Below are 72,089 nucleotides of genomic sequence, written 5' to 3'. Positions count from 1 at the left end.
CATTTGCAATAGTGAAAAAAAAGGACAGATATGAGGAGCACAATGCACCTTTGGCTGAAAAAAAATACAGAAAGTGCCTGAAAGCATTGTGATGTTTTACACTGTTTCCCCAGGTAAATATCTCACTTTTCACAGCTCTCTGTCTCCTGACAGGAAGCTGACTGGAAGTAACAGTTCTCATAAATAAATGGGCAGGTGCAAGTCTCTGGATATATCAAGATGTAACAAGCGTAATATCTTACATATGAAATCTTTTCAGGCTGTTTCATCCTAAGTTACATGAAATACTACCATTGACATATGGGCCTTTGGTTCCACTCATAGAACATGAGTCTGCAGCTGCTGGAATCAACGGGAAAGTCCTCACTACTTACAGTGAGGAAGAATTCCATGGAGAGGCTGCCCTTTAGCTGTCTTGCCCTTCCACAGCTCAGCACTGGCCTTGTGAGACCTTGTCATCTCTGATGTGAGCCTTCTGTGGTAGCTCGTTCTTTAACAGAAATACAGGAACTGAATAACTTTCAGTGAATCACTCTATATCAGATGTAACAAATTCTGCTGCTGAGCTAATGATCCTAGATAAAGGAACATTCCTTACCTAAGTAAAAAAGAATTATTGTTTTTTAAAAGCCTGAAGTGTATCATATAATAAACAAATAAGCAAGCATGTAAGTTTACCTTACCTACCAGTTCAAGATAAAACTAAATCTCATGGATCACTTAAATTTTAAGCAAAAAAAAAAAAAATAGTTAGCATGGTTTTTAAAGATCTGAAGGAAGGGTTTAAATGAGTGACCTCCACATGCCAGTGAAGAGACTGATGGACTATTTTAATGATTATCTTCACAGAGGAAAATGAAAGCGTTCCGGTCTCTCACATGTGCTCTCATGTATATCCATATAGTGAAAAGGAGAGCTATCATTACCACAGAGCACCAAAGTATTCCTTCAGAAAGTTACCAAATAGCGTTTCAGCAAAGAATGTAATGGTAACTTAGAGAAGCCACCATGAAACTAGATAACCTTTCAAATCAATTTGTCAAAGTAACTACATTTCTCATTTCAAGGCAAGTGGCAAATAATAAATACAGATCAAAGAAACATAGCCAGTATATAAAGTGTTGTATTAAACAAAAAAATTATTCACAGAATAGCATTGTATATTTTATAGCTTCTCATAGCTCTTCTTTTTTAGAAATTGAGTATTTTTGTTCTATGTTGATGTTTAACAGCTATCATGTCACATAGGTACAATCCTTGGAGAAAAAAAATCCCTGCAGATTAAAGTTCTATAGAGACTAGAGACAGTTCTAAACACAGCCTAAGAGCGAGATGTGGATCCTTTCAGATTCTGAGAATATCTAAAATGACATTCCAGTTTGGAAGCACAAAGAAATGTTTTTGTTAAGCAAATTCACAATAGAAACCATGCTCAATAAATCCCTTGAGCTATTCTGCTGCTGGGCACATGCAAACCTCTCAGATTTCTTTTTCTGGGGCACAGGGGAGAGCACTACCTCTTCACATCAGGCAAGAGGCATTTCTGGTGCTTCAGGTCTGGGAAAAGCCACAGTTCTGGGCTGTGTCTGCCAATTGTGCCAATCGGTGGGACAACAGTAGATTCCAAGTCCAAGCAGCAAATAACTCCTTGGCAGCAATAGAGTGTCTCTCTTTCTTCTCCATCTTATGGTCTCAGCCCATGACCTCTCCTTCATAGTTGCCCTTGGTAGGGGTATTGAATTGATATGTCAAAGTCAAGCTTTGTCAGTATGGGAGACATAAGCTCTTGTTGTGGGGAGGAATTAAGGAAGAGCCAGGTGAACAAAGGTCATGATGAGTAAACAAGATTTGGCAGATGTGGAGACATACTCATCACTCCTGGTCTTGGGGCAAAATAAATGGTGGTGTTGACAGTGCTTTATACCTACCCTGTATCTGTCTTGCAGTCTACAAGAAGTGACAGTGACAAGGTGTTATTTCCATCTTCCTCAGCTACTTTTAGTGAACCTAGTGCCTTCAGGCACAACAGTCTTCTTTTTTAACCCAACAGCAAATATGTATTTTTGTAGAGAGTGTTAGTTTGATTTTTAACAAAAATTTCCTCAGTACTGTGGATTTCATAGTGCACCCTATCACTACTGGCTATTTGATCTTCTTCCATTCCTGTAGTAAGAATTTCAATGTTATCTTGAAATTGTGGAAGCTGAAGGAGGAATGTTGCATCTACTAACAGCTTGTCAAAATGTGCACACAATTTATTTGATAACCTAGCATCATTTTAATAGACTTTTAAAAAATGTCAGATGCCGATTTTTCACATAATTTTGCAGGATAATTAACTCCTTGGACCTGAGTGTAGTATAGAGAAAATTTTAGATGTTCTATCCATTCAAAAGTTTATATCTGAAGTTTGGTTAGAGTTTATTTGTAATGCATGGAGTGAAATGATCTGGAAACAACAAATATTAAAATTGTGTAAAAAACTGCATGAAAATAGTATAATTTGTCAGATCTAAAGGGCTTAATGCAAATGCATCATTTCTAGAGATACTAGCACTGTCTCCTGCATATGAAAGGCTCAGTCAGAAAAACATGTTTCAGAAACAGTTTACATAGAGAAGGTTCATAAAGGAAAACCATACAATGAGAGAAAATGTGCTTTTATTTGTGCAGTAAATGAAATTTTGCTGAAGAGGAGTAACAATAGAATCCATTGCGGTTAGTTACTCAGTCCTTGTACTAGTAAACCCCTGTATAAAGCCATGTTAGTTTGTTTGTGGTCCCCCCAGAGGGATGCAAGTTGGAAAAGAAGATATAGCACTGAGAGATTCAATCTATTTTATTTTTTTTGCCTTCTTATATATCAACTCTGACCAAGAAACTGCTGCACATTTAGGAGTCAGTGATCCACGTGACAGCAAAATTGTGTAGGAGAAAGCCTGTGCTGTGCTGTGTGTCCAATGTGGTCCTCAAACCTATATTGTGTTGTACAATGTCCTTGGCTTCAAAATAACCTCAGTCAGATCATGGCAATGAAGGAACCTACAGGCAGATCCCACTTAGTAACAGCACCAGCATTTGCCTTTATCTAAAAGTACAGCAAGGAGTTGTCATGAGAACATACTGTAGGAACAGAGTCATTTTCTTGTAAAGAAATTACACATTAGCTTGAATGACAAAAAAAGGTGATTTAATCTGTTAAAGCAGTAGTTAGATAGAACACTGACAGGCTCCAGAGAAAAATAAAATAAAATAAAAAATCTGTTCACTGTTACTCAGAGTGAATTCCTGCACTTTCTCTATTTGTCACTTGCATAGAGAACCTTTTTTTCTTCTCAGATGTTCAGAAATTGGCACACTAAAACTTGATATCATTACCCAGTCTGATGATTCTTTTAACTATAAACCCATTCTCAAATACAGGAAGACTTTTACCAATTTTAGTTTCTGTAAAATACACAGGAAACATTAATATCAGGCTAAAAAAGATCTGTAACATCAGCTTTTTGAAGCAGAACTGCTTATGTTAAAATCATTGCTAAGAGAAATTGGCATATGCATTGACATTAAGCATTCTAAAGTCATATTCATTTTCTAGGAGAAAAGCTATATATAGTGGGTCATTTTTTAGGAGTAGATGCACATTTAAAAGTAAGATTATTTTCCCATTAGCATAGCAAATGCAGCCAAAGATTCTGGGTGGAAAAGTACATCAGCATCCAGGAATTTGATGGAGTTGATATACTGAGATACAAGTCAGTGGAGCAATATATGTGCTCCAGTGAATATATACCTATTCATTTCTCAGGTAACTGTTGGTTATTTCCATGTTTATTCTGATGATTATGAATTATTTATGCTTCACCCACAGTTTGTTATAGCAATTATGAAGTAAGCAGACAATTTTGAAACGTTTAAATGCACAGAATAGGAACATGACTAATGCTTAAAGGAAAAACAGATCATGGGACATCAAATTGTTTTTGCACTCAGTTAAACAGGATTACAGAACTCAGAAATCTGCAGGGAGATGTGATACACAGAAATACATACACACATGTATCTTTATAATCTATATATACATGCATGCATATAGGCATGCGTGGTAATTACCTGCAAGAAGTAAGGTATATAACTATAATGGTGTCTTCCTTTGATTTTAAAAGCAATAAAGATAACTTCTGTGTGTATAGGCACTGGTGTAAAATGAATATGTGCATAACAATGCCCTGAAAGTTAACACATCCTTACATAGAAGAGGTCACTTCTGTTTTATAACATGGGGTGAGAATTGCACTTTTGTATCCTACCTCTCTCCCATTGGTAGACTAAGTCTGCCTAAACTCATGAAAAACTTATCCATAGATCTCCAAGCCCATTCTAAAGATGGCTAAGCATTATTTGAACTCACAGATGTGTAGAAGATATGCCTAAACCCATACAGTGAGCTTAAAATCTTTAACAACATGCAACTGATCATACCATCCTTCATACAACAACCTTGATTGAAATCTGGTCCTACAATCTCATTTAGCTTCTGTTTGTATTGCAGCCTCTTAAATCTGAGGTAGTCTTAAATATGTGCTCATCCCTTTTCCTAACTCCAAACCTAAGAGGGGAACTTGCTCAATTTCGGAGACAGGAGGAGACTCAATTCACGAAGATAACCGCTAGAGGTCAGACAGAATATAATTCATGGCCACAAAAAACCGGGAGAAGCTTCCACGAGTGCCATTAGCAAGAGAACGAAGCTGCCAGAGTGACACAAGAAAATTTAAATATTCTCTACTTTTCATGTCAGAAGACAAAACTCTACTTTTGCAAACGGACATATTCAACATAGATCACATGCACCAGTAGGAAGGTAATGGGGAGAAAATATGGTTATTAGATATGAAACAAGTGTGCAGTTATGCACAATCCATAGAAGTTTGTTATGGCAAACAATTCACTCAGGAAGTGTTCAAATTTATCTAAAGCTTACTTGTTCACTGGATCCTCAGTTGCCATCTAAGGCATTTTTTCCACATTGCTTTCATTGTACAAAGGTTTGTGGTCATGAGAATATGAAGTAGAAAAGCACTCTAATACTCTATTTTTTTTTCTTTGGCTGAATGAGAAATGCAGACCCAGCCTTGGAATATACAAAGAATATCATACTGGTATAGTCAAAATAGTTCATCAGCTACTTCCCTGAATCACCCACACAGTTGTCACTGTTTCGGAGAGGTTCTTAAGAGATAACTATTCCTTTAGTGGAAGACTGAGTTAAGCTCAGTGCATGCACAATGACCACTTCTTGTCACAAAACCAGTAGCACCACTCAGTGGAAGAGCTGATCTGCAACTGTAATAGCTTCCTTTGCCTCACAGACATTTCAGTCCACAAAAGGGCTACTTCTGATCAAAATGCCTCTCCCCTCAAATATACAGGCTCATATTCCCTTATAACCTATATAGGAATATAAGCTCAAAGGTTAAGTAGTAATTTGTACTTCATGGAGTATGTTTTCTCCACAAAAATATATTACCTCAAGCAACAACATTTTTTTTCCACATACCACTTCACTACCTGGTGCACTCATCATCCCACCAGATTCACAGTTGAATGCTCTGACAACACTTCTATATTTCTTGGAAGCTCAGTGTCTTGGAAGCATTTAAAATAGTTCCACCAACACTGACATTAAGGTAGGCTCAACTATCCAAAAAAAGGCTGCAATGCCTTTGGTTTGCTTACTCATTTACAAATAGATGTGTTTTATCACATACCATACCCAAAGTGAAGAGGAAATTACTGAAAAAGAAATTGCTGCAAATTAGGTAACATTTAATAAGCTTCACATCTAACTGTATCTCCCACATTTCTCTTTCAGTATAGATCTGTAAATATATACTTAGACATATCTGTCTCTGATAGCTCCGGCAAAACCAGCACATTTACAAGAAATACTACTTTATTCAGATTAGTCAAAATCTGTATAGGTACCTGCCATCTACTGGACTGTGAGATAGTTTTGTTACGTGTATATGTCCTTAGAGGTATTAAGCAAAAAGAGATACAAAAAATTTATAACTACTTGCCACAACACAGTCAGAAATAAAAAAGGAAAGACATGAAAAATGTGTGTTACTAGTTAAAAGAGAATCTGTCAATCTTTTAATATCTGTTGATTTCTGATTCCTTTCTTCCTGTAACATGTGATGTCATCTTTAAAATATATTGAAAAAAAAAAAGTCCTTAATCTTAAATGCATGTACTTCAATGTCAGAACCAACCTCACACAAAGCAGAAAAAACAATTATATTCTGGATTTATATCAGAAGAGATAAATAAAAATTCAGGTCTAATTGCTACCTGTAATGGTGCAAACTTCAGGAAACTGTGGCTGATGCTGACTTGCTTATTTATAATAGGAATGAGCTTCCTTTTATCACTATGAATAGTGACCACAGAAGGAAGTAAGCTAAAAAGTGGTATAAATGTATGTTCTGGCTCCTGTGTGCCTATACGTTTTGTATATAAGATATTGCTGTTTTAGTAAGTCTATACTATATGCACAGGAAAAAAAATACCCATGCATCCTTTAGTTTGCTCAGATTCCTCAAAAAAATGATTAGGGCCAAGCACTCATCAGTTTCCATGGAGAGGAAAACGGAAATATAGACACAGGAAAATCTACCAGTTTTTTCTTGTTTTTATTTCTACCTCCACTGCAAAGCCCTGCAGTTTTCATTGCATATCTGTTAGAAATTGGAGAGTAACACCTGGTGGATGGAAAAAGAAAGAGATGTCATAGCACTGTCCATAGGACAGTGTTTTATTATTAGCATGTACACAACGTAATCTGCAATTGCCTTTCAAATGGGAATTGTGAGAAAACGCTTTAAATACTCAATAAGGTGCTATTAGTGATCCTCTAAGTTAACAAAGACCATATCAAAAACACAGGACAGATATAGAATGAGATGTACACAGTGTGTGGTCAACATGTGTATGTATATCCAGGGAGGCTGCATTGACACGCTGTTTATATATTCCATCCTCTTTGGCAGAAACAGAGTACATACCTTCACAAGAATAGTGACAGAGCTCCTGAGAATATTGACTGAATGGAGAAAAGTGTGGACAAGTGGCTGTACAAACTCATAGTGGATGAGCACAGAGCTTTATAAATAGCCATAGCTGTAGATATATCCTAGGCATAGGACTCTCCCTCTCCATTTCTGTAGTATTTTGAGAATTATTATCTCATGAATCTGCTAAGAAATTAAACAAAGGCGTTCACTAGCACACGCACAATTAATTAAAAGTACAAATAAACTAGAAGTGGCAGAATCAGGAAGGGTTACAATACAGTCTTTTCAGTCATTACTGAGGGTAATACAGACACTTTGGGAGGCACTGGATAGCATGGTGCAGAGGCACATAAGCTGATTCCACTGCTCCAGCAAAGCATCTCCTAGAATGAGAAAGAGCAATACGGATGTTTGAAAGATAATGGAAGAGTTACAGCCTGTTAATAGTGATGATGAATATATACTATGTCACTGTACCTATCATCATAAACATTATCAGCTATATTTCTGAAGTGCAACATATAAAGGACATAAGCAATCTGACAGAATACACTTAGCATTACTTAGCTATCCTGTTGAGAATGTTCTAAGGCTCCTGAAACGTTCTCTCACAAAATGTTGGAATAATTCATCTTACAGGTTTGCCAGGGCCTTCAATAATTGCATTCTGAAGGTGAAAGATATAATTTAAGATGCTTTAAGTTAGAATATTATTTATTCCTTCCACTGCCTGCTAAGACCGTGAAGAATACAGAAAAAAAAAAACCTTAGGAAGACGGAAGAGGCAGCATTGCAACACGACACTGTTCCAGACTGTACTGTACTGGAGATCCTCACCAAACTGAGAGTGAAATACTTCATAATCCATATGATCCATATAATAAGAATTCATATAGCCACTCAAGAAAGCTATTGTCTTTTGTAAAAAAAAACCTAGCCTAAAGCGTTACATAAATTAAGGTAAGAGTATTACCAGAGTTTTGCCTCTGTTAATATGAAGGGATAGTCTGTGTATTAAAATAGCAAATGGACAAGAGAAGGAGAAAATTCTGAGAAAAAAAAAGAAATAAAGAATGAAAAGGACAAAGCTAAAAATCAGTTGTTGCTTCAAACTAAAGAAAAGGTTGCTGATTAAAACTGAACATCAAGTCACATGAATGTCTGAAAAAACCTGAAAAGAGATCTCAAGAACAGTATTTTTAGTCTATATCCCATCCATATTTTTACAAGAACTATAAAACTGAACACAATTGCAATATAAATTATGTAAGAATATGGATAATTCTTGTGAAAGAAGAACCTTTTTTTTGTGAATGCAGAAAACTAAACTTTTTCGGTGCTCCAGGAACACATATCTGTAGTCAACTAAGGTCTTTCTTACATCTGTTTCCAAATATATTTCTTTTTGACACTGTGCAAAACCAGGATTTACTCCATTTACCCAAAGAAATCTAAACTTTCAACAAAGTATCCTAACAGGTTTGGTTTGGTTTGTTTATTTTTTTAAATTCTTCTCCAAAGATTGGTAGTAACAATCATAATTGATTCCTTACACTTACCTATCCTGCACCTTAGCATATAATTGTTAGGAACAAATCCTTAAACTAGACACTTATGCTTTCACTGATATATCATCCTTCCTCTGAGATTCTCAAGTCTCTTCACAATTGTAGAAAAATATTGGATTATGGATGGGAAAATGAAGGCATAGGAAATGATGGCTTGGACAACAGTGTCTCCCTGTGGCACCATGACAATGACTATTATTACTTGTTTTTTGTTAAACATCACTAGAGCAATGAAAAAGCCAAGAAAAAGAAAGTTATTTGCCTTGTCCTTATATCTATAAGCAGAGATTTGGTTTATTAAACACATTAGAATATACAAAGTATTAGAGTATTTAAATTGGCACAAACATACCTAACTGGATTAGTTTTGCTATATTTTATTGAAAGTGGTTTTTTTATTATCTAATGTTCACTGGACAACCAGTTTACCTGCGAACAACCTACGTGAAGCCGAGACCATACTTGGTCTAAAATGGTACATCTCAGAATGGAACCAGTGGTTTCAATTTTATTATGGTACTGAGCAGAATATTAACATATATGTTTCACTGGTGTTTTCAAATGTTCAAACATTACATTTTCTATTTATAATCTGTATAACTGATTTGGACACTCTAAACTTGAAAATTGTGGTTTTGATTAGAGAAGAGTTCTTCTATATTTTGTAATAGAAATGCATGTACTTCCTAGAACAATGATAGCTTACAGTAAATACCCAGAATATGTACACTGTTAAATCTGTGTACAATAGTCAGCTGTATTTGCTTGTACTGCTTACAGATAGATCCTTAAATATTGTTCCATAAAACATGCAAAGAGCAGAAATACAGCACATTTCAGCTCTTTTATGTGGATGATATAAATGCTTATATTAAGCTTCATTTTGTAACTTGGGATCCTGAACTAAGGTTGTTCATTTTGTGACTTAGATTGTAAGTGGATGGTTTCACACAGTGCTTAAATCACTAAAAAATTGATGAGACTGTTCCAAAATACACAAGCCTTGGAAGCCAGCAGTCAATGTCTCTCCTGGTTGCAAAATCTTGCCACCATGAAAAAAAAAGAGACCCAGGAAATTCTCAGATCAATAAGGGTAAGGAAACCATAACATATGCTGAAGTAAACAGCCCATGAGAGGAAAACTGCAGATCTAAGAAGCAAAAGTTCCAGAGGCAGCTTTCTCTGCTGTGTAGAAACTCAAAGAATTCAGCAGCATTTTACAGGTTTAAGAGAGAGCTGTTTCCTACTAAAAGCAGACCTATGACTATTATCTAAATGAAAACCTGGAAGATTGTACATAAATGTCTGCTATCTCAAGGCATTGATCTGGGTGGAAATGCAAATGGCAGCAAAAAAAAAAAAAAAAAAAAAGATTTAAGTAGAAAATGTTTTATTTTGCCTTACCTTGAGATTTTAAAATATTTCTTGTTTTTTTGGGGTATTTGGGTTTTTTTTTTTCCTGCTTCTGGTATTAACCCACCTTTCCAGTTGTTCGTTCTCCCAAATGTACATTATAACAAATTACACTCACTTTTCAATTGTATCTTTCACATCTTCCCTGAATTAGGTTTTTAAAAATGTATGAATGGATGTCATTTTTTTCTCAATGACATCATTTCTATAAAAGGCAGAATTTTACTATCTGCAATTCTTCCCTATAGAGCTAGACAATTTCAGTTTTCTAACTTTTTCTAAAACCTTAGAATTTCACATATAGTATTATAATTTAGAATTCATCTGAGCAAGTTCAATGATCATTTCATTTAACTAGAAAATCACATTGATATCAGTTTTAGTGGTCAGTTGTTTATTGCTTTAACAAGTACTGTGAGAAAAATGATGTTGCTTACGTTAGTATCAGTCCCTAATGCACCCAACTCTTATTTGCTTACTAGCAAAAGATTTCACCTTTGTCAGCACTGCAAAGCCCATACTGTTCTGAAAAAGCAAACTGCAGCCTATTCAGACTCTTGCACCATCAGCAAAGCTTTAGGCTAAATTCTCCAGATGAGATTGACCTCAGCTATACTGAGTATTCCTTTGTTTTGGAACAGAGATTGTACTGTCACTCAGGATAGGATGAGCTCCTTGGTGTTTAACTCTTCATTGCAAAAGTTTGCTTGAAGACAATTTTAGTCTTCAAAGGAACAAATCCATAATGAGTGGATGATCCTTTCTAGTCATCACCTGTGAGGTTACCGATGGAGTACTGCTTCCAGTTTCAGGCTCCACATACTTTAAAAAAAAAAAAATACATTGACATACTGGAATGAGTCCATTGAAATATGGCCAAAATGCTGACTTAGGTACATGACCTATGGCAAAAAGCTGGAAGAAATAGGCTTGTTTAGCCCTGAGATGACAAGGTTAAGGTGGGAGGAGAGGGAACCTACTGCTGTCTTCAACTACCTGATGAGAACAAAAAGGACAGACTCAAACTCTTATTGAAGAGGTATGTATACGATAAGAGGCAATAAACATAAAGCTACAATGTAGAAATTTTTATTACATATATGGATTTTTTTTATTGTTTGTTTTGTGAAAGCAGATAAACCTTAGAACAAGTTGCTGGGAAAAGCTGTGGTTCCATCACACTCTGAAATACTCAGAACTTGACTGGAAAAGGCCCTGAGCAACCTCAATTAAGTTAGCCCTTCTTTGAGCAAGGATTAGATCAGATGACCTCTAGAGGTTCCTTCCAATCTAAATTATTCTATGTTTCTATAATTCTATGATTTTAATTTAGTGAAATAACTCAGATTATCAAGAGTTAATTTCTTGAAATTTCATTTCCTATGACCTGCTCCTGAAAAGATAATTAAAGTTATAAAAAAAAGCTACCTTCTCTTGCATGAAGGCCAAAAAATTTTAGTTATTTTTAGTCACAGAGATAGTAATAATCACTTATATCCGTATTCATGTAAATAAGAGAATGTACAGTACTTAAACATGAAATAAATAAAGAAAACCATAAAAAAACCACTGGCATTTACAAATGATACTGAAAGACAGAAGGTCTACAGCTGAAAGGAGGTTCACACTTAGTGTCAGTAAATGAGCCCAGCCTGGTTATTTACGGGTCAAACCTCTAAACCATTATTCACATTCTGATCTTGCTGAGAGTATTTGTCAACACTGATATATTCCTTGCTTCAGTTTCTAGAGACGGCCCTTGTTTAGCAATTGCTAAATTGACTCCTAGATCATGTGTAATTAATAATGTTCAAGGAAAAGGCAGTTCCACTCCATGGGAAGATGTATTTACACAGAATGAACATCCTTCCTCACTACCAAAGACTGGTACCCAAGTCACTGCATTCCTTTCTGAAGTCCAGCTTCATTGGCTTGGCAGCATTAGGTTGGTGGTTGGGCTCGATGATCTGAAAGGTCTTTTCCAACCATAATGATTCCATGATTCCATATATGTATATATATATCTCTTATATATATACCTAAATAGATTTTCTAAAGGTTAGGAAGAAATTTATTTTCAGCAATAATCAGCAAGTACTAAGCTATTTCACCAAATATTCACACAGCTAAAGAGAGAACTCAGTGGAACCAGATACACTTGTCTCTCATATTCTGTACAATCTTGTCTTTCATATCCTGTACAATAAGGTTTGAGATGCATGGACCAAAATCCAAAACTTCTTTGGCTGAGATGAAGTAAAACTGTTGCTGGATTCAAAAAGTAAGGCAAAGATATTAGTGCTTCTTCTCTGGTAATCTCCATGGCAGAAAAACTACATGAAAGAGTAAATAAAACCAACTAGCCAATCAATTGTCCAATTTTCACCTGTCATTCCCAGATCTCTTGTGTCAGTTCCCTAACTTTAGCTCATCTCCTGTCTGTTAACTTCATTATTTTCTCCTCAGTAGAATGGGTTCTACATGGTGATATTTTATATTACTACTCAGTTGTTGTTGCTGAACAAACAGCTGTTGTATATTAATTGTTTGGCATTACACAAAGGGAATGTAGGACATAGATCAAAAATACGTTTTTAAAGAAAATCTGCATAAGTACCAGTATGTATTCAAAATACTTTCTTGGGTTTTTTTTTTTTTTGGATAGCTACATTCATTGGATTGTCTTGTATTCTAGACTGTTTTTGTACTGCATTTATCATTTAGACAAGCATATACATTATATAATACGAACATTGCACACCAGAATACAACAATGAATGAGTCATTGAAACAGATAAGTGCAAAACTACGCTTATATGCAGAAGCATATGGCAAATATATGTACATATGAAATAAAAATATTTAAACTATACATGTATATGTAATATACAAATATATAAAATATATAAATTATAAAAAGTAATGATGTTCATATTCCAGAAGTGAGATTCACTTACAGAAGTGAAGCTCTGATCAGCAGATCAGGATGAGTCTATGGGACATTTTAGCAGTTAAGTAGGCCTTCAAAAGAGGGCTCAACTCATAAGCAGACACTTCAACATGAAAATCTGGGCTATAGAAGGCACAGTGTATTGATTCAGCAGTCTTCCTACATCTTAACTCATTACACTCTCTGTCTCCTTCAGACATTCAAATAATGGGGCAACATAACTTGTGCTTCTCAAATTTTCTGGAGGATGGAAAATAGAAATGACCAGTTTTTTATTAGAAAACGAAGCACAGATTCATAGAGAACAAAGATATGCTATGCTGAGTGAGATAATTCTCATTCTTGCTTCTAATACTCTTGGCTTATCTCTCTACCAAAATACAAACAGCACTTCGTTTAGGGGTCTTCTTTATACTATAGCTCTTTTGAAATGTGACTTGCATATTCTGTTGAAACTCCTGCTGATGAGACTGAAATACTATTTTCAAGTGGGCAATAGCTAACCAGGTGAAAGTTTATATCCAGAGAGTCAGTGTAAACTCTGAGGCTGACAATTAGGATTCCTTCTCAACAACGAACTAATTCTCCGATGAAATTGCAGCCAGGCTAGAGCTTTGGCCAATATGATAAGATTGTACATAGAGCATATCCTTACCACAAGTGGTAAGTACCTCTAGAAAAGCCATGTATCAGGTAGAAGGAGAGAAATGTTAGACTAAAGCGTGTACTTTAGGTAACAGAACTTCTAGAGAAAAAGTGGGAAACATTTTCTACTTTGTTGCTAAGATAGGAGTAAGGATAACACAGGCAAATAGTTGGTACAATTGAAAGATTGGATTCACTGACTAATGAGTACAGATATGGCAACAAAAGTGTCCAGCAATGTCACAACTTGTCTCCTTAATGAGTACTCACAGAATCACAGAATGGTAGGGGTTGGAAGGGACCTCTAAAGATCATCTAGTCCAATCCCTCTGCTAAAACAGATCCATCTAGATCAGGTCACACAGGGACATGTCCAGGAGGGTTTTTAAAACCTCCAGAGAAGGAGATTCTACACCTTTCCTGGACAGGCTGTGCCAGGGCTCCCTTACCTTTACAGTAAAGAATTTTTTCCTTAAGTTTAAGTGGAACTTAGTAAGCATTCAGAATTTACACCACACTTATTAATTCAGCATTATTTAGTCTGCCTAAAAGAAAAAAGACATTTAATTTAGTTTGTGGAAAAAAAAAATCAACTCATTTATCATTCCTGCCAACTGACAATCGAGCAATGAAAAAATTGTATTTGTGCAAATAGTGGGAGCATTTACAAAACAATGTAAAGGCTGTAATGGGTTTGTGTGGTCAGGTTTTGGTAGCAGGAGGCTACAAGGGTGGCTTCTTTTAACAAAGAGCTGCTAGAAGTTTCCCCTGTATCTGATAGGGCCAATGCAATTTGGTTCTAAGGTGGGCCTGCTGCTGACCAAGGCCTGGCCAGTTAGTAATGTCTCTGTGAATAACATACTGGAAAATGGGAAGAAGTTACTGTGCAGATGCTGAACTCCAGCAGAAGGGAGTGAAAATGTGAGAACAACAACACTGCAGACATCAAAGTCAATGGAGAAGAAGGAGGAGAAAGGCACTGGAAGAGAGATTTCCCTGTGAACTGTGGTGGAGACACATGTCTGTGCCCCTGCAACCCATGGAGGCCATGGTGGAGCAGAGATCCACTCATAGCCTGTGGAAGATCCCACGCTGGAGTGGATGGATGCTCGAGACTGGCTGTGACCCTGTCAGAAGCCTGTGCTGGAGCAAGTTCCTGGCAGGACATGGGAACTCGTGAAGTGAGAAGCACCTCATGGGAAAGAACCACAGACTATCTCCCCTGGGGGAGTTCCCGTACTGTACCAGGAGAAGTATGACAAGGCTAAAACCACCACAGGGCACTTGACAGTTTGTCTTTCACTTTTTTTTTTAATGACATTGGGAAAAAGAACAAAGGACAAAATCATGTGTTCCAAAACTTCTTAGTTTATAAGTGAAATCAGTAGTTAAACCAACTTCAATGGTTATAGATTTTTATTTTCTCACAAGTAATATTCTAGCTATTTCAATCAAATACCATTTAATCCCTGAAAAAAATCTGCAAAGGAAAATCCGTATTTTGTATTTGTGCTTTAGAAATACAAAGAAAAATCACGGGCAACGCGACTGCTGCCCCTCCTTTACAAATTTTCTTTATATATAGTATATATATATATGTATAGTGGTGTGCCCCCTGATCACTGAGAGCATCGCTGCCCTTAAACAGGAGCTGCACATTTTCACACTATTGCCAGCTGGGCCCAGTCACAAAAGAGCCGCTCTTGCTCCAAGAGTGGTCAGGACGATGCTCGCCAGAGAGGGTTGGGAAGAGCGGCTGCCTGTTAGCAGCCAGGCATGATTCACACAACAGGCTGCATGTTCCATACGCAAAACATGTGGTTTTGAAAAGCAGACGCAACCACCGGCTGCCAACAACATATTAATTAATTATCACATACTTTCTTTTATGTCTCCCCGCTCATGTTTTGGAAGCATTATGGTAATTATTCACAGCACGTTCAGTGCCTCGGGTTTTGTACAACAGCTATTTAGAAACACGGTTCCCCCGGCGCAAACAGATCCTTCACAGCCACACAGTTCCTCGGCCTGTTTGGAGGCAGGAGTTGGCGGCCCACCGCTCCCCGGGGGCAAACGCCTCACGCACACTTCCCGCAGGGTCCCGGACACCGTGTGAGGTAAGCTGATGCTGACTTTCCCAGGCATCGCCTCACGGCTCAGCGGCCCCGCGGGCGAGCTGGCGAGACTGCTGGCGAGGCCAGTTGCAGGCCACGGCACCATGGCAACCCCCTGGCGGCCGGGGGCGGGGCCGCCGGCAGCCCGAGGCCGCGGGGACGTAGCGCACATGCGCAGTTATCCCCGCTGCCCGATTCCCCCCAGCGCGGTTTCTCTGGGAACACAGAGACGCTCAGGGAGTACGCATGCGCAAAGTGGACGCGGCGGCAGCCTGAGGGCAGCGCATGCGCTCGGCGACTTTCCCCCCGCTCTCCCTCCCCGTTCCCCGCCCGGGCGCCTCGGTGGGATGGGCAGGGGCCCGCGGGGGGCGGGGGAGGGGTGCGGAATGGAAACCGGAAGCGGAAGCGGCGCGCGCAAGTAAACCGCTTTTCTTCCCCTGCAGTCAGGCGGCTTCTCCCGTGCGCTGCCCCGCTACCCGCGTGCCCGGCCTTGCGCCCGCTCCCCCTCCGCGCCAACGGCCGCCGGCCCGCGGCCCCGCCCCCGCTCAACCGCCCGCCGGCAGGCGGGGAGGGGCTCTTGCCCGCCAGTCCGCCCGCCCGCCGCCTAGCCCGCCCGCGTCCCTGCCAGGCGGCCGCGATGTCTGACAAGGAGTTCATGTGGGCCCTCAAAAATGGGGACTTGGATGAGGTGAAGGACTATGTGGCCAAGGTAGGAGGCGGCGGCGAGGGCCTGGCGGGGAGGGCGAGGCAGCTCTGTGGGCTGAGGAGGAAGGAAAGTGCACGGAGCTCTCCTCAGGGCCTGCCGTTGGGAGATCGACCGGATAGGGCGGGGGGAATGAACCGCGACCTGCCCAGGGACAGGCTCTCTGTGAGCTTGGTGTGGTATTGAGGGTCCAGGCAGCAAGGCGCACTTCCCTTCCCACTGTCCTCGGCTCTCTCGCTTCCTGGGCTTCCTCCTCCTTTGCTTTCTCGCCACCCTCCTTCCCTCCCGACCCCTCCCCCTCCCCTCCCCCCCCCCCCCCACAGTCGACCCTTCTGCATACTGGTGAAGTTATTATACGTCAATATGTGAAACTTTCTGGATTGACAGCTAACATCCTGGTCGTGGCCTGCTGATCTTATGTGTGTATGCATATGTGTGGCCTCGGTTTGGTTACCCTTCCTCGCTGTGCCTCAGGGCTCATCCTTAATAGGGTGATGCTAAGCTACCGCCTGTGTTGAAGCTTAATTCATTAACCTTCTGTGAAGTGTTTTGATACCTAGTTAGAGCAAGTGCTACAGGAAGAGTAGGCACCTGTGTAGTGGGTAAAAGGTCTATAGGTATGTACGTTGTAGGTACATCTAGTGGCTGGCTTCTGTCCTCAATTGCCTTCAGTTGTCACTGAGACTTGTGGAAAAAGTGTGCGTACATGATGACAGGATTCTGCTTTGATGAATCCTTACTGTTCAGGAATGTTGTCTAGAAACTGTTGCATCACTGCAGAGGTTTACATGTTAATTAGATATAATTACTCAGATTTACGAACAAATTAATGATGCTTTTCAAGACCTTGAGACATGCTGACATGTCTTGCTGTGATGACTTAAGTTCTTCCTACTCCAGTTGTCAATTTTGGTCAAAAGTTACCTAAGCTTGTAGGACTCTTGCCAAAAAGAAATGTGTATAAGTCCTTCTGACTGCTTTAGTACAAAGTCCAACAGCTTAGCTTGAGTAGTCTTCTCTGACAGTTTCAGCTAAGCTCCTGGACTTTGCATCAAAGTGGCTGCGCACTCACATGCTCTGCTCCGTAAAGTGCTATATGTAATAATGGGGAATAATTATCCCATTTCAGCTGTTTAAGGGTCACGTACTTACATCTGTGTCATAAAGTTACGTACTACGTTGATGTGTCTTATTTCTTCTCACATAGAGTGTTTCAGCAACAGATTTGGATTCTTGCTACAGTTTTTACAGGATTTCCATATATATCTACAGAACATACTGCATGCTAGTGATTAATGGATCCTTATGTATCTGTTGCTGAGGCAAAAACTTTGGCAGTAACCATCTTTAATCAGTTTATATCTACAAGATCACTACAGTACTAATCAGATTTTTTTTTTTTTAATATTTCTAATCTTTCTGAGTGTCATTGGAACTTGCAAATGAGTTTAATCACTCTGTATGCTTCAACGCTAGGTCAGATATTTAGTTGCGTCTGCTACTCAGAGTCTGAAGAACATCATCTAACTGCATTAATGAGGTAGAAATCCTTAAAAGAGAGCTACTGCCTGTGATTAGATGATTACAGTAAAAGCAGCCTACAATCTTTGAACAATCTCAAATTTTAGAACTGCTTCTAATGTAGAACTTGAGTTAACTGTGGGAATCTTGTGCTTATTTGTTTCCTAATCTTGTACTTTCTTTTCCCCCATTTGCAAATAGGCTACCTATCCTCAGCTGTTAAGCATTCTACTTGCCAGTAACACAAGAAGTCTAATGTTTTCTTTGAGTCGTATATTTTCTTGACAAACTGTGGACTAGTAAACTCTTAGCTTGGTTTCCTGTGAAACCAAGCTTATATGAGCAAGTTTTAACTGACTCTTTTCCTTCCTAATGGTTTGTAACTTTTTTGGTTAAGTTTTGTTAAGTTTTACAGGAGTACAGGTAGGTACCGATGGGGTTTGTGAAGCTAAATGAAAAGGGAGGTACCTTCAGGGAAGAAAATAGTACAAGAATGATGTTTTACTGCACAACAGGAAGCGTGCATTGAGGAGAGGCAAGAGAACTCTATAAATTGTCTGACTGTAGGAGAAGTTTCAGTTGGAACTTCATGCCCTTGGTTTCAGTTAATGAAATATATGAGGGCAAATCATGCTTTAATAGTTAAAAGTTTTCAGAAAAGTGTCTTTTACTTGCTGCATGTTCTGTTTTTTACTGTCTTCCGTATCAGTTATGTGACTCCTGCTCCCTGCTGCTTTCCTGTTCTAAATATGATTTAACATTCAGGAATTTTACTTACATAAACTTTGCAGCAGTAGAAGTTTCCTTCCCCTGTAATGTGGGAGGCACTGTTATGTATCTTACAGTCTGCATCTTCATGAAATTCTTTGTTGTTTGTTTTCCTGAAGCTTTTAATTTTCAGCTTTTTGTTTTGTTTCTTGTTCTGGTTGTGTTTCCGAATTAGTTGATTTGGAACAATACAGCTTTTAACTATAATCTTACAGTTTTGCTACTAGATACAATATAAAGATTTGACTTCTCATTTTTGTTTCATATTTGAATGGTAGAGCTTGAAATGATAACTAGATTACTCTGGGCACTTTAAAAATAATAGTACAAGTGGATGTCATCAGTGAGGCTGTAAGAGCAGAACTCTGATTATTAGTCATGGCATTTCTTTGTTTCTGTGTTATAAGCTGTGGAGGTTCTATCATCGGGATTGTTGTTGGATTTGGTTAGTATATACCAGGAGGAAGGTAGCTTAATGGCTCTGGCTTTGATTAAAGCAGCAGGTGAAACTTCAAGTATAATATGAAAACCTTTCTTTTCAACGACATGGTTTATAGTCTTTGAGTAGAGAAATTTTCTGCTACTTCAACAGTTCTTGAACAAAGAAAGGTTACAGAGGCAGAAGGAAGAGTATCCATTTGCATTTTATGTATTTCTGTGTAAAGAAATATTGTATTCTCATAAAGATACTTTCTTTGGTAAGAATCTTTCACAGAAACAGTAGTTCTGAGCGGTGGCCATGAAAGACATGCCAAATGGTACTGTTTTTTTGCTTGGCAAGAGATAGTGCAGTGCTGCAAGTCTGTGCATTTGGGTGACATTGTTGTCTTCAAGTTGATAAAACTGTGAAAGATTATTTGTATAGTTTGAATAGTCCTGCAAGACTATTTCTCTTTTTTTTTTTTTTTATAAGAAACATCTACTTTTCTCAACTTGTAATCTGGTCAACTTTTTTTTTAATGGTAAATGTTAATTTTTACTGAAGTACTGCAGTTGCTATGCTATGCTAGCAGTTAAGTATCCTGTCATCTTTTTTTATGATGCCTAGATTAAAAAGTAGTTTTTACTCTTTGTTTTCTTTGATATTTTCCTTTTGAATATAGCTAATATATGTTTGCTTCAGAGGTGTTTTTGCAGGAATTGAAGGGATTGAAGGAATTCTGCACTCTTCCCACATACATCCACTCAAATTTTCAAAATTCCCCAAGAAAGCAGAAGCTTTCATGGGAACAGATGAATCAAATGTACAGTTAAATGGGTGAGGACAACCCACACAGATAAGAGGAATTTGCTTCTGTTAGGGGAGGGAAGGAAACGGGTTTACAAAGTACTAGCTAGAAGAGAAGCGGGGTATATTAACCTCACAGACTTCTTACTGTGAATGGAGTTTGCTCTTTTTCTAAGCAAATGTACAACTTGTCTCAATCCACTGGAGAAGGAGGATAAAGAAAAGTTCTGTATCAACATGTACATGTAGTATTTTCAATCAACACTAGATTTCTAAGGCTAAGCATAATGCCTGTTCAGTCACTAGGCACAAAGTTTTTGGCAAGATTTGTAAGAAAGAGGTTGCAATAAATGTTTGTTCTAAAGTAATTTCATCTCCCATGATGTTTGTAATGATGTTTGAACATAAGTCTTGGAGAACTTGACTACTGCAAAACTAACTGGAGACACTAAAAGCAAAAATGTTATTTAGAAATAACTTTTTCAAACAAGCACAGCAGTCAGAGGTATAGTTAAGGTTTAAGTGCTGTGAAAAAGAGAAGATGCTTAAATGTGCCTATGAGAAGGATGATTAGGATGAAGGAATAAATAGCTTAACCTTTGAGAGGTAACCTCTATTCTTTTGAGGGGCTGTTGAAATGACTTCTACTCCTTCAGCAACAAAATAACTGAAAATAAACCCTTCAGTGTTCTGGATTGGGTGGATTACTTGAGTTACAGATTAACCATGCTGTGCATACATTGAAATTCACCTGGTCTCACTTGTTGAATGCTGAAGTGCTCTTTACTGTTACAGCTACATTGATATCTGGATTGCCTCTAGTTTGGAAACAGGAGTATTTTTTTTCTGTTAAGTGACAGGGAGCCTGTGAAAACCTTGCTGGATTACAGTGTAGTGTTAGGATACCTCAGTAGTTTGTCTGGAAGAATATCAGGGCTATCAGACCTGGGAGCTGCTGAGCTGATTCTCCTGTGGAGCCTCTTGAATACCTTTGTGTTGTGTTATGCTGATACTGGTACTATGTGAGTTTTTCTTATCTGAAGTATTCTAGGCCTTCAGTTATTTTCCTCTTGGTTACTGTTGAGTGTTCTTGAGTATGATTGCTAAAGATACAGTTTTGTTCTACTGCTTAGTTCTACTTAAACTTGGTGTCCCAGTTACATTTTGTCAATTTGAACAGGATGACCTAAACCTTTCTTTTATGAAATAAGCTTTGCTTGCTACTGTAACCTGCTGTTAGCAGTTTCCTATTCACAGTAGAGTTACATTCATGACATTTTATTTAAAAGTACTAGGAAAAACTTTCAGAGGAAAACAGCATGGCAGCCACTTTTTAGTTGTGGGCACAATAAAATGTATGAAACAAAACCCACTTTTTCGGGATGGTGAATTAATTTCTCCATTTTGATATAAAAGAATCTGAGGATATGTGGCAAAGAACTGCTTACAGATAAATAATTTGTATATAGATTCCTTAAGTAGTTTATAGGAATAGTTTGGAGTAACAAACTTTCCTGTAAGCCTGGCACGTGGTGGAGGGTATGACTTACTGACTGAATGAATATCCCAATATTATCAAATCTGTGCTTATTGTAAAAGTATTTCAGAGTAACTGATTCTGAAGCCATTTTTATCTGAAAGATAATTGGAGATCATGACATGACTTGTGGATCTGGAACTGTTACATGTAGTAATATCCTTCTGAGATGTTGATGTCAGGCCTGTAATTGTTTTGTTCATTCAGTGGGCTTCTGTGCTCTGAAATGTTGTGGCTTTAAGAGATTACCTAAGCATATGACTCATATTTGACTTAAATACAAATTTAAGTACTTCCTTATTTGTTTTTGTTTGTGCTGTTCTTATTATACTGACTTATCCTGTGTCTAATTGGTGTCTGCTGAAAAAAAGTAGTGATCAAAATCAGATTTAAATAAGATTTGGAATTTAAATTTTCATTGTGAAAAGTTTTACTAATGTATTCTATTCCCTAAATTGAAAGTTAATTTTATCTCTGCTGTGAATATATCCCATTTTGTCTGAGTTTGTCCTGAGTTGTTGTCTGAGTGGTCTTTAGCATATGCATTACAAAGTATGACAGTAAAAAGTTAAGAATAAGTTATGAATAAGAAGCAAAAAAATCAATAGTGTGAGGAAAAGACTTACTTGTAGTATTGCTCCTTTTCTTCCCATTCTCCCTTATTCTAACTTCTGTTTTATCTTTACTAAATTATTGTTTTTCAAGCCTAGCTCTTGTCTTCCAATTCAGCTACTTAATTTCAATTTCTACGGGAGCTCATATGGAAGATGAACTAACTTTTCTAAAAGTCCAAGAGAACATTTCTTCAGTGGTTTATATTCTATTTCCATTTGGAATAATATGTGGAGGGCTGTGTTAGTTGTGAAGGCTATGCATTGAGTGTTGACTTTGGTACCATGGAATTGGTGAGTCATGCAGGCCACATAAGTAAAAATACTGAATGAATGAGTCTTGCAGCTGTGTCAAAATACATAAATGAGGAATCCCTTGGACAATTCACAATAGGCCAAAGAACTTCTATATGCTTATTCTGAGGAAGCATATGCCTAGCTGTTAAGATACTAGGACTTGAAGGTAAAATATTCTACCCAAATTTGAGCACAACATAGTGGACTTGGAAATGCAGGATTTATGAGACTAAAAGGCACTTTAAAGGTGCATGTGAAGGATCAGGAAAGAAAATTTAGGAAAGATACAGAAAGCCATGGAATGTATAAAATTGTGCTGCTTAAGTCGCATATTCTTTTTTTTTTTAGTATGCATCCCCTGCCAAGTCATATTAGTAATTTTTTTATGACTTTATGTTTATGCTTGTTTGAACTTTGAGTAAGTGTCTGGACAAAAATATGAACAAACTATTTTGCACACTTCTGATGTTGAAGGTTTGTGTTCTTCATTTTTCTTCCCACCCTAGCAAAAACTCAACCTCGAATCTTGCATTCATCAGCCAATACAGTTCTGGGGAATGAAGCAGCTGTCATTTGTGTAAACAGATCACATATTACTAGGACAAAAGCATTAGCTGGAATTAATAAGTACCAATAACTGACCATTCTGTTATACGACTGTTGTTTTCCTTACAAGTTGCAGTTTCAGCAGTTTTTAACAATAAGGTGTTTTTATACTTTAGCTTGTTATGGTAGGGGGTACAGTTTAACACAGCATGTAGAGTTTGAAGTCTTTATTGGATGCTGGATATACTATTGTATCTTTTTACTGCAAATGAATGTTAAAGTCTATGCTAATCGTGGATTTTGCCATTGGTGGTTGCATTCACATGCTAGAGATGAGGGAAACAATAGCTTCCTTTAAATGTTTGAGGGATTAGTATCTGTGTTACTCTGTCACGAAGTGAAGATCTTGAGCTCTCCGACTTGGAAAGCAATCAGTATTACAAAGTGCTATTGAACAAGCTACAGTTCTTGTCCTAATTCTCAGCTTGACTGGAATGTAACTGTGTGTGTTTTGGGATTTTGGTGTTGGGTTTTTTGTTTTTGTTTTCTTAATTTAAGAAAAAAAAAAAAAGGACAGCAAATAACTTCATGTTATCCTAAAAGCAATTGAAATCTTGATGAGGAAGAGTAAGAAGGGAAAGAGGAGTGTTGTCTTGTAAACTCTTAATGCATATGTATGTGAATATGGCTTTGAAGTAGCTTGGAAGACTTCGGTTTTGGTGCTAAAACCACTTTGCCTGTTTTTACAATCTTTTAATAGTCTTTTGTACTGAACTACAGAATTATACTGCATACAAATAGATACATTATATGCCAAGAGTTGTTGCATTTCTCAAAAGAAAGAATGTTTAACTTTCTTGCTGCTACAAGATTTGGAGTACAGTCTAGATTTTTGTCATTGCTTGTATACTTATATATTGCTACCTTCCTCACAGGTTACAGGCCAGAAGGGAAATGGTGAAATAATTTTACTTAGCCTTCAGTTATGCTTTGATAATCAAATAGAGTAATGCATGCAGTGACTAATAAGCTGAACAGACCAAAGCATCACCAGTAATATACTGTGGAGTTTTGCCTGTCATATTTGAAAGAGTATTCTAAACTGTATCTAATTATGGAATCAGTTTATAAAACAGAATTGTGTGCTCTAAGTTTCTTATGAGCTATGATCAAATGTTAATTATTGTTGAGTGACTGACACTTCTTTCCCCAAACTCCAGTAATTTATGAACTTGCTTTTTAACACACTTGTGACCTATAAATTAGTGATTAGCTCCACAGGACGAAAGATGAGATGGAAGGCCATTTGAGACAAAAGATAGAGAGCTGTCCATAGAACAGTTGCCATCAGCATCTCTCTTCTAAACTGGATTGTTAATGATACTATGAATGCAAATACCATAGGCAATAAATGTTTTAAAAGAATTTGTGATTATTCAGAAACACTTCCAGTTCTGGAAACCACATCCTCCTCCTCTCAGTTGCATTACCTGAATCAAGTCCTAAAAAAAACCTATCAGGCAAGTTCCTGTGAAGTGAGATCTGCATTTCTGCATATGCTCTGTATAAAAGATTGCAAAGGATCCTGTGTGCTTAAAGTGTTTGGGAGAATATTTATTTTTTTGATTGCTGATTTCTGAATGACTTCAACAATAACATTAACTCTTCCTTGGCTAAAGGAATGGATATTTAGCATGATATAAGATATGTGAATTTGGCCTGAAATAAAGTACTAGTTGTCTGTTATTTAAGTTTCTCTTGGAGGCAGTAAGTCAACAGTAAATATATTTAATTTAAAAATATATTTCTTTAATTAGACTGTAATCTGAAAGTCATTAATTCTGTTCTTGTGAGTAGTTAGTAGACTGCATTTACTAAAACATTTCCTACAGTTGTTCCTGGTGAAATCTAGAGAAAATGGTTTCACTTCTGTAGGTGGATTATTTAAGTGATAAAAATGCTATATCAATATTGGTAGGTTTTAATGGAAGTATTGCAGTGAAGCTGAATATTCCAAGTGTGTATAATTGGTTTACAAAGCCATTCTGTGACTGTTGAGACACACTTTTTTTTTTAAGTATATACTGCTTAGAAAGCAGCATTTATTTTATCGACTTAAAAATAGCTTTTCTGATCAAGTTTTTTACATAAGTTTTGTTTTTGCCGAAGCAGTTGATAGTTGGAAACAGGCATGTCAACAAAAATCTGCATTAAGACACAAAACTTCTAGAATTCATTAATACAGTTTTTGATATTTTCTGTCTTTATGCATTGTTGTGTGAAGAAAATGTAAACTCAGTGTATACAGGAAATGTTGGTTAATCTTATATGAAAACTTATTTAGAGATTAAGCTTCATTGCTTTGGTTTGGCAGAACGCTTGATCTTGCTTTGGATATATCCTTTGTTCAGATTCTAGACAAGTAAGTCATGCTTATGATGTTAAGCCCCAACTATAACATTTAAATTCAATATATTTTTAAACTCTTACAATAGTTTTTGGAATATATAATTTTCTTCATGTTTATCCTTTCATACCATCATGATGGAGTACAGCCTTAAATTGGAGAACTCATTTTATTATTGGGGTATGGGGGTGTATTATTGTTAGTTTTTGGATCATGCATAGAAGTCAAAATATGAAGCTGACAACCATTGAAACTGAAACCCAATAGCTAGTGCCTACTGTTTTCCCAGAAGGAAAACAGTCACTTCCTGTGTGTTCTTTGGACAACATGTACTGAAGATTTTAATACAGATGTTGATGTTGGGACTCTTACAGTAACTGAAAATGCTTTAATTCAGAGCTAGCAACTAAGTGCAGATTGGATGGTAATGACTTTTATTTTTAACTGGTTTACTTTTAGAGCAATGATCTAATGATGGAAATAGCCTGATTCCTATTACTAAACCTTTGAGTTGCTTTATCATTGACCTTAGTATTTTACTCTCATATAAACTTGGTGGTACCAAAGAAGTGAAGTGTAGTACAGTGTATTTTTATCTGTCCAAACTTGCTTTCAAAAAGTTGTGACTAGGTGATCTGACATGTTAAGCTTGAGTTTGTTTGAAACTGTGTGAACAGTGTTTTTTCAGGTTTTCCTGTTTTGATAATATCTGTCTGCTGATGGTATAGTACTGAATTACTGAGACCTCATCTGAGTTCTGGTTTAAGTATGCATGATGTCTACTGTTAAGCAATCATCTAGCACCCACATGGGCTGGAATATTTTCTGCCTCGTATACCTTTAGACTGGATATCATCCAAATGAGATTGAAATATGGTGTTAAAGCATGAGGTATGGTCAATTGCTTTTGGAGGAAAAACCCTTTCAGATCAGCTCAGTACTGCTTGTGAAAATGGACACTGTCTTGTGTTCAGTGGCTTCAGTAATTAACACATCTCTTTAGAGTGAATGTTATTTATGCATTAAGATATGCAGTGATTAGATCTGGCTATGATTAATTAAGAATTAGGAGTTAACTGGTTTCATTTTTAGTTGTGTTTACTGTATAGACAAGCCCTGGTGCTATAACTAAAGCATTTTAAACTTAATTCTGAATTCTGATAATTCTTCTAAGCAGATATAACTTAGAAAATTTGTCTGATTGTTAAAATTCATTATCTAGAATATTTAGTGCACAAACATTCATCAATTGAAGTAATATTCTGGATGGAATCACTTATTAGAAGTAGTAATACCTCTGTCTGCAACAGCTTATTCTGCCAGAGTTCATTGCTGATCAGATTACCTAACTGCCTACCGTGCTTCCTCTGGGCTGTTGCCTAAGAGGCAAGTGCTTTTGGACAAAACTTAAATAGGAACTTGTAAGAGGTAAGAGAAGTTGCAAAACTGATCCCTTCATTCCTTTTTCATCACTTGTTAACTTGCTAATTGCTAACTAGTGAGTTTTTTCCACTATTTCTCACTCAAGTCTGAAATAGGTTAAGGATTTGGAGGGGAGAAAACTTTTTAATAATCGACATTTGACACATCTCTGAAGCTGAGATTGTAGCACATTTCTAGAAACTGTAGCTAGGAAACAATTGGTTCAATACTCTTCTGTAGAACAGCTCGTGTGTTGGGTTTGTTTGTCTCAAAAAATGCTGATATTACTGCAGCACAGATGGTTCACTAGTTCAGTTTATTTAGCAGTTGCTTCTGGAATTGTATTCTTTTGACTGAGACAAAGGACTTCAGACTGCATTTGATTGTGGTGGATAAGCTAGATACTTTAACACCAACAAATAAAACCTGAAAAGTGTGTGTAGGAAGAACCTTTTTGTTGGCTTAAGCCAAAATAAGGGCAGAGCTGCTTATAAAAGCTTTTACTTTAAATACATATCCAGAGTGGCAAAATCAATTGTCAGCTTCATAATTAATTTTCTCTTCAAAGTAGAGAATTGCAAAATAGATACTGGTTTTAAACATACATGGACATATTTTCTGTCTGCTTTGAATCACCGAAGCACAGAATGTTAGAAGTTGGAAGGGACCTTTAGAAATCATCTAGTCAACCCCCTGCCGAAGCATGTTTGGTTATAGAACTTAATACAAAATGCCTTCTAGAGGGACTCATGCTATCATCAGAACAGATACCTCTTTATTGACTGGCAAGGATCTTTTAGTGGGAATGTTATGCTGAAATTCTTTGAGTAGCATTGATTCAGTCTTTTAAATATTGAATCTCAGATGTGTCCAGCCAAACTAATAGTGAAGAATAGATATGGATCCAGAAAAAAAAAAGAAAACTTTTTACTAATGACTGCAGCCCCTTCCTCGGAGATTTAACTTTCTGTATTCAAGAAATTCCCTTCTCAATATCTGTTAATTTTGTGTTTTGATCATAATCTACAGGATTTCTTGTGCTTTTTTGCCATTTCTGTTTGTTTAAGATGCCATAAGAGAAAGATGTAGACACGTTCTCAGATATTCCCAAAGCACACAAGGTAGAAAGAGGACATCTGGGAGAAAATTCCATGTTGCTCCAGGTTAGGAAATTTAGAGAATGGTCAGTACAAAAGCTGTCAGTGTCAAAAAGGCATTATTAAATATCTATTGCCACGAACACAAAGATATTCAGTATAAAGGCTTAGCTAATCCAGTTGCTATCAGCTGTTAAACAAAAAAAAACCCACCCCAAATATCTTGCATATCTTCTGAAATTTTGTAAGTAGAAAGTGATTATCCCATACAATAAATTCTAGGTCATGTGTTTCTCTTCAGTTGTCCACAGACAACTGTTGGCTACTCTGGCTGCAATTGGAAAACTACTGGAATGGTCAGGATTTGCTAAACCACTGAGCAACAGCAGCAGTGATCTCTGTGACACACTTAATGAGCCAAGGTTACAGTAATTTATTTAGTGGACTGAAAGTAATTCATTTTTCAAAATATAAGGGATTTAAATGAAAACTTGGATCCTACACAAAATTTTTGCAGTTGCTATGGGAAACTGCCTACTTACTGTTACAATGAGCTGATTTCTCAGCTTTAGCAGGAGATTACTGCTGGTTTTTAAGTGAAGAAATCTGCTTCAAAATCATAATTCAAATCACTTAATCATTTTCCTTCCTTTTCTGCCCTTTGGACTTAACCTAGCCTTTGAGTTATTAGTTACTTCACTGTGTTCCACTTTTGCTCATAGGTTGAATAGTGACCGGGGACAACAGGGTCATATATAGAGACAAGAAAACTTAAGATTAATTCTTGCTGAGGAGAATATATACAAAAGGATTGTTCATCCTTAGGCCTCCCACTTTGTTTATTTTTTAATGCATTGTGTTGAGTAGAAATGTGGAATTTATCTTTTTTTATATGTTCTCATAATTCTTAGTTCTTCTATCTTTGAAGTGTCATATGTCGAGGTTTTTCCTCCTTCAGGAATAAAAGTACACTGCACTGACTTGTTTTATGAGCTGATCTTTTGGATTGTTCTCTTTTCTAATTTACAAAAAGGAACAGAAATGTGAAAATGACATGTTAGTGTAAGCTTATGATGAAATACCCACAAGTCTGCAAAAATGGTTTCCTTGTCTAAAGTATGAGACTAGTGGTTCAGTTATCTTCAGGCTTGTATTAAGACAGCTTATGTGGGGGTATTTCTACTGTAGCAATTTAAAAACTGTCAGTTTCAGTAATGGATGCAGATATTTAACCTCTCTGTTCTACCCAGCAGAAACTGCTTCAGGCTACTGCTTCATTTCAGTTATCATGACAAAATTTCTAGAGAAAATTGTCTAATTTATTGTCCCTGCTACTCAAAGGTGTTTCGAGTAGTGTTCATTTTAACATGTAAACTAGAATTAAGTTTTTTAGGAAAAGCCTTTAGACTTGAACTACTGAATTAATTTTGAGGGTGTTTCTATCAATCATCATCAAGGATACATGAAACTGCTAGTGTAGATTTTGGTTGCCATATCTCAATAGGAATGAAAACTTCAAAGGCAATACTGCTTTATACACTCTAGGACAATTCCATAGAGAGGGAAAAAAAACTCAGTTGAACTATGGCAGCACTTTAAAAAAAACTGGAACATTGTGGGATTCTTGAACTGCAGGTCTGAAGTGCAGATCAGGTGAATATGTTTATATGGTAAGTTCTATTATTAAGAACTGGTGTCTTATAATGCATATAGAGCCACTGCAGAGGCAGACTGAGGATAAAAGCACTCGCCATCAGGTCATGTGAGAAATCAGGTCTCTATACTTAAGCCCCAGGAATGTTACAATAATAAGAAAATTTCAATCATAAGAAAACTGAAGTAGTATTACTGGCCTTTTCAGTGGTAAACATCAGCTTAATTTTTTTGTGCTGCCAAAAATAAATGACAGCTTTTTTGAAATTGAACTCATGGCATTCAATTTTAGCTCTTCACAATCTATAAAGAAAGTTATATGAAAGTATTAGAAGCTCTGGTTCTGTGCTTGAGCAACTGATTGGTGGAGGAAGACTTGAGGGGAGATGAGAGAGAAAATTCTGTTTCTATGGTGGAAGATCAGATTGCCTTTTTTAGTGTTATTTGAATATAGATGAGGTGATACACCCGCCTGTCTGAAGTAAAGAAGGGTAAGATATTTCAGGAGCTGTTCTTTGTGTTCTGGGACTTGCTCATGACAGCATGAGAAATGTTGGGTTGAGAGAATGCTTTTTGAGGCTATTACTTGAATATACAACCTATGTCCCTGGGGTCATGTATTTTGAGGATTCTGGAACCAATGCACACAGTTTCACAGAAGGTGAAAGCAAAATGGTCTGGTGAAAGGAATGTAGAAATATTGCACAAATGTGCAGGGATGGAAGTATGACAGATCAAAATTGGGTTGAAGTGGAAACCAGCAAGGAATCTCAAGGGCTATAGAGGAGACTAGTACATTGATAATGAAAGGAAGGCAGAGAAAGAAAGGGGAATGTTCCTGATGAATCTGAGAAAGCAAACATCATGCTCGTACAAGAATGGTGAGAAGGAAGGTATGGGGAACTAGAGGTCAGCTTAGCCTCAAGTCTCTGTGAGGGATATGGAGCAAATCATCCTCCTCCTAGAACCCATTTGACAGTGTAAGAATACAGTGGGTGACCAAATTGAAGTTGTTGGCATCTGGACTGCGTAAGGGAACTGTATGGTTGGTAGAAAAGTGGCAGGACTGCTGGACTCAAAGGGCTATGATCTGTAACATCATTCCTAAGTGCTGCCTGGTTACCAGTGGCATCTATCAGGGATTGGTATTGGTAGTATTTGTTAATATTTTTATTGGTGAGCCTAGAGAATGGGATGTCTTTACCAGTCAGGACAGTAGGATAGAAAGAAGTAAACCCAAACACCTGTACAAGTTGGGAACTAATTAGCTAAGTAGGAGGTTTTTAGAAAAGGAATTCAGGCTACTGATAGATATCAAGCTGCAGATGAATCTGCAGTGTACCCTTGCATTATTGAAGGACAGAAGCATACTGGGCTGTATTAGCAAGAAAACAGTCATCAAGTTGGTAGATTTTTTTTTTTTCCCTTTTTACCACTCTTGAGACTGTATATAAATACTGTGCCCAGTTCTGGGCTTCCTAGTACAAGGCAGACATTTACATACTCGAATGTGTTCAGAGTTAAGAGTTTGGGCATCATCAGGATAGCTAAAAGACATGCAATGAGATACTGTCAGAATTGTGGTAGTTTGATTTTTATTTTTTTTTCTTTGGGGCGGGGGGGGGAGGTGGGGGTTAAGTGGTTGCCTGGGGTGGTTTTTTTTTTTTGGCCTGTAGAAGACAAGATAAAAGGAGGATTTTACTCTTTCTTTACCAATGACAGGATGTGGAGAAGTTTACTTACAGGTGGTGCACAGTGAAAGAATAATCAGCAAAAGTTTCATCTGGAATATAAGAAATTTTTGTTAGGTATTTCATGGTGAGAATGATAAAGCCCTGGGAAGGCCTTGTGCCTGAGGAGCTTGTGGAGTCCTTCATTCTTGGAAGTGTGTGGAACTCTGCTGGTCAAGGTGCAGAACGGTGTGATTTGATTTGACCTACTTTGAGTAGATGTTTGGACTAGATAACCTCCAGAGATGCCTTTCAGCCTTAAATAGTCTGTGATTCCATGAGTCAGTAGACGTACAAGCTTGTAGAATTAAACTGTCCTTATTTTTAGATTATTAGTCAAGTCTCAGGAAGCGTGGTATTTGAGTTTTCTCTCATTACTGCCAGTGTTTGTGACTATGCATTAGTTATGTAAAACCATCATCTTATGTTTTTACTGTTACACCTAGTAGAATAAGGACAGAAGTTTTTGTTTAACTTCTAATTGTGATCTTAAGAATATTGTTTTAGCAACTGTAGGATGATTGGCCTTGAAGAATTAAAGTATGTAGAAAACAAGAGTGTCTTTCAAGTTGTTTCTGCTGTTGTTATTCTTAACGATTCTCAATCAAGGTGTTAAGATCTGCAGTGCTAAAGAGGTAATTTTTGGATTAGATGAGCCCCAGAGCTGACATAGGACAGCAGTAGACAGTTGAAAAGTGTGTGAACCTACAACTGAAGCACAGGTTAATCAGTGAACTTTGGCTTATATACTTAAAATACACCTATTTTGAGAAAACAAATAGAATGACAAAGATAGCTAGAAGTATTTTTATCTTCAGAGGACTTAGATGTTCTTTTGGGTGTGTTTTGGTTTGGTTTTGTTTTTTTTAAAGTCTTTCCAGAGATGGATGAATTTGCAAAAAAGTTAGCATTAACTGGAGAATGATGGAAGAGTTGTGAGCAGACTCAAGCTTTGAGAAAAGAAAGGAGAATATTCGGGCAAGATTAATACACATTAGTTCCTCCATACACTCCCCTCTCCCATATCCATTGTGGAGATGCAAGACTGTGCTAAACTCTGTTTCAGTATGTGGCTAGTAACTTTTTTCAAGATGTACTTTGCTCTTAAGTGATTTCAAGACTCTAGTAATCTTGTGTTCCATTTAAAACTGCAAAACTTCCTCTTTTGGGCATTCAGGTGTAAAAACTAAAACTGAGTTAGGAAATACTTAATTCAGTAGATAAGGGTATAGTTTCTGTAAAGGCAAAATGTGCCTTCAGATTGTATTCAACAGCATAAATTGAAGTTCATTTCTGCAAGTTAAATTTTACAAAGTTAAAATGAAATTGGGATATTTAACCATGGTATTTTCAATCAGAGGGATCTCTGGGTTCAGAATATCACACATAGTGATGTCACCCATCATTGCTGTTGAGTACATCAAAGGTTACCTAGGTATTAGGAATTTCTTTGGTTTGAAAGGTATCTCATGAACACAGAAAGTGGATTCTACACTGAATTTCACCTATTTGTTTTGAAATGTTTCTTCTGGCATAAAGTCACAGGATGAAATTTTTTTTGCTATGCCGTGCAACTAAAAGTGACAATGCTCCTAATGTTGCATAAAGGAATATTACATATGTGATCCTTCTGATATAAAGGCCATGTGATGTGACAAGGAAACAAAAAAAGTATGATAGTGAAATTTTACTTTTCTTCCTCACACATTTAATTCTTGTTCCTACATTTGACTGTAAATGCACAAAAACTGAGATACTCCTGTTTTACATAAATTGATTTCTTAATGTCTTTAGCTGTAGATCTGTACAATGAGATTGGTTGAAGATACTTCTGATAAACCATCTGTTATCTTTTTGTTGAATTTTAAAAACAAATGCAATCAATGTAAACAAAGGCCTGTGGGGAAGATAGTAAAATATTAAGTGCTCGGAAGAAATATTCTCAATATTCAGTAAGATATTCCAAATGTCCCATTCATAGGACTTAAACTTTTCTTTATAGAAAGAGGATTTTTGACTATTCCTCTTTCCCAGCCAGTGAACAGCAATAAAGCTATTGCTTTATTTAAAATATTAGATATCTAATTTTCTGTAGGAATGGCCATCCCTCTTGTGAAGAGGTAGAACTCATGGCAACAGATTGTACAGTGAGTTCATCGTTTTTTCCAGAATAATGGAGACAGAAATTACCCATTAGTGTAGCTCTTGTGGGATGCTTCCATGTTCTCTAACAACATCTGACTGCACGGAATCTTGTTTCCTTCATTAAAACTGAAATTAAAGGAGTTCATGAAATGGAGAGATTAAGTTACTTCTGGATGATGGGATAAATACAGATGGCAATATGGAGTTTTTTTCTTAATCTGAAGGAGCATTTGAATGCCATCAGTATTACAGTATTACTGTTCTACTAATACAGTTAACTATCTGGTAGGATTTAATGAGGTCACAATTTTCAATCTCTGTTTCTGTGTTAGAACGGCAGTGTAAGGCTCAGCTACTTCTTGTGTGCTCAGGTGCCAAGTGGTGAATCAGATGAAGGAACAGATTCAGCTAGAAAGCAAATGATCAAGTTAACTCTCAGACTGACCAGTTCCCTCATTGGATTCATCATTCAGCCACTATTAAAGGAGTGGAAAGGATCAAACTGTTACTGAGTAGTGATCCTGTAACTACTGCACAAGAAGAAAATGATGGTAAACTGATGGACAAGCTGTGACACTAATGGCATGGCAGTAATGTCCCAGAGTAACACTACTGTTGAGCTACAGTGCCCAAGTGAATAACTGGTTGAAATTTGGTTTCAATTGATGTGCCACTGCAAAGTAAGCCTGGGATTGAAACACATGGAACAAGCTGTAGGGATGCTAGAGTGGGACTACATGAGTTTAGCTTATTTGACTTTGTTGATACAATTGAAACTGTCTGTAACTGGGAAAGAAGGGAGTTAGCAGGTAAAGCTAGACCAAGACATGGAATACAGTCTGTGTAATAGACTATACAGAAAGGGCAGGGACTGTTCAAGGACAATGTCAGTTTAGTGTGATTAAATAATCTGCCTCAAAAATAATGAGCTTTAGAAATTGTAATTTATGACTACACTTGTTCATTCAACTTTTTTGATGAGCTGATGTTATAATTGCAATAGGGACAAAGTCAGTGAGATCTGATTCATTCTTTTAATGAGGTCTGCAAAAGAATAAGGAATTAAATTTGTCAGAGCTTGAACAAGACAGCTATTAATGTGCAGATCCTTCCAGATTACTATGGGACATTCAGCAAGTGTGACAAAAGAGGAGCTTGACTGTCATGGAGCTCCTCTTTGAGATGGGGTACAAAGAGGAATAGCACAGAAAGTGAAATTGGGAGTGGATACACAAGAAGATTCTTAGGTGCTTTCCCAGTGGGTGCAGGGATGGAACTAAAAAAGCTAAAGCTTGATTGGAGTGAAACTGAAAAAGGACATGAGATACTACACAGAAATCCTGGGTGCTTCCTCAAGAAGAGGAAAATGTGTGAGGCAGAGAGCAGTGGAAGAGTTAAGGCAAAAGGTAAACTTTTTGATGATACTCACTTAAGAAATTAACAGATCTTTAACAGGTCTTTTTATGGATTGAATTGCTCTATTACAGAAAGTGGGTGATAGTTGCATTTGGAGAATGCTATAAGGAATCCTACTGTTGATTATTTAGAAAGCAGAGAAAGTTCTCAAAAGTATTTAGAACTGAGCTTCAAAGTTATATTCTCCTGTCCTTCAGTGAAAAGTTGATAGCCAGCTTTCAACTGAAGCTGATATTTAAAGTCCTTCTAATTGTATATTCTACTGTCATCCTTGTATATGACTTTTTGAAGTACGACATAGATTGTGTCATAGGAATCTCCTTTCATGCTGTCTTGTTTAGTAATTTGAGATTGGCACTGAGGCTTTTCTTTCCTTGTAATCAGATATTAATAGAGGGACTTAAAGCAGGTAACCAACAGTTAGTTGGTTCTGATGTTTCATATTACTTTTTAATGTTACTTTTAACAATTTTTAATATTACTACATAACTAGTATCCTAAGTCTTTGATCTGCAAATAAAAACATACTAATGTGGTTTATGCCAGACTTAGTCTTAAAAGTCTAAGTAAACTCATTGTATTATAGAAGATTTTTAAAGACATGATCGTGTCTTCCCTTTTGCAAGGACAAATTCTTTTCTGAAGCTTTGTGTAAACATTTACACTATCCTTAGTGTACTGTTAGTAATTAGTAATAAATTAGTATTATGTTGGTCAATTCTAGAAAGTGAAAATAACCTTTCAGGAGATGGGCTTCTTTTGTTTGTTTTTTTTTTTTTAATGAAGGTAGATTCTTTGATTCTGGCTTAATTATGTCTCCTTCAAAGTACTCTCATAACTATTAAACTTTTTGCTGCTCTGTTAGACTCTAGAAGATGACAGAAGTCTCATAAAACTTGGGAAAATTTTATGTCACTTTTTGTCTGATATAAAAGGAAAGTAATGCTTTTCTTTGGCGGTTTGTGTGACTATATACCTGTGAAGCTTATGGTCTTTTTTAAAGAAAACCATCAGCAGCTATTTAGTACAGTCTTAGAATCAGCCTACAAAAATATTGGTTGCTTTGTGTCCCAGATCAGTTTTGAGTTGTCACCTGATAAGATTACTGATACTCAAGCTCATAACATTTAGGATGATGTCATTGACCAATACTATTAAAAAACACAATGATTTCAGAAAACTTTTTACATAGAGTTAACTCTTTGAATTTTTACTTCCTTTGCTATTTCCTGCTTCAGCCTTTTACCAGACTGGAAAGACCACTTTGTCTTATTCTGTTGATATCACTGGCCAACCACACTTTACCCAGAGCTGCCATATTTGTGAGAGGGGACTGAAATGTTTATGCTTAGACGTTCTTTTATCATATGAAGATATGAATCTGCATTTGGAACTTGTTGCTATAGCTACAGTGTGTAATTTCTTGGCTAATGGAAATCCTTGAATTCTCTAGTGCATAGTCAATCACTTTTTACGTGTCACCATATAGAGAGATGGATTTCTTATACAAAGTGTGGACTGTCATGACTGACCAAACTGTCAAAACTGAGAAGCCAGTTGCCCACATAAATCAACATCTCTCCCTGGCTTAGCTGAGCAGAATACTCCATGTGAAAGAACAAGAAAATCCAACTTGCTCATTCTGTGAAGACAAAAATCAACACCCACATCTGACTTTAAAGGAATACAGCAACTTGTTTAGATACTCTTTGACAACCTTATCTAGGATGTTAACTGTATTTCACATCTCTGTCTAGTACTAGGTTTATTGTTGCATCTGTGGTAGCTACTGTCATTGTCACCAATGTACTACTAACTTGGATCATGAGAGTTCAAGCAGTTTTCTAATTTGCTGGTTTCATGGGAGATTTTATATGAAATGTGTGTCTTGGAGGTTAATCTAGCCACTAAATGCAGCTGGTATACATAAAGGATTAAACTTTTAATGTATTTTTTTATAACAATTGTTCTTTACTAGGAATAACTTGTGTGTAAGGGTAAGGTTTAGGGATTTTTTAATTTTATTTGACTTACAAAATTTCCACTGAAGCTGTTTAGTCCTTCAGTATGAAACCCCCTCAAAAATAACTTATTTCCATGGGTACCAATAGAGGTCTAGACCAGTGGCCTACTTTTTGAACAGACATCCAAAAAAAAACCGACTTAAGCATACTTGACCAATATCCGTATATTTATTTATAAATTATGTACATGTGTACTACATCATAAAACATACATACAAATAGAAAATAAATATGAGATAAAGATGAATACTACTTTTACACCTTATTAACAATGCAAAAATATATTTTCTTCTCTCCAGTGAATTGTCTTACCTTCCACTCTTAGGTGTTCACACTCCACTTTGAAGACCACTGCTCTTCCTGTGGGTATATGCCTCAGGCAATACAAATAGGAGATCTAAAAGCCGAAAAGAAATTATCTATGAAGTGTCCTGCAAGTTTTCTCAAATGTTGGAGACTGCTTTTAAAGCAAGTTTTTGTGCCAGGGTTTGATCACTGTGTGTGAAATAGATTTGACTTCTCTTCCTACTAATATGTCTTGGACTGGGAGCAGGAAAGGCCAAATGAAGTTTTATAACATTCAGTGGTCTGTTTTACAGTAGCTTTTCACACCCATGAAACAACTGGACATTGGACTTTAAGTACTGCAGAATATATTAAGTATTTTTTGTTTATTTTTGGAACTTGCAGAATACCCTGGTTCTGTTCATTCAGGCTAAAACATTCTGATGTTTGAATGCTACTGATATATTTTTCTTAGTGGTAGTATTTCAATCCACATAATCTATGTTTGGGATATCTTTATTTGCAGACTTCTTGCTAGATACTCTACTATAACAAGCTTTCATCATCTTTAAAGGAAACTTGGAAAACCTGGTGTGTTTTCCTTCCCAAATTTCATTGTCCAGCAGGAATTTATTCTGCAACAATCTTAGGGGAGAGCAAAGGGATATGTAGTTTTAAAAAGGAAAAAAAAAAATCTTGTAATGTGAGCCAATGACCCAAATAATATTTATAAGCTTAGGGAATGAGCAGCTTTGCAGAACTGCTAATCTTAAAACATGTTGATTCTAAATTTCTTTTTGAATGGCAACTTTGTAGGTTTACTGTGTGCTGTTCCAGAAGTTAGTTTGCTTGTCTTTTTCACATACTTGCCATATTTTATTGTGTCAGACATCACAGGAGTTTCTAGAGCTTGCTTTGTGGTAGCAATTGAGTAGCTTGTACGTGGTTGGCTTTCTAAACTTACGCATCCCAATGCTTAATGTATTTGCAAACATCATGTGTTATTTAAGGACCAAACGTTTTAAAATTGATGAGAAGTGGCAAGGTTCAAATAAGAATATTGGTAGAGCTTCACTTTCTAGATAAACTAAGTTTATGCTGCTTCCTTGTATACTTCTCTGACCAGTGTGGTTCAGTGTGCTATTAGTGTACTGTCATCTGGATGGTTTTATTTTTATTGGAACACAGTTGTTAATGTATCACCACCATTGGTTTGTATTGAAATTCAGCAAGAGAGAAGTTACATCACAAGACTATCTGCGATAACTTTACTGAGTTAGACCTTTGGTTAGTCACGCTGGAATTTTGCATTATAAATTACTGTATGATGTTGATAGTCCACATAGCTAAAGCTGTGGTGGACTTTGTTTAGAAGTACAATTTATTTCTGTTCTGAAAATCATAGATGAAAACTATTTCCTGATGTTCAACATGCTTCAGATTCCATAGCAGTATTGAGATCTGCAACAGCAGTTGTATAAATTTTTTCATTGTGCTACTTACTGCAACTTCGTGCTACTTGGCAACCAGAACCTTCATTAATGTGGACCAGATCCTGGCTTCTGAGACTGTAGAATGAACAGTGTTTTAGTTAAGTTAAACTCGGTGTTCCTTTAACTTAAATCAGGGTATATTATAAGAAGAATCAAATATCCTATTGATAGGAAAGGAGAATTCTGAGATTGTCTTGTTATTTGAATGGTAGTATAAAACTGATAAAACAATGTCAAATGTAGACTAAGATTTCCTTTTGGCACTCTTTCATTCTTACAGAGGAAGTAATATCTTGAAGATGTCAAGTCCTCTATTCTTTGAACTTTCTAGAGAGTTAGGAGGAGAGCTGCAGGGGCTCTGTAGAGAAGTATGAATTGGTGCTGCAGCAAAGTTATTTTGATTGCTTTTCTGTGGAGATGTAGGGTTTGAGGTATAATGCTAAATTTAGCTACTCAAAAATACTAACATTATTTGCACATATGAACAAGAAGTCACTTACCACATATCTTGTCAGTGTGTCATTTCCAGTAACTTCTTGTCATTACTGAAGTGCAGCAAATAAGTTTATCCTTAGTTGCACAACCCAAGGTGAAGAAACAAAGCTGATTAGGCACTCAGTAAATTAAATTTTGTTTACTCCTTACGTCTCAATCCACTAGTGTGAGCGGCACTGGAATACCATTTCCTGTGTCCTGATTTTCCTGTCTTCAGACTTCTGTTTTGTATAGAATTGGCAGGTGCTATTTATAAAATAGAATGGACAGTTTCATAGTTGAGTTTTCAATGATTAATGATCAGTTCTCACTTGCTAGTAGTTATGATGTTGACTTATTTCTATGTGTCTGATTTCTCGGTGTGCAAAATTTCATTATGTGTAGAAGCAGGTAAAGATAACGAGGGTTTCAATTCAGAGGAAAGAGAACCACAACCAGTCAATGTAAGCATGTTTTACAAGTTCTAACGATTTAAATTTTTGAGCATATGAGTTACCTAGTGCACTTGGGAATTTACTACACTTGAAATGCAGTGTGGAAGGAAGGACTAAGATTGTCTTATAAATGCATAGGTGAGGGAAATGAAATTGAGCAACTTAATATATTTTTTCTTGGGCAATGACTTAAATATTTGGATGGAACCTTCTTAAGCATATTTGAAGGTGTTGGACTTTTTCAAGTTCTTCTTTGTGTGTTAGCTCTTAAAGTTTGCTTATTAGATTATGTTTACATTGAAGGGTGAAGATGTCAACCGGACACTTGAAGGTGGGAGGAAGCCTCTTCACTATGCAGCAGACTGCGGACAGCTTGAGATCCTGGAATTTCTGCTATTGAAAGGAGCTGATATTAATGTATGTACTTCAGTTTCAAGCAAATGTTAGTCTCCACCTCCCCCATACATAAGGGATTGATATACATGCCTGAATGGTTGCTGAAAGATGTAAACATTTTGATGCATTTATAAGTATTGTAGAGTTGGTCACCTAGAGGTTAGAAGCTTAAAGTTACATGTATTAATTGTTTTCATTCTTTCTGGACACACTAGATAGAAGTTGTTTGTAGTTATGAAATGTTCAAATTTAGTTTCACAATGATTAGAAAAGTAAATCCAGTAATAACATCTAAACAAAGTTTGCATTAAATTGATATTGCATTTGTTGGAAGAGGCTCCGGAAGACTGTGCAATGTGTCCTTGCTCAAGACAGGATCAACTCTGTTTAAATTGGTTTACTTCTCTCTCCTTTGGAGACAATCTTACTGGTGTAAACTTAGACATTTTACTGTAGCTTAACATGCATGGCTTTTTATTGTGAAAATACTTGGCTGGGCTGGCACTTCAAAATAATGTAGTTCATGAAGTGAATTTTAAAATACTATAACCATACACCCCAAATGCCGTACTTTAGAATACTTATCTGAAAGTTAATGTATAAGACATCTTAGCTTTTAGTCTGTAACAAAATGGCTTGAATTTTTTGTGGTATCTGGAAAGATTATTGTTTTGTCAAAACTTCTCTGAACTGGAGAGGATGAAAAAAACTGAAGGAAAAAAAAAAGAACATTTCAGTGGCGCCATTTCTTATTCCTTCCAGGACTGTAGTTTAGAGAGGAGAAGACATCCCAAAAAAAGGTTTAAGCCAAAATTGGTTTCTGAAGTCAGACTATCTGAGAAGTGGGGGAATTGGGAGTAGTGTTTTAAATTGGTCAGAATTTCTAAGCTGAAATCCCAAAATTTTTGTCATTGACTTAAAAAAATAGACAAACTTTGGGATACCTAGTCTTTTGGAAGAAGTACCTTTCTGTTACCTGACTTTTTAAACAGTGACTTTTTCAAAAGGAGTTAAAGTTCTGAGAGAATATGTTTCTGGATAATATTCTTAGATTCTTACCATCACTCTACTGTTGACAAAGCAATATTAAAAAGTTATGTGAAACATTTTTGATGTGTGAAATTGTGCTTCAAATGACTGTGTCTCAATTTACAGGCTCCAGACAAACATAATATCACACCACTCCTATCAGCAGTCTATGAAGGCCACGTTTCCTGTGTGAAATTGCTTCTGTCAAAGGTGAGATGCAAATGCTTGGGACAAATTATCCATTAACAAACAATATTATTATGATTCTTTTTTTCAGCAGGATTGTGATGCTCCAGATAAGTTCAGAACATCAAACAAATGCTGTTTATGTTGCTAAACCAGAGAAGGTACTTTGATTATGGAGAGGATAGTTGAAGAAGAAAGTTCCATGATTTTTTCAGTGTAGCAAAGGTAATAGTGAACAGTAAGAGTATTGTGAACTCTGGCTAGAGATTCATTAACAGCAAATCAGGTATTCCTTCAGCAGACAGGGAGGAGTGGGATTTAGCTTTGGCATCTGCTTAAGTGATTCTTGTGATGGAATCTCCACTGTGAAGTGCTCACAGGTGTGGTTTCCCTCTGCCTTTCCCAGTTGACTGAAAGCTCATCTGGATTGGCAGAGCGAGGGAAAGGAAAAGTTAAGAAAGAAGCTTCTCTGTTGAACAGATTGTAAATATTGTCCTGGGGAAAGCAGCTTAATCTCTTTCTGTTTTCTCTTTTGATTCATATTACAAAAGTGATCGATTTTTTACAAAGTAGTAGTTAAGCAATGTTTTGTCTCCATTGATGTGCTCTTTTTTGCTGCACCTCTCTTACTTTGAAAAGAGATTAACAGCAGTGCATTGTCAGTATATAAACTCAAATCACTTGAATACAGGATTTCATGCTGTATAATGTTTTCATATGCTACTTCCAAGGTAAAGTTTTCCTTGACTGCCTTAATGCTATATGAATTTAAATTTTCTTCACTTCTCTGGTATTATCTAATGTTAGTTGTGCCTTTCTATGACTAAATAGTCTGACTGTTAATTTAAGATTCAAATGATGATTCAAGGTTGCTTAAATTTGTTGTGAGGACAGATCTATCACTTTGGACCATTACCTACAGGTTACAAAAAAAGTATCCTTTGTCCCACGTTATTTTTTTCCACTTCTGTTTTGAAGTGCTTTGCATTCCAAATAAGTTACTCAAATAATAAATAAGATGTTTCAAAACCAGTTTAGCCATGAATTGTCTGACAACTGGTAAAGGTTGTGCATTCATTTTAGTCTGTCAGTGAGGTCATTAAGGTCCTTCCCGAATGCCAGTTATTTTTCACACAACTACTGAGAGTGTACTTGGTAAAATTCAAATGCCATTGGTGAAGTTTAGCAATTATAATGATGAGGTAAACTTACAGAGATGTACTGAATATTATAACATAGGGAACTTAGACTAGGAGATGCAGTCAGAAAAATGTTACTGCAAGTGGATGGTTTGTGGAAGTTTGTATGATTTACAGATTTCATGCAGAGCTAAACATACCACATCTGCCTCCTTCCATTCACATGGGCTAGCTGATTAAGTATCTATGAACTTGAACTTTGCTCATCAGCTCACTCTGAGGCAGATCTTATATTAAAATCTTTTTCTTTCTTAATACAGGTATCTCATAACCCTTATTTGAATATGTTGTCACATCTGATTTGTAACATAGTCGGAATTCATGTGTTCTTTGATCATGGAATGGTAGGAAGTGGAAGGGACCTTTAGAGATCATCTAGTCCAACCCCCCTGCAAAAGCAGGTTCATCTAGATCAGGTTGCATAGGAACATATCCAGACGGGTCTTGAAGACCTCCAAGGAAGGAGACTCCACAACCCATCTGGGCAGCCTTTGCCACTGTTCTGTCAATCTCACAGTGAAATAGTTTTTTCTTATGTTTAAGTGGAACTTTTTGTATTCCACCTTCATCCCATCACCCCTTGTCCTATTGCTAGATATCCCTTTTTTTTTTGGTCTTATCCCAACCTCCTCACACCCACTCTTTAGATATTTATAAATGCTAATAAGATCACCCCTCAATCTCCTCATCTCCAGACTAAAATGCCCCAGGTCCCACAGCCTTTCCTCATATGAAAGATGTTCTGTTCCTCTGATGATCTTGGTGGCCCTGTGCTGGACTCTCTCCAGCACTTCCCTGTCTCTCTTGAGCTGAGGAGCCCAGAACTGGACACAGGACTCCAGATGAGGCCTCACCAGGGCAGAGTAGAGGGGGAGAAGAACGTCCTTTGACCTGATGGCCACACTCCTCTTGATGCATCCCAGGATGCCATTGGCCTTCTTGTCCATGAGGGCACATTGCTGGCTCATGTTTCGTTTGCTATCAATCAGGACTCCCAGGTCTGTCTCTGTAGAGCTGCTCTTCAGCAGTCCGACCCCCAGCCTGTACTGGTGCATGGGGTTGTTCCTTCCCAGGTGCAGGACTCTGCACTTGTATCAGATACCTGGAAGATCAGGTAGTTTAACTCATATTGAAAGTTCTAAAAATCACTGTACTATTTAATTTTGACTGTTTAATGTTCTTTCTAGTCACTTTGAGTGGTATGTATTGCTATTCCAAATACAGGACAAATATTGAATGTCTTGATGTTAGTGTATGTAAATAGTGAAACTATAAATGCCAATGATGAACCAATATATTTAAGCTTTTTCTTCAAAGCTATTCTTTGTTACTTTTGTAAATACTAGACTTCTACTTGCTGTTACAAAGCTTCCACTATTTTACATGTGCCTACTTTCAACTGCCTCAATTTACCCTGTTAGCAGATCTCTTGCATACCTGTCATCTGTGATAGAATATCCTTAAGATAATTCACTTTCAGAGGATAATAAGTACATAGAAATAGCAGAGACAGTGAATCTAGATACTAAGGTCGTAAACTGACTAGAATTATTAGAGTGGCCACTTGGTCTTAAGTTGAAGTAGCCAATGCTACTGCAGGTTTGTGCTTGCTGGTTGATACTGATGATAACAAAATTGCACAGTGAAAAACAGCCAAGCTTCTTCTAAGCACATATTAGAGACAGTTTACACTCACAAGAACTTAAATTGAAAAGCACTGAGGGACCTACTCTGGCTCTTATCAGTTCAGTCTCTACAAAAGTTTTTAATGTACATGTCATATGACTAATAGAATTTTCTGTAAATAGTAGTAATAGTTGAAGCTATTACATCAGCTGTTGTCTTTCAAAAAGCAAAAAATTGTGTTACGGAATTTGGAGTAATTTTTAACAAGGCTTTCCCATGAGGAAGCACAGTTTGTTACTCTTGTTCTTCCTCAGAAAGGACTGTTTTGGATTTTTTTAGCTAATGCTTATTGCACATGGAAGTTAAATGTTGTGATAACACTGCATGTAAAGTGGAAATGTCTTTTTGGAATAGTGAAAGCTGGTAACTTTTCTGGAAATTTCTGGCAACCAGTATACAGCCGAACTGATAGACTCATACAATTGTTAAGATTGGAAAAGACCCTTACATAAACCTGACACTGTCAAGTCCGGCACTAAACCATGTCCTTAAGTGCCAATGTCTACACATCTTTTACCTCCAGGGATGGTGACTCAACCACTTCCCTGGGCAGTCTGTTCCAGTGCTTGATAACCCTTTTAGTAAAGGAATTTTCCATTAATATCCAATCTAAACCTCCCTCTGTTCAACACCAGCATGTTTACTTTCATCCTGTCGCTTTTTACCAAGACTGACCCTTACCTCACAGCAAACTTCTTTCAAGTTGCGGTTAGAGAGTGATAAAGTCTTCTACCTCTTTCTCCAAAATAAATCCCAATTCCCGCAGGTGCTCCTCACAGGACTTTTTCTCTAGACCGTTCACCAGCTCTTTGAACATGCCTCAGCACCTGTGATGACTTTATACAGAAATGTACTGAAATATGTAAGGTTATAAAGAGTTGATTAGGAATTTTTAGGCATACAATTTTTGACATCTGGGTTAAAGCTTTTAATAATCCGTTGAAATATCTCGCATGACTGGATGCAATGCATCAAATTTTGTCCTTCATATACATTGTTCTTTTGCTGGTAAGTTAGGGAAAAATTTCCAAGCTTATCATAGGATGCTAGGATGACTTGCAATAGTTCCAGTTCTGTTCCCTGTAACTCCCTTCAGTAGAAGAATTCAGAATGGACACTGTAAAGACCAGTTAAAAAATAGTTCTTTCACTGGTCTGGAGAGAAGATGCTACTTTTCTTGGAAGCTCAAGTAATTATAAAGCAGGTGGACCTATGTAGATTTTTCTTACATTAAGGCAAGAATTGTTATGCTAATTATATATGTTTATTGGATACAAAGGTGACACTAAATATATCTTCCTTTCTTGTGGAAAACTTAACTGTTAGGCTACATTTAGAGTGACTATAGGGGTAGTAAAACTAAAGATGTTGCTCTTAGTCTTGTTGCTAGTTATGTTGCTAGTCTACTAGCTCTTTGTCTTTTTGATGTCTTCTGAGAAGCAGTAGAAAGCCAATTCTAACACCAACCAGCTAACCAATTCTTCTTAGCAATGTGTCAGAATCAAATAGTTTCACAGCTTTTAAGGGAACAGACTTCATTGAGGAACTACCTACATGTGAAGTTTTATGAGAAGGCAGTGGAGGGAGAGAGATGTTTCCAGCTCTCAAGAGCTCCCTGAAGCACTGGTCTGATTTGACAGTACCATAGCTGAGTGATGCCTTGGATGAGCCCTCAGTCTCAAAAGCAGAACTTTTCACTTTATTCTGCAGTATTTGCAGGAATATATTGAGAAAAACTATAGATAAATCAGGTTGATTTACATCTAAAATGCAGATGAAATAGGGAATTTTTTTTTTTTAAGTCTGGAGGACACCCCAAAGTTTATCAAGTAATTTTTAAGAATGCAACTATGTAATAAATGACTGTCTGACCTGTTCTCAAAGGCCTTCCATCGATCAACTTCAGTGTCTGTCATTCCTTAATATATTCAACTTTCCATCGTGCTGATGTTCAAGTCTCTGGAATAGACTATACATTTTTTTGTCAAGTTGTGTCACCACCGTTATGGAAACATTATCTGTGGGTAGATTTGGTCAGCTTGTGAATAAAATTACTGTTGTTGAAAGAGTTGTGTTGAGTTCCGTACCTTATATCTAAATTGTGTGGCTCTCAGGGGCTTGGATTTATATGAAATTATATTAAAAAGCTCTTTTCAGAAAATATAAAATCTTATTAGCAACCTTAACTTGAATGACTTTGTTTTAGGCATTTGCAACTGTAGTAGGGAGATATCATTTAACATTCTACTTTCTGGGGAAACAAAATGTTTGTTTTCATTTGACTGGTACCCAATCTATAAGTGACTCTTTCTTTGGGTAATTTGAAATGTTCTAGTGTTAATGCAGCTATTTAGGCTGTAGTTTGACAAAACATTCAATGGTATAAGGAGTCTCTATACTATCTCTGATCCCAGTAAAATGGATTTTTTATGGCAGCATTAAGGAAGCTAGCAAGACTATATAAAAAATACCTTATTGGTAGCCTTGTGAGGATTGATAATGGTCTGTGGAGTTGTGGGGGGGTGTGACTTGATTACACAGGCATTGCCACTGGATGCTTTGTAACATATAGCCAATCTGCTGTATCCCATCATACATACCCCGTCTGGCCAGCCATATACTTCAGTTGTCTTCAAAAGTTCAATTTGTTTGATTGTATAAGAGTGAAGGAGCTTGTACATAGTCTTTCTTGCACATGAGATGAGCATGCTGCCTACCAGCATTGGGTTGCAGTACCATATCACAGCTAAGCCAATGCAAAGGTTCATTGCCTGCAGAACAGGCGATTCTGTTCAGTCTTTTAATACTCCTACCTGCATATTCCTACTGCTTCCTTGGAACAGGGCTGGCATTTACATTGCTCACTTCTCCCTGATGCAAGTTAATTTCTGTAGTTGGTTTCCTGCCAATTGAGGCCTCCAAATTAAAGTTCTGATGCAAGTTTAGTTCGTTTTAGTTTATGAAATTGGAGAGACATTGGTGCCAAATCAAGAGACAGAGCTGAGGTATCTTCAATTTCACATCAGCTGCTGTCTTGGGAATTTTTCCAGTGCTTTTGCAGTGTGTTTTACCTGTTTCAGAGAGTGTTCTCCAGAAATTGATTATAGTTTTTGTAGATGTACAGTAGAACCCAGTTTCTCTGGTTTACTGCTCACCCAGTCTGTGTGTTGTTCCTTTGTAAGTGGCAAATGGCATTTGTTGCCAGTTACTAAATGCTTGCTCAGCTCTTTGTTGTGGTACTGTTTTTGTAAGGGACACATTTCAGATGTAATTTGAGAATGAGACATGGAACAGGTGGGAAGCATGAAGCTGAAGTCTCTTTAACCCTGTAGTGTCTCTTATGCCCGTACTTACCTTAGACTGTTAGTTGCAGAGGCACAAATGGTCTCTTTCTTTCCATTACTACACTTTGTCTTTATTCTTGAAGAACTACTGGCTTGATTTTTATTAGATTTGATAAGCTAAAGAAATGCTATATTTTCTCATTTCACAGCAGGTACTTGAGATAGTTATATCTGAAGGATTAATGGATCCTTACAAGTCCTTTAAGAAAAAAAAATAGTCAAAGCTAAAGGTTATGTAGTCCTTGCATAGCTTTTACCACAGCTTTATTCCCTTTCTTTTGCTTCCATGCAAGTATGTTCCTCTTAAAGCTGGCTAGAAATTTAAATTTGCCTAGAAGCTTATGTTGGGAAGCTTCTATTTGGAAGTACCTGATCACAGGAAATCATTTTGTTTGGATACACAGTTTCATTGCCTGGGAAACGTATTTGTAAGTAAATTAACTTTCTAAGAAAATAAAACTTCTCAATGCTTGCAGATACTAATTTGGGTTAGTAACAGTGCATTTGAACTTTGTACAGAAAGTACCACTCAACTATAATTGTAAGTGGGATAAGACTTTAAGGAGGCAAAAAGTGAAATAGATGCTTGAAAAAGGAGGTGTAGCTGCATGTTCAATGAGAAGGGGTTTCAACGGTAGAAGTAAGAAAGTCCAGAATAGTATGGCTGCTAAACTATAGGAGACCATGCTGCTACCTCTCTTATGCAGTTTCAGAGGTCAAACTGATTCCTTCTGGATAAGTTTAGACTTCATAGATTATTTCCTGCCTCTCCCCTCCCACTACCTCATAAGACAGAATGTAATGCATTCTTGAGTCAAACATGGCTCCAAATTATGACATAGTTAACATTTTTTTAAACTAACTGGAGAATATTAGTGACTGTATCTAACAATAGGACAAGGGGTAATGGGATGAAGCTGGAACACAAAATGTTCCATTTAAATATAAGAAAAAATTATTTCACTGTTCAGGTGAGGGAGCCCTGGCACAGGCTGCACAGGGAGGATGTGGAGTTTCCTTTCTTGGAGGTCTTTGAGACCTGCCTGGACATGTTCCTATGTGACCTGATCTAGGTGAACCTGCTTCTGCAGGGGGGCTGTACTAGATGATGTACTAGTCCCTTCGAACCCCTACCATTCCATGATATTGAAAGTGGAGCGATGCAAAAACTGTAGGAGAACTCCCTCCTTAATTTTGTGCGTGTTGTAACAGTTATTTTAGCTTTTCAAATTGCTGTCTCTGGAGGAGTATTAAGAGCTCCATAAAGCCAGTGATTTAGCTCCAAGTTTCTCCTTAGAATCCCTGCAACCATTTGAAGTGTGATGTTCTGTGAAAGACAGGTAATCCTGTAACATTTGGTTTGACCTTGGGAAGTGCATTCATCAAAAATGGTGAATTAGTATTATGAAGAAGAAGAATCGTGTGATGGAATTTCCTGATGGGTTTCGTAGGAAGTATTTGAAATACAATTTTAATATTCATGAATGGTTGCAAGTTTAAGCAATAATTTTGCAGCTTCAGAATGCAAACAAATCTATAAAGCTACTTTTACATGATAAATCCTTTGTTTAGTTTTGAAGTTGTTGATGATGTTTTAGGGTTTTTTTCCTCAAGTTTTCACCTATTAAAATCGTTGCATGACTTTAACCCCCAATATTTTGTTGGTATGTTTTCCTATTCATTAAGTATAGTAAGAAACCCCTAATTTTGTTGCATTAATGGCTTAATAATTAAGGTACTTTGAACTGTAGTTTTACATATTACCATAATTTTGTGTTGGTATTCAAATCCAGACATTTCTTCCAATATGAAAAAGGCTTAGATATAACCAACATAGTTACTTTGCATGAATAAAACAACTGATGTTTTTTAAGATGAAGTGAAATAGTTATTACTTTATCATAATTACAGAGCATGCATAGGATTACTGATAAACACCTAACATAAGGGTAAACATATTCCACTCTTCCAGAGATGTGTTTTCTCAAAAGGGCCTTCGTTACACACTTTCTTCTGAAGTGAGGACTTCCTAATGCCTTGGTACTGATGTATTAATTTTGGAATTGACAGTGTTCAGTTTGCTTTGTTACACTGTAAGAAACTTAGACTCAGTCTGAAAACTTCAAAAGTTGAGTTTATAAATTATTGTTTTCAAGCACTGTCACTGTGCTAATCATGGTGATCAACTATAATCAATTACTGTCTTGATTTTAACAGATTGGATTCATTAAATGACTTTCACCATAGCATTGTTGTGGTTGATTCTCATTCAGACCTACTCAATTTGAACTAAATCAAAGCATTGATAATGTGGTAACTTGAGGACCAAAACCAAAGTGTTTCTTGGCATGTCTGAAATGTTTAAATGATGTTACTCCTTTCGAACCTGTAGGGATTAAAATTTCATTGTTCACCTGAAATTATCCAGTTTTATAAAGCCATAAAAAATTAAAATATGAGATTTTACACTTGAAACTTTTCTGTACATTAGAAAAGACTTTACATTCCCTTTGGGCACAAGGTTTTAAAGTGTAGAGTAACTAACAGCTGCTACATGTATGCTAGATCTGCCTCCAAAAAGTTTAATTAGCCTACTATTAGCAGTAGGTAATGATACAGTATCATGTTCTCAAAAATTGAAAGAATCTGAGTACTGAAATAGGTGAAAATGGTTTTTACTGCCCTCAACAAAGGGATGAGTGAATTTGCTAAAGCAGAATGACTTAAATCTTAAGGTGTTATGGCTGCAAGAAGTGTAAACCCTCTCGGTCAGAGCTGAGACATGCTTCTCCAATCAAAACTTTTTTCTCAGGCCAGAGATCAATATACTGTATCCTTAAAACATATCCTTTGAAGAATTCATTTTGCCAGTTCCTCCAAAAACTGCCCTTTTTAATCCTTCCTTTTTATAATAACAAACCTTTCTTAGACGATGTATAACCTAGAAACTTTTGGGAATTCCTAGTATATCTTTCAAGTTTATGAAAATGTGCAGAATATTGTACCATAGACATCCCAAAGAGTTAGATCTATAGAGGTTTGCAGACTATTACCTAAAACTGATCTGTGAACATCTGAGTTTTAGTTGAGAATGTTGTTCTCTTACTTCCTGTAAAACATGAAACTAATTAGCTTTAGCCTAAAGAGCACTTCCTGCTTAAAGTTCAAAGGTAGGGCTCATTCTCTTACTACCACATTAACAGTAGTTAATCCTCTTTATTAATCTTAAAATATTTTTCTAGGAATTGAGGCATATTGAAATAACCTTTGTAATTTTAAACAGTAAAGTTGTCAGCATGTTGTGACCTTGAAGTGAAGCAAAACTATCATAGCTTGCATTCATCTTTTTCACTTCTACCTTTTCAGTACTATTAATAATGTTACATAATGTAACATTGGAAAATGTGCTACTATTAGGGAGGAAGCAAGTTTTTAGGAGCTTTTGACAAAGTTTGAATTGAATTGTCTTCTAAAATACCTGGGTTTTATGTTGTTTGTATTACGTGCCAGTCATCCACAAAACAATGAAGATGAAAAGTAATGAGAACTGGACTGAAGCAACATCAGTTGCTGTATTTCAGTTTGCTTTTATTTTATTCAAGGATAGCAGATTTAAGGGACACCCACTTGAAAAACAAACTACATAAAAAAGATGGAACAATTTGAATTTTAAGAGTTTTAGGTTTGACTTTATTTTTAACATAGATATATTTCTTAGCGTAGAAGAAACCAGAATCATGTTACAATAGACAAACTATTTTGATTGCTTCTAACAAAGGATGAGGTTTATCATGACCCATGCAACAAATCTCATTCATTTTTTCAGCTTTCAAAATAGTTCTGCTTTTCATAAAATACCTGATGTAGTTTGATCTCTGCTTTGGCAGATATCAATTTTAGCACCTTTTTTTTCCTCTGACAGTGGCAAAACAGATGCCATTTGGAAAGAATTGTGAGTATGACCACTTCTGCTCACTCATTCCTCTCATTCATAGTTATGTTGAGGACTTTAGAGGTACATACTTCTATCCTCTTTTAAGAACTGCTTATAGGTTTTTGTCTGTGAATTCATCTATATCCTTTTACTTTGGTAACTTCATCTGACAACTTGTTCTAAAAGTTGGTTTACACAGTAAACAGCAAGTCTTCTACCCAGCTACATTAAGTGTCCCCAGTTCCAGATTCACACAGCTTTGACAGCTTTGTGTTACCTTTTTCTGTTTAGGCGATTTATTTCATTTTTTTCTGAACTGCAATTGTACCCTAGTAGCTATTGTGCTACCTTCAGAGCATGGTTAACATTTGCACTTTACCCAGTGGCTTAAGAAGGCAAACATTCTTGTTCCATATTAACCTGAGAAAAAAAGTATTTATATATTTGTATGTGTGTATGTTTTCAGAAAAGAACATAACACAAACATAAAATGTTAATAGTTTTTTACTTTGGGGAAGTAGAGAATACTGTGGAATCGTTGTACTTCTATGAACTTTTCAATAAACTTGCTTCCAGGCAGTGTTGTACTTTTGAAAATTGAAGTCTTGACCTGAACTTTATTATTTCCTTCTCATTCTACTGAATGCAGATGGGAATCCTTCTGCCTATCTAAGAGGCCACTCTCCTCATTTATTAACACTCTTTATTAAACAGTGTTCTCCTTAGGTAGTCATGACCCTATTATCCTGCATTCAGTAAAGCTGCTTTAGAAACTGAGGTCCTGCATATCTCTTAACTTTTATGAAGTACAAATGTACATGAGAGTGGAAAGTGGTCCTATGTTTTGACTAAAAGTTGTCTTTATACTTTCAAGTTACTTCAGTTTAGTTATAAACCCTAAATGCTGATACATTGGTGGAGAGTATTATAAGGTCAAGGTCATGAAGCTCTGATTCAAGATGTCAGGTAAGTTACTGTGTAGCTGTATGCTGTTTAGGCCAAGGATGTTACATAGTGACAGGAGAGATAAATGTTATAATTGCTTCTCTGGAGTGAGTTAATTGCATATGCACAAAATGTATGCCTCTGTTCTGCTACGTGAAAGGTACTAGGGGAAATGAGCTGACTGGAAGTAGTTACTGCAGTTCTATCTCTGAATTCTTTACTTGAATTCTCAAAACAATTTTATTTTCTTGAGGTCTTTCCCTGAGATCAGAAGCCTGTCTCTCTGCCCGGTAGCTGACTGCCGTCAGTGTGTTCAGCTCCTGTCTTGCCCTGAGGACCTCTAGGGGGTTGCAAGAGGATGAACAACTCCAATAGGATTGGTTTGGTCAGTGAACCACAGGATGGACACTGCTGCCATAGAAACAACTGTAACACCATGTTTTTAGAATGGTAGATTGAATGAGTGAACAAGTGAAGAGAGTAGAGGTTTCAAAAAGGGAAATAGTCTATGTTGTGAAAAATAGCATTGGCAAATAGACAAATCATAATATGGGAGGTTTAATGAACTGAGAGTTGTCTTGAACACAAATGGTATTATGTGTAGAAGTTTAGTGGGATTTTATGTATACAATCTTTTAGTGGTAAAGAAGCTTGGGAAATTCTACATCCATTATCTTCTTAGACTACTGAGGATCATTAATAATAACTTAATAATCTGTGCTGTTTCTTCCTTTGAATGTCATTCAGAAGAGATTTGTACAAATTGTACAGGGAGTTTATACATAAACTAAAGGGAAACCTCTGCAATACATGCTCTTGACAAAGTATGTCTGTACCCACAATGCTTCTGTAATTTGATTTGAGCAAATACACCTATTTTTACGTGACACTTGCATATCTTCTCAGGAAGTGTTGTTCTGGAATCTAATCTTATTTTTAAGAAACATCTCTCTATCTTTGCAGCCAGTCCTGTATTCTCTAATAACTTTTATCCTTTGATTTAACTACCTTACATATGTTTTTAGTCTGGGTTTTATCTCATATATATGACTACACAGTGCATAAAACAAACATGACTAGTTAATCACTCATTGCTTCTCTTTGCATAATTCTGGCACTCAGCCTGTGTTTGTGCTTATTATTCTGCAGTTTATCTAGTTGGTACATGTCTGTTGTCCTCTATCCTCCTGTTGCCTCCCTATTCTGTTTTGTTGCCTTTTAGGTGTATGCATAGCTTATTCAAAACAAACTTTATCATTTTTGGCTTTGGAATGATTTTGTGGTTTGTTTTTTCTTTTCTATGTAGCAATGGGGACTTTTTCAAAATGAGAGAAGCACAATCCAAGATGTATGCAGTCTTTTACAATATAGAAAGAAAATAATATTATTTGTTACTAAGTAAGCTCTTCCAGATGTTATCCATCTAATTTAGCATGTGAAAAAGCTTGTTGCACTGTGGATTTCATAGCGCTGTATAAAACTGAAAATCTTACGTTTATAAGAGTAGTTGCTGGAAACAAACAAACAAAAAATCCTTCTGCTTCCACCTAAAATTAATTGATAATTTATTGATCTAGCAACTTGTTGCATGGCAAAAGTTACAGTATATTTTTTCCAGTTCTGAATAATAAAGTTTGAAACTTGGGTTAGTTGTGCCAAATAGTTTTATATGTAAATCCTGCCTGTTTGATTTCTAAATGAACAATGCACTGAAATAAAAAGCTATATGTAACCAATATAGTTATCCAAGGTAAGAAAGTGTTGTGACATGCTTAATACTAGTACAGCCTGGCTTTATGAATTGACAGTCTTTCTCAATGTCTTTGCAGGGTGCTGATAAGACTGTGAAAGGCCCAGATGGACTAACTGCCTTTGAAGCCACTGACAACCAGGCAATCAAAACTCTTCTTCAGTGACGGATGGACTGATATCTTAAATGTCCCTCCTGTGGCCTCACACTGCTGCCTGTCTGTCACTCTCTGCATCTTCCAGCTTCTTCAGCTAAATACTTTGGGGGGAGGGAAATTCTTTATGAATAAGACTAGTTAGGGCTTGTATCGAAGATAATCTGTTTGGAAAGAATTGAAAACTATTATGAACAGTATCCCTCTAGCAGTTCTTTTCAGTGCACAATCTCTTCCCATTTCTAGTGAAAATGGAGGAAGGAAGACAGACCATGATGTTGAATTTTTGGCTTGTAAACCTCCTAGGTTAGTACTAAGATTTTTGTTGAAAGATTACTTTAGATGGGAGTACTGTGCTATATACCTGAAACTAATTGTGAAGGAGACAATAGTCCCATGCTATTAGTGTCTGCCATAATCTGAAGTGTAGTAATGTAGGTAGCTGAGTTGCTTTTCTCTCAGTGGGTGGCTTTATTTTTCTTCTGCCTGAAGCTTATGTTGCACTTTTGAGGACTTTTGATACTAGTTATTGGAGTTGTTCTATGTATTGAGTAATTGGATGACACACTAATATTTTGCTGACTCTTGAGTAAACCAGGAAAGATCAATTGAGGCATGGAGGTGTTACACTTCAGAATATCTGCCAAGGTACTTTTAGATGCTTGAATTTGAGGGTTTTCTCTCCCATGTTCATTCTAGTCTAGGACAGATGCTTTAAGCAACTGTTTTTGAGAGAGTTCAAATGTCAGTGTGTAGTTATTTCCAAAAGGATTGTAAGATGGAATTTCTTTACTCACCATGTCAGCATAAAATTTATAGACATGTGCAAAAGCTACATACTGTTTGGTACTCAAGGAGAATCAAGTCAAATGTGGAAAATGAAAAATAATTATTTAGATATTTGTATCAGGTGAATATTGTTGCTAAACTTTTCTGGTAAACTTTAAAGATACATCCAAGCTTTCTAAGTTTAGGTATTAGGACCAGGAAGATGTACAATTCAAAGTCTTAAGTTGCTCGCACATATCTTTGAATCGGTGTTTCATTTTTGGCTAAATGAACCTCTTAAATTTCATTAAGGTATAGGGCTTGTTCTGAAAGTTCCCAGTGCAACCATACTACATCAACCATCGACTTGTAGATAAGATTTACTATACCAGTAAGTATGACAGTGCTATGACAGCCTTGATAATTAATGGGAGGGTGTGTAATGTTGTTTTAGGGATTCCAATCATGTCTTATGGTTCTCAGGAATATCTGAGCTTCTGTCTTTCATTTTGAAGCTTTTCACCCTAAACTGAATAACAGGTTTTATAACAGAAAAATACACACCACAAACTATATACTTTTCTCTTTTTTGGAATACAGATTTCAAACTTTCTGGTAATATACACAATACAGAAAAAAATGTATACAATGTCTCATGCTGAACTCTTAAACAATAGTAGCTGTATTGTTTTGATATTGTTGAAATTGAGAGGATATGTAGAAGTAGACTGGTGACTGCCACTTATATTTAATGGAGACATAATTTTACTTGAATCATGTTGCATATTATGGTTGAATGTCTCATCTATAAAAAGCCTTGCATTTGGATGGTAAAATGAGAGCAGAAACTGATTTACATGTACACATTCCATAAGAGAGCAATGGAGAAAACAATCAACTCTGGCCATAAACTGTACAGTGCAATTAGTCTTTGCTTCTTGGAGACTGGTGACAAGGAAGCACAGAAGGGTTGGAAATCAGTGATAAATCAATTAGCAAGCTGCTAGTAAAAGAATAAACATGTTTAAACAATGCTTTTAATGACTATTTAAGGAGAACTCTTTATCTCTCATCAGTGCTGGATTTTCACGTCATTGTAATAGTGTGAACACAGACTATAGGTTTAACTCTTTATTCAGCTATGAAAGTAGCCATCTTTGGCATAAATTTGCCTCCATATTATGCTATTAAATACTTAGCTATTAAAATACTAGTTTAGAAAACTGCAATCTGTTCTCACGTGAAAAACTTGATTATTCAAGTTTTTTGTGTTAGCATCAACTTGTCTGGCCATAGTGGCTTTGGATTTTTTTTGTTTTTTCTTTTCTCTGTGTTCTTTCCTGCCCTTCCTTTCAACTCTCATTTAGGTCAGCATTATGATAGTAAAGAAACATCATCTTTGTACTAACTCTTCTGGTGATTCACTGAGGCAATTTTGCCTCTATTTTTCTACAGTTATGTGGACACCTTATTTTTCTTACTTCACTTGATTAAAAAAAAATATTCAAAAAATCAGTGAGACACATGTTGATTTGGCTGTAATATACACCCAAGCTGCCTTTCAAGATAGTTAAAAGATGGCATTTAATGTTTGGCTTGAAGAAATACTTTTCTTTGCACTGGTCTGATTTGACCATTGATCATTTTGCCCAGGATTTTTCTTTAAAAAGGTAATGAAAGTTTATGCTTTTGTAATTGTCTAGAAACTGGGCTTGTTCATTTATCCCTTCTTATTGATTTTATTGTAGAAAAAGTAATGGGTGGCTGCCTCTATCTTTGAGCAGGTCCTAACTAAATGAAAATACCAAACTGTAAATTATTTTCCATTCTGTAAACAGACCTTAAATATTTTGTCAGACTGGAATTGCATATACTTGGAAATCCACTCTGTTCTTAAACCCTTTCCTTTGAAATTTGTGCTGAATAAGTTATAACCTTAAGTATATCTTAGATTTTGTACCCTCTACTCCTTTTCTTACAGGGGAGCAAGTTGGAAAAGGAGTACGATAGTTAAATGGAACTTTATCCTTGAACATACCATTGAATTATTTGTAGAAGAGGCTGGTAACAATGGAGTGTCCTAGGTCAAGCAATTGCAGTGTTGCATGCAAAATTTCAAAATGAACTTGTCTTAATTCTATTTTGTAAATGGATAAACAATCATCTTTCTACACAGTGACAGAAGAAAATTAGTGCTCTGTGCATTTTGATATTTGACTTTCTCTTTTCATCATTGTTAACTGTTTTGACACAGTTGGGTTCATTATCATGGTTCATAGACATCAGAATGCTAAATGATACTGTATTTTTAAGTTTGTGTTGCAAGAATGAATGGAATAAACTTGAATTGTGCGATATGAGAATGTAGAGTTTTATTTCTCCTTCTTCTGTTTTCTTAATCACTGTCTACAACTTTTCATTTGCCGGGAAGGCACCTAAGCTTCTGTTTGCATACAGAGCGATTAAAATGTTCCAGTACTTTAGACACACATGTGGAATGGAAGCTGCCTTGAGAACTATAAGGTTGTCTGGATTTATTTAAAAGGGATCAAATTAAGGCATTTGATTCATTCTGTGGTCTTGTACTCTGCATTTGCTGCTTACTGGTAATGCATTGTACTGAAGATATCTTATTCGTGTTAAATTTTAAGAGACAGTCTAGATAGCAGAATGTTCCTTCGTTATCTATGAAGTCTAAAGCAGTGTATTCTCTACTTCATCAAAGAAACTGAAACGGTTATTTATAGAAAGCACAACCAAAGTATAAATAAATGTTTTCATTATTCTGTTGCATTCTTATAGTGATTTTGTAGAACTTCTTTTTATAACTTTGCTAATCTGTAGAGATTTAGATCCAATTGCTTGAATTGTTTGATGTGATTTATTCTAAATTATACACTTTTAAAGAAAAATTACAGAAAGATATGTCAAAGTGAGAAAACTATAAAGATGTAAAAAACATTTCAAAAGCACTTGTTTTTCTGTGCTACACTTGAAAACAGGGGTTTATAAGACTGTAGACACAACCTTTCAGTCAAATATTGGAGAAAAGGAGGACATACTGATCGTAAATACAAAAGCAGTTCTCAGACAGTGTGGTGGCTAGTGGTAACTGATATCTGTGCCTTGGTTCCTGTGTTCATCTTACTGGGTCTTTGTTTTTATTGTTAATGGAGAGCATTTCTATAGAAGGAAATACAAGCTGCAGTTCAGAATGCAGATTTCTATCATTCACATTTCTCAGTAACTGACTAACTGAATTAATCTATACATATAAATACTCTTCCTAGTATTTGCCTATGGCTGGTCTGTTGGAACATATGGATTTCTCAGCTCCCTTCCAAAACAAAATTGGACTCATCTTGAAACATCTTGCACCTAAGTTATGCCATAAACTTACTAGATGAGTTGTTCGGAAAGCACTTCTCTTTGTGTACTGCCTTAAAAGGCTTCAAAAACATAGTGTTTTCCTGCTTGGGAAGCGAATGAGCATTTTTTTCCTAGGAGCAGCACCTTGACTTCTGTCTCATCAGTCCAAACAAGGTTTCTAATAATTTTAAACTTGGAAAAGTTGCATTTAGCTACAATTGCTTGTTATTTTGATCTAAGGTTAATTTGGAGAGTGTTCCTTCAAATGGAAATCCTGGAATTTCTTGATTCATCATTCTTATTTGGAAAGCACCTGGATGCCTATCTCTGTTCTCTTATGTCCTAAACATCTGTTTTCAGAATACTGTAGGACTCTCTTGTACCTCTTCTGTGAGTTCTTTTTTTCCCCCCACATAATTTTACAGCATTTCAAAATAAAGTCTAAACTTTCATGAACTGAGGTTCATCTCATGACTGTTCAAATTGAGAGATGGGACAGTGTGCTAAAACCACAGTGGTGTGCATGTCTCAATTCATCTCTCAAACTTAAAACTCATTAAAGGAAAATTTCTCTCGGTTGTCTCAAGCTGAACATAAATTTGAAGAATTCAAAACTCAATCTTAACAATTTTTTTACCTAAAATTATTTCGTACCTATATCAAATTACTTACCTTTGAAATGTTCTTTTGTATGTGTTCCTTACTTTCCTCTAAGTGAAAGTAATTCTAAGTGAAAGAAGCTTCAGTTTGTTCACCAAAGCTTTTGTCTCGAATTAAAAGAAAACATTTTCTAGTTTGGATTAATGTTTAACTATTTTCCCTTGAAAGTGTTTGGAAGTGAAGTCTTGAAAAGTATGTAGCTTTTCATTAAAATTAAGTTATACTTCCTCTTTCTTTTTGGAATACACTTTTAATTAAATGTAGCTTTTTTCTTTAAAGAGTGACAGCACATTGTAATAAAAGAAAAATCCAACCACACATTTCTCTCTATATTTTTTTCTTAACTGTGGAAAACAGTGGAAAACCAGCACATATAATCCACGTTAACACAAGTGTCTGTCTCTTTTTTTTTTTTTTTTTTTTTTTTTTGCCAACTTCTCGGTGTGGCTGCTAAAGCAGATCAGTATTTCACAGAATCATTTGCATGTCCTGAAATAATGATTCTATGCGGTTTCTGCTTAGAGTGGTGATATCCCTGGGATAGATGCATAATGATCTAGACTGTTGTATTTTCTCCTATTTCACCTTCAAGTTACTCCACTGCAGCACAGGGCAGATATGGAAGTTTAACTAGAACTAAGACAGATATCTGTATGAGGTTGTTATTACTTAGTTTGATTTCTTTGATGCAGAAGACTTCCCAGTACCTATCTCTTAGCATAGAGAGAGTGAGGATAGCTGTCACTGGTAAAGATTGTTAAGCGGTAATTTGTCATTGCACAGGATGACCTATGGCCATCATAATGTGGTAGCCTTCTAGAAAGAGCAAACAAATTCCAAAGTTAGCTTCCAAAAGTCTGTCCCAAAGTTTATTCTTATTACTTGTGTATATCTTATTTCAGCTTTTTTTGTCTTATATGTTCTGTAGGAAGCTTCCTAAGACAAAAATGCTTTTGGGTTTCCTTTTATTGTTCCATTGTGTAAAGTAAAGCTCTTAACCTTGCCTTTTACAACATACACTTTCCATTATTTTTTTTCAAATAAAAAAATGTAGCCAGTGTTTGTGTGTTCTTATCTATTATGTAAGAACGGTTGTGCAGAAAGATACTTCCCAGCTGTACTTTTGACAAATTGCTATGAAAAACTAGTCCTACACCCCGTAGCAATATCTACAGGTAGACAAATCCTGAACAGTAGTTTTAAATAGAACATGAGAAGAGAGGGACTTCCTACAAGGACATCTAGTGATGGTACAAGGGGTAATGCCTTCCAGCTGAAAGGGGACAGATTTAGATGAGAGATGGGGAAGACACTCTTCCCTGTGAGGGTGGTGAGAAACGGGAACAGATTCCTATAGAGAGACTGGATGCCTCATCCCTGGAAGTGTTCAAGGTGAGGTTGGATGGAGCAACCTGGGCTCATAGAAGGTATCCTTGCCCAGGACAGAGGGTTTGGAACTAGATTATCTTTAAGATCCCTTCCAATCCAAACTGTTCCATGATTCTATGCTTAAATTTTTGAGGTATTTTATGAGATACCATTAGAACTGAGGTCAGTAGAACAGCAATGGATTTTTTGGGGGGCTAGTGCCTCTATTTCACTTCTCAATAGGAAAACTGAATCTTTTCTTTTTTGTGCAACTTAGCCTGCCAGTTGATTAAAGGATTTTCTCTCAGGACTTACATACCTTAATGGAATTTTTTTGAGCGTTTTATAGTCAATGTCGATAAACTTCTCAAAAGCACAGATGACCTTATTTAAACAGAGAGGGGAAGCACATCAGTATCCAGTGTTGGAGATTTAAAATTTAAGAACAAAACCCAAGCTTATAAATTAATGACATTTCTGAAGATAGATATAAATTTAAATATTTACAAAGCCATATTAATCAACTTAAAAGAAAAAAGTCCCAACCTACAATAATAAACGTGCATAACCAGTATACTTTTAATGGGAATGTGCTTCTAAACAGATCAATATATAATGACCATTCTCTCTTGTCTGGCTTATGAAAAAAAAAAAAAGAATGGGCTTGTACTTAGCAGGCAGTTGCTTTGAGGAAAAGGGAATTCCCTTGTTCCCAATTTGCAAAACTTGGAGTTTAGAATTGAAGAGGTTTTTAACTGTCAGAGGTGAGATATGGTGAGATGTACAGACAAAGAAATGTATTGTAAATTAGTGTCAAGATCTCCCCAAGTGGTTTCTAAAGATCATGTTCTGACAACTGCATTTGTTCTCCATGTCAGAGCTGACCTGTGACATGTGCTCCCATTCTCTCATCTTTATCTGTGCTTCCTGAATGCACAGCTTTCAAAAGCTATACTTACCCCATCACAGTTTTGTTTTTTAAATAGATGCCTAGAAAGCAGGCAGAGAACTTGTTCATAGATGTTACTAGAAAATAATCTTAGCCAGGGCTATCTGTCATCTGTAACAGAAAAAGAATTAAAATCCCAGAAGGAAAGACCAAGGAGAAATGAACAAAGTGAAACACTTTCTCCATCCTATCTCCTTGCTACTTTAGGCTTATTCTTGGCCTGAAATATTATAGTAATATGTCTCATTTATCATTTTTTGGTCAGATATTTATGTCCTTATATCTTTTTGTTTTAACATCAAGTATAGCCTGAGTAATAAATAGGATTGTAATAATGTGATTTACTTTATCCTTGGTGGGTTTTTTTTGTTCTCCTGAAAGCTACTGGAAGAGAAATAGCAGGGATGTTACACAAGTGTTTTAACTTGCACATTGAGTCCTTGATGCCCTTTTGACTGCTTCCCTCATAATACTGGAGGTTGATAGGAAGAATGTAAATTACTATCTTGATTTCAACTTTTGGAGCAAGATAATTTTCTGAAACTTACAAGGTATTTAATTTAAATACTGAGCAGTTGATCGCTAATACATTGCACTGCTGTCAGAAGATGTGTGTTGTCCTGCTTTTTACAATGTAGATGGCCTTGTGACTCCAATTTTCTTCTTAGTTATGATACAGTGTAATTCAGAATATACCTGGGCAAATGCACCCCTCAAGATCAGATGTTCTAACTGCAGGATGGCTTTGCAACAGTTTGGTTTTTTTTAATTAACGAGACAACATGGTGTAGGAAACATCAGGATTTAAAGAGACCACCTGTAATGCAGAACAGTAAAGCCAGACATAGAAGTCAGAGAGGAACTGAAGTAGGCTTTGCAGTATTTTGGAATTTTGCACCAACAAACAAGGGAATCAAGTGAAGGATGTAGAAATAAGATTCTACATTGACTTCAGTTTTTTATAGACCATTTTCTATTTTGGGATCATTTCTTCACAATTTCTAGTGGAGCCAAAAGACTGTTTAATTATAGTTATAAGCTAATTTCATAAACATTTGAGCTGCAGGCTGGCAGAGTGGCAAGCAATAGTAGTTACGGTGATAAGCTGAAGAAAGGTATTCTATTCAGGTTCTGTGTTCAGCAAACCAACCTTTCCCAAGTATTTGGTATTTCAATTAATAAGACTTAAGTCTTTTTGTGAGAGGTAATCCATAATCCCAATGACTGAAACTTATGTTTTCTTATAATTAATATTTTGACTTATGTAATACATCTGTTTGTTCATGCTGAAGGCATTGTTTACTGCCTTTCTCCTCCAAAGTGATAGATGCAATGTGTTCTCTATTTTTTTACTCCAGAAAACCTTAGGTATCTGTTGCTCCTCAGTCAATTGAACTGAGAAATGGTGCTCTCTTGAACTGGAGTTTTGCTGTGAAGCAGAGGTCTCTCTCAATGCTGAGCTGTCTACTGCACACACAAGCATTTTTGCTGCAGAGTGCAACTGCCACACCTTGTGGTCTTCCAAATACAGTTTTCCTACTGGTGCCTGTAAAAACCATCAATAATTTCATGGCCATCTAGGCAGAAAATTACCACCTTTTAAAAAAGGTTTCAGCCACATTGTTCTCATCACATAGTGACAACTCACCAGACTGAAGAAATGGCTCTTTTAAAGAGGTAATATGAGCTTCATGCTGTGTAGAGCAAACCTTCTATAGAAAAAAAAGTGTGTTCTAGTGGATCCTCTCCCAAGGAAACATTCAAATCATTGCCAGGTAGTAGGTATATGTTCTAGGAGGCACCTACCAATCCATCATGTTCCCTCTTACTGAGGATTTAGAATATTTGTTCAAATGTTCTGTGTTCCCCTGTTTAAAAGCTAATGGGTGAAACCAACAGCCCCAAGCTGCCTTTATCATTCTTGGCAGCAGTTGTATTGGGAAAAGCAATGATACTTGCTGTGAATGCATACTGAGAGGGAAGCAAGTTTCTTTTTATGTTTTATTTAGTGTGAGAGCAGCAGTGGTAAAAGCTGATAGCATGTCAGGGAGTCAATCTATTAAGGTACTTGACTAAATAAAAATATAAAGCTTATCTTACAGAGGTTTTGAAATTCTACTAAATTTAATTTTTGACAGGTTCAATAGTAGGAAATACTGTTGCTGTTTAACATGTTGTCAGCCATTGTTTTTTTTTTTTAAACTTTCTTTAGTCAGAATGAGAAATTAAGTCATTTTTTTCCTTGTGTTCACAAATTCATCTATTTACAATGTTAAATGAATTGATTATTCTATCTCTAATTTCTGTTTTAAGGCTGGGATATATGCTTTTTTATTAAAATAAAATAATCCATTGTAGCCTTGGGGAAACTTATGTGTATGTACGTGTTTAACACCTAGCACAGAGGTAGAAATTTTCCTGATCCCTGGACTTCGATATTTTTTTTTAATTAAAAATTGGTACCTTCATCATTATATCTTTGGCAGGGTTAGTATAACCACAAGAACTGATGAAATTTTTCTGCCAGTTGGATTCTACGTAAATTGATCACATCAGACATCTTTCTTATCATACTGATACCTAAAACATAAGAATTTCCTTTTGAAAATTGAAGAGGAGTTAAATAAATGTGCTTGGCTTTGAGTGGCAGGTGATACAAAGGTATGGAAATAACTGGGAATATTTAACTTCATTTGGAAAGGCAAAACAAACAAACAAAAAAAAGCACAAAGAAAAAAATAGAAAATACAAAACAAGCCAACCCAAACCAAATAAATCAAAGAAAATGCAACAGCAAAAATGAACCCTGTGTTCCTGCCTGACATACTTGGGATTAATGGGTTATCCACCAAGCTGTGAATTGCAATTTACTCAACTTCTTATCTGCGTTTTGATACGGTGGTGTATAGAGGGTCTTGTCTCCTTACCTATTCCAGTAGTGGTAGCATCTTAGAAATGTTTTCCCCAAAGTTATATGACTACACCAGAGAAACATGAGATATGAGACCTCAAAGGTTTGTGTATTAGCAGTCTCCTCTTTTTTCCTTTGTGTATTAGCAATCTCCTTTATAGTCCATAGTGTCTTCTCACAAATGTTTCCAGATGGCATTGTTTCAGTTGAAAGCCAGGCCAAGTGTCTACAGGAGAACTAGGTCTTCTCAAAAACAGCAATATTCTCTGTTTTATCTCTGTGAGACAGTACTTCCCTTTCTTCAGAAATATTAGGGGAAAATATTAGGGACAGTGTTAAATAGTATCAGTTTTCATCTGTGATGTTTACCTTTCGTAAAGCCAAAGTTGGTCTGAGTGTTGTTTCTGCAAGAAGTTATTTTTGCAGTAAAGGAACTTGAGATGACACAACACAGCTGAGAAATATATAAGGGGGGGGTGAAATATAAATTTTGTTGATTTTTGTTTCTCCAACATATCAATAAGCTAAATCCCCAGAAAATCTTTGCATCCTTGAGTTTCATGGTTATTTAGCAAGTCACTCCCTGAAAACATTTTGTTTGACCTTGACAATTATTATTTCTCTCTGGAAAGAGATGATCCAAAGTAGGAAATACAAGTTTAGGCACTGTTAACCTGTGTAGTATAGCTGTCCAGGGTATTGCTACCAGGTTGAAGAATTCTGAATTTGTCCTGCTTATATGTCAAGAAATGGTATTTGTCTGGAAAATAAAATGTGGTTAAACAGAGGAGCCGAAAAGAAAATGAAAAAATGTGCAGGAAAAGCATAAAATTCGTGTGCCCATAATATCAAAGTAGCTGCACTTTGTAGATGGTGGTTAGATTGCAATATCACTTTTTCAAGACTTGTGACTCTTGGCAATGAGAGTATACATCCATCGAGAACTGATGATTGTACTGGGACCACAGTCATTCAGCTGTATTCATGGCACTTGCTCATCAAGGAAGAAAAATGTAGGACTGAATAAAATGGAGTCTTATGCAGACCAGTGAAAACTGGGATCACAGAAATAAACATGGTCACTCTGGCTTTGGGAAAGAGTCCAAAACATTTATTTCTCTTTGATTACTATTTGATGAATTTTGGAAGAAATTACATTGAAAAGTGACAATGGCAAAGGTGATCTCTAAAGGTGATACATAAGAGGTACAAAACAGGAAGTTTTCAATGTTATTAAGAAATAAAGAAAATTACAATACAACATAAGGATCACAAAAAAATATTGCAAAGTATGCAGAGCATCAACACTTGGGAAAAAAATACAGAGTGGCAAAATATGGCCAGCATTCATAAGCACAATTCTTACAGCAAAGCTATCTTTATGGCTGTGGCAGCAGAAAGGATGTTTACTCTATAGGGAAAGGAAAGCAATGAGTGTCTGTTGCAAGACATTCACTAATAAACTTCAGGTTTACACAGTCCAATAGCTTCTACTCCAGTGGGCATTAATTATCTCAGTAAAGTAAGATGTGAGTTGACAAGGTTTGGGGTTCTTTTTATGCTTTAATTTGGAAGAGAGCAAAAGAAGTAAGTCTAAACTTGAGGATAACCTATTTTCAAATGAATGAATTATATTTTTTTCATTTAGTTTTTCTTCTTGTTTTGTTTTAGTTGTGATTTTAAATATGTAAAAGCTGAATAAGTGAATGTTCCAGCTTTGAAATTCTTCAGCTCAGTTTGCTTTTTAAATGGTGCTTTAATTTTGAACTATGAAACCACTATATTCTACACAGCTGAAATAGCATTGCAAAATGTAGTATTACAAAAAAAGCACAGGAAAGCAGTTGTAATGTTTATTCCTTAAACATGCAAATGTAGCAGCCTTCTAAAATACAAAAGTATGTTTAAAATTGGCAGTATGCAAGTGAAGAATAATTACAAAGCACTAGTTTCACCTTCTATTTCTTCAGGCTCTGTCTCTCTTTTCATTGGGAATGACCAAGTTCCAGTTATTTTTTTATATCTGACTGGAAGTTGTGAAACTTTCTTATATTTTGATGTGGACTACTTATACAAAAAAAACTGTCATCCCGTCCAGTAATCCTTAATATAGATATAACATAGATAAAAGTATATTTCAACAAAATAAGCACTAAACTCTTTCAATCTTGTAATAAGCAATCCTACTAGATGTTGGGAAATAGAAGGCTATTTGTCTGAATGGTTAGCTAATCCACTGTGACAAAGCTTTAGGTTCTTCTGCTAAGGTCCTGTCCTTGAGGCAGCTCCCTGTCTTCTAGCTGTCTGTGACAGGAGTCCTTGTGTAGGTTGACTGCAAATGACTTCATTTTTCACAGCTGTCACCTCTAGGTTTACTTTAAGCACTGTTAAACAGCTTTTTAGTATATAATCTTGCATGTCTTGGCTGATGAACTTCTGTGAACTACACAGTGGAGGAGGAAGAAAATCTGTTCAAAGGATAATGTATTGGGGCCTGGTGTAAAGCATCCTTATGCAACTGATATGAGATTCAGGGATATAAGCTGGCATGGTACTTACAAGTTGCTGTCATTGCAGCAATAGTAGGAGAATTGTAGATATTGACAGTACAGAAAGACGCATTGGACAGACAGTAGATTATTGCCATTCCTTGCTTTTGCCTTCTGAGAAGAAGCATGTTCCAAATGATTGTCTGTCTCCACATTCAAGAGAGTTGGTTTCCTTATGTGACAGATTATGTTTGATCTTTGGACAAATCATTTCTCTGCAATTCGATGGAACAGTTAAAGTAGGAAATATTGATGAGAAGTCAGGTTTTTGTCCCCACCAGTCTTGCACTGAGCCTCAGCCTCTTTTCCTGCATTAGCACTCATGTTCACCTGGTACTCAAGAGAGCTGCAACAGCAGAAAATGTAGCCTGGCAGCAATAACAAAAATATGATAGACCTGAGAATATTTTAGCAATTCTTAGGGAGAAGCACCGTTTTTTTCTTTCTTAATTTACATCAATGACAAAAATTGTATAGAGCTATCTGTGGATTCATTGCATCTGGAACATTCTCCAGACTTGCTAGGTCTTTTCAAAGTTTCTGGTAATCCTTACTGGTCATAAGACTCTAGAATAATAAAGAGACTGTAAGTCATCTTGTTCTTTACCTTCCTTTTCAGTTCATTAATACGTGAGTTGAATGTCCTCAGCCCAGTCCTAAGGCTAGTCTCTAGGTCACTCTAGTATTAACCTCTGTCAACATTGAGAAATAGCTCCTTATGTCTAATTCTCTCTCCCTTAGGTTTTAAAGTGTGCCATGACTTTTCCCTGTACTGATTGCCAGATTTCTTCAGTAGCTTCCTGTGAAAGAGGTTGTAAAAAGTCTTTGGAAAGCTTAAACATTTTCTATCTAGAAATTTCTCTATTGAAAATCAACTGGAGGAGTTGGCTCTGGACTCTTAACTTCAGAGGAAAGAGAGGATGCAAGCATCCCAAACACGTAAATAGGCAATTCAAATGCAGCCAGAAGTTTATTTCTCCCCAAAGTCCTTGTGAAACACCCTGGTCTATAAACTGCTCTTTATAAGGGTAAACATATGCTTAGGGAAGTAATCGATTCCTTTTCTGAATGAATTAATCGATTCCCTGCCCCTGCCTGTTGTAACAAGTGACAAATTACCATCTACTGTTAAGGCAACTTCAGTACACGACTTCATCTCCATCCAAACTAAGTTTGGAGAGATTGTTAATAATGCAGGCCAGGAATAGAATGAACTTGGGCTATGCAATACCTTTCAGACATCCATTGCAACTGAAAATCCAAGGTTTGCCAGCAATCTGACAGTTCAAACAGCCTGTGATGAGCCATCAGACTGTCTCGTGTTTCAATTATTTATCATCACTCTGTGGATGTACTTGATAGTGCTTTAGAATTTGAACGAATGCTTTGAATGAAGTGTAATCATCATCTAGAGCTCACCAGTAGAATGATAGCATGGGCAAACAGCTAAAAAATATAATTAGTAATGCACCATTTTGCACGTGGGAGGTTTTACAGGGGAAGCAGACACTTTGAGATAAAATCGTGGTGGTCAGGGATAGAAATAGATGAAAAATTCACATCTCCAAAATCTGTCTGAAGCTTTACTGGAGCTTGCTGCTACCAAATCTATTTAACGCATTATGGTGGAGTCTAGAAGCCCTGGCCAAAGACTGATATCTCTTCTGTGATACAACACAAATAGGTAAAAAGGCTAATCCTTTACATCTACTGCTACTTCAAATAGCTCTGAGACATCAAAAGTACTGAATTTCTGTAAGATAAACTCTGAACATTCTTTACACAGAGGAGAGCAGCAAGAATGATCAAAGGTCCAGAAAACAGATGCATAACAATATGTAAAACAGTCTTGTGGAGAAGAAGGAAAGCCATCTTTCTCTGTGACTTTGGTGGGCAATATAAAAAGAATATAAATTATAATAGGGAATCTGACATTAAGAAGTAATGCAGTTCTGAAACTTATTTCTGAAAAATTCTATGAAGTCTCCATCACTAAATGCTTTTTAAAAACAAATATGAGGGAAGTCTTTGTCAGAAATTACTGACGTAAACCTCTGGGACAAGGTGAGGTCCAGGTGACTTTTTCCAAATTCCCCCTAGCCCTGCAACTTTATGAAGTTCCATCTACTTGGAAAATAGATATATATAGAAAAAATACAAATACATATTCCCAAAGACTGAAAATACATGTCCAACAAATAAAATACATACAAGGAATACACATTTTTGCAATTTATGTGGATCTAAACATTTTGAATCATACTGAGAATTATTAGCTAAGTTGTCTTTCTGGGTGATTTAAAGGATGAATTTGGATTTGGCATCCTCTGAAACCAAGTCATTCACTCTACTTTGTGGGTGTTTTTGCCATATATCGTGCTCACTGACAGCAACTTCTTGGTACAACTTATGGAAAAATAACAGACTTCAGTAAGACAAATAGCGAAGGTTTGAAATTATAAAAATAAAATAATAAAAAATAGTGGTTTTTTTTTTTTTTTTTCCAAGGACACATCACCTAGAACTCTTTTTATTGATCCTGACACTGACTACTCTGCAGAATCCTACTGAGTCACTAAGTCTATGAAAAAGAACAAGATTTTAAACAGCATGAAAAATAGTTAAATAGTTAAAATGTCAGTGAGAGACACGTTGGGTGTCGAACAGCATCAACAAAGTCTAGTTCTGATGTCTTATGTAAGCACAGGCTACATGCTGATGTAATTGATACAGTTAAAAGTATAATACTTTTTTATTAGTGTTCACACTAGTTGTATTAGTGCTCTAATACGAAAAGACCTGATAGTAGTACAGTTTATTTCTATGCCCACTTAGAAATAATGTCTGCCATCATTAACTCCTTTTCACTGGTTTCACATTTAACTACATCCACAGTACTAAGGTTGTTCTTCTGTAATTACACAGGTTTAAATAGAGTTACTCTTTTTTTTTTTTTTAATAGATTTTAGCTTCCTTCAGGGAAATGAGATTTATACAGAACAAGCAGCTTGCCAACTGGAGTTAGTTTCCCCCCCAATACATTTTTCTTAATTCAAAGTATGAAAATTCTGTGGCTTCTTAATCAGGGATTTCTCTGCAGATTACCATGTGATGCTTCACAACTGCATATGATTTCAGTGGATATGAATAAGACCTGTCAAAAAAAAATGTGTTTACAGGCTTCATTAGTTTGAAATAGCGTGGCCTGGGGTACTGTTGTATTCCTAGATAAAATCACTCAGGCTGTAACAGACTTTTTCCTCTCTGCTATGAGGCTATTGTTCCTTGACCTGTAAAAAATGTCATTTTGGCATAATTTGTCTTCTGTTACTTGTTTGTGCTTAAGGTACAAATCCAGTAGTATTGTCTTTTTTATTTATAACAAATGATGAGCAAATAAATGAAAAACGTCATGGTGTGCATGAAAGCTTTGCATTGTTCAAATGTGAAACCATATGATCATTTTAACTACAACACATGTCTACATTACCAGGACTACTAATGTGCTATGCTAGTAAAATGCTGCAAGAGTGATTACATCTACAATAGGAAAGCTATCCTTTGTATCACCCCAAACAAAAAAAAAAGAATCCTGAAAGACAAAACCAGCAAAGGGTCTGGTACAGCAAGGTCCACTTCATCAGCTTCACTGACCAAACAAGGCCATTAGAGATCACAGCCCTTGTGGTTGCAAAGCAGCATCTGCCCCAGCATGTAGCTTGAAATGTCTCATGGAGATTGGACTAGATCTCCTGAGATCCCTTAGACCCATAGAATAATTCAGATTATATGTTGCATTTTGAGGGAGTCCTAACTTTTTGTCCACTTGTAGTTTCAATTAATACACACAGAAAAGTAACCATTTGTGAGATTCTTCCTAATAATTCTATTTTTTCTTTGTATGTTGCAGGCTCCTTTCCTTTCCGGTCTTCAAGTCAAATGTAGGCTATAACTAGATGATTACTGTTACAGCTGAGAAAGCAGTCCATTTTAAATGGGCTACAGTGGTGCAAAACTTGTGCTTTCAGTTTTAATCTGGGTTGTCCATTTTACAGATGAAGGAATCATTGCAATGACTTTAAATAGTATTAAATGCAAGTGGACAGGACCCCACCTGTAATCTTTTATAGCTCAGTAATAGCTCAATACAGCTCAATAATACATTTCTGCAAGTGCAGGACCAGGAAGGTGCATGTAGCCACTCTCTTCCTGTGTTAGTTATCCAGGTACTTCCAGGAGAAAAGCAAGCATACAGTATGCACATTTCAGAGATCGGGGATGCAAATTATTTGCAGAGGTAATAGTGCTGGGAATTAAACCCAGTAACTCCAGAAGTACTCTAGGCAGCATGGGGAGTGAAGAAAGAGAACTAGATGCCTGCAAATAGTTGCAGAGCTATGACCTTACTGGGATCACAGGGATGTGATGCGTTGGATGGGTACCGGCTTTTTAGGAAGAATAGACCAACACGGTGAAGCAGGGAGTTACCTTTTGTGTGACAGAGCCATGGTAATACATGTAGTTCTGCAGTAGGATGGGGGATGAGGCTGTCAAGAGCTTGTGGCTCAGGATTACAGATCAATGCAGACAATGTGTTGGTTGGCTGCTGCAGTCCATTTAATCAGGAAGAAGTAGTTGAGGCCTTTTTCAAGGAAGAAGCCTCCTGTTAAGTGGATAAGGGAAAGACTGTGAATATGGTCTTCCTGGACTTATTAAGGGTTTTGGTAACATCTCCCACAGCATCTTCCCAGAGAAACTGGCTGCCCGTGGCTTGGATGGACCTGCTCTGAGATGAATGGAAAACTGGCTGGATGGCCAGGCTTAGAGAGTCATAATGAATGAAGTTAAACCCAGTTGGAGGCCAGTCACCAGTGGTGTTCCCCGGGGCTCAGTGTTGGGGCCTGTTTTATTTAACATGACCTCAATGAGGGGATCAAGTGTGCCCTTACTAAATTTGCTGATGACACCAAACCGGGTGGGAGCACAGATCTGCTTGAGGACAGGAAGGTGCTTCAGAGGGACCTGGACAGGCTGGATCAATGGGCCAAGGCCAATTGTATGAGGTTCAACAAAGTCAAGTGCCTGGTCCTGCACTTGGGCCACAACAACCCCGTGCAACACTACAGGCTTGGGGCAGAGTGGCTGGAAAGCTGTCCAGTAAAAAAAAAAGACATGGGAGTGTTACTCAACTGTCAGTTGAATATGAGCCAGTAGTATGCCCAGGTGGCCAAGAAGGCCAATGACATCCTGGTCTGCATCAGAAATAGTGTGACCAGCAGGGACAAGGAAGTGATTATCCCCTTGTAATTGG

At 36.6% G+C, this 72,089-nt stretch overlaps 1 protein-coding gene across 1 annotated transcript; it reads left to right on the top strand.

Moving 5' to 3' along the window:
- The first annotated feature begins 16,091 nt into the window (after window positions 1-16,091).
- Window positions 16,092-57,335, top strand: MTPN (myotrophin). Its single transcript, XM_062010741.1, has 4 exons — window positions 16,092-16,478; window positions 39,885-39,998; window positions 41,133-41,216; window positions 54,130-57,335. The coding sequence occupies exons 1-4, from the start codon at window positions 16,407-16,409 to the stop codon at window positions 54,214-54,216; spliced, it is 357 nt and encodes a 118-aa protein (XP_061866725.1). The 5' UTR covers window positions 16,092-16,406; the 3' UTR covers window positions 54,217-57,335.
- The last annotated feature ends 14,754 nt before the right edge of the window (window positions 57,336-72,089 follow it).

This window comes from Colius striatus, chromosome 1 (genome assembly GCF_028858725.1).
Source record: "Colius striatus isolate bColStr4 chromosome 1, bColStr4.1.hap1, whole genome shotgun sequence".
NCBI classification, from domain to species: Eukaryota; Metazoa; Chordata; class Aves; order Coliiformes; family Coliidae; genus Colius; species Colius striatus.
This window is presented reverse-complemented; position numbering and strand designations above follow the sequence as displayed.

Coding starts and splice junctions, on each gene's coding strand:
- MTPN (XM_062010741.1), top strand. CDS start 16,407: ATGTCTGACAAGGAGTTCATGTGGGCCCTCAAAAATGGGGACTTGGAT. Junction 16,479..39,884: donor TGAAGGACTATGTGGCCAAG/GTAGGAGGCGGC, acceptor TTTACATTGAAG/GGTGAAGATGTCAACCGGAC. Junction 39,999..41,132: donor TGAAAGGAGCTGATATTAAT/GTATGTACTTCA, acceptor CTCAATTTACAG/GCTCCAGACAAACATAATAT.